Here is a 72,089-nt window from a genome sequence, read left to right on the forward strand (position 1 = left end):
TATATTCGGTCGAATGAATACCAATAATGAATGCTGGGTCTTAAGGTGGGTGATGGTGTTGCGGTTTTACTGTTCGGATCAGTAGGCCGATTTTGTTGACCATAAGTTGAGCGAAGCGCGCTAAAAACATTCTTTACAGAACGTGTGTTTTCGTAGTTAAGTTGAGCGATTTGTAAACGTTGATCAGGCATAATTCTTTCCACGATGAAATGCCAATCAAGAAACATTCGCTCGGCTATTTTATCGATAAGCTTTCTTTCTTTTCTTATACCCAAAACTGTAAAATTTAGGCGTGGAATTTGCTACCGACAGATTGGAAATTAAAAAGGGCATTCCAGTTGAGGCAGTAGTGAGTATATAGTATGCCGCAGATGATAATGAAGGCTTTTATTAAAATCAATACTTGGTTACAGCTCGAGTCATGTTTCGCGGTAAAATATTGCACAAAATGTAATAAATTGTTTCTGAGCTAAACATTTCTCAAACATGTTCTTATCTGCGCTACAGGGTATCTCTATAGACACGTCTGTTTGTAGACCACGCCTGCAAACACGCACACACACCGCCGCAAGCAATTACGAGCATTACAAGCCACTTTCAGCCACTTTTTATCGCGGTTTTTGTGCTTTCGTTATTCAGTGCTTTTTTATACTCTCGCAACAAAGTTGCTAAGGAGAGTATTATAGTTTTGTTCACATAACGGTTGTTTGTAAGTCCTAAAACTGAAAGAGTCAGATGTAGGGTTATATATACCAAAGTGATCAGGGTGACGAGTAGAGTTGAAATCCGGATGTCTGTCTGTCTGTCCGTCCGTCCGTCTGTCCGTCCGTCTGTTCGTCCGTCTGTTCGTCCGTGCAAGCTGTAACTTGAGTAAAAAATGATATATGATGATGAAACTTGGTACACGTATTCATTGGCTCCATAAGAAGGTTAAGTTCGAAGACGGGCGAAATCGGCCCACTGCCACGCCCACAAAATGGCGAAAACCGAAAACCTATAAACTGTCATAACTAAGCCATAAATAAAGATATTAAAGGGAAATTTCGCACAACGGATCGCATTAGGGAGGGGCATATTTCGACGTAATTTTTTTGGAAAAGTGGGCGTGGCCCCGCCTCCTACTAAGTTTTTTGTATATATCTCGGAAACTACTATAGCTATGCCAACCAAAGTCTACAGAGTCGTTTTCTTCAGGTATTTCCATATACAGTTCAAAAATGGAAGAAATCGGATAATACCACGCCCACCTCCCATACAAAGGTTATGTTGAAAATCTCTAAAAGTGTGTTAACCGAGTAACAAAAAATGTCAGAAACACTAAATTTTACGGAAGAAGTGGCAGAAAGAAGCTGCACCCAGGTTTTTTTTTTAATTGAAAATGGGCGTGGCGTCGCCCACTTATGGACCGAAAACCATATCTCAGGAACTACTAGCCCGATATCAATGAAATTCGGTATGTAATATTTTCTGAACACCCTGATGACATGTACGAAATATGTGTGAAATCAGTTCACAACCACGCCTTCTTCCAATATAACGCTATTTTGAATTCCATCTGATGCCTTCTCTGTATAATATATGTATATACATTAGGAACCAATGATAATAGCGGAATAAAACTTTACACAAATACGGTATTTGAAAAATATGTAAATGACGTATTATGAAATCTCGATTATCACTTTATCATGCGAGAGTATAAAATATTCGGTGACACCCGAACTTAGCCCTTCCTTACTTGTTTTTTTATTTTATTTTATGTAAATTATGCCTTGTAGAGAGCGTTAATTACGCCCCTATGCTTGCCGTATACTCGCGGTAGGTGGCAACAAAAACTTAACGCATTTGTAACGAGTGACTAAAACTATTTCACCTTTGCCGACATGGAACCATGCTACCTTAAAGCTTTATGTCATATTTTTATACATATGTATGTGTGTGTGTATACACATTATTTAAATTATATAGCATAGCTTTGAGTGCCTGCCCTGTCTTTCAAAACCCTTTTGTGCTACTCAATACTTGTGCACTACACACGTCCGTCCGGTTGTCAAGCACACACCTTCATAGCTCATTCTTCTTGCTCCAATTTCTGTCTCTGCCCATCCTACGCTTAGTTTGTTTGTTGTACGTTTGTAAAGAGGGTTTTGTAAGTAATTATGCTAAAAAGCTTCCCCATTGATTTATCTACTACTTGTTATGTTAAAATGTTTCGTTGCTTTTGTTATTATGCTTGTTTTTGTTATTTGCGCTTTTGTGGTCTTCTTGTTCGTCTTGTTTCAGTTTGTGTGTGTTTATTGCTGTGTCAGCTCAATTAGGTCGCTTCAACCGAATCAATTGTGCATAATTTCCCCATAATTATTTGCAATTCTCGGTCATACTATATTTTCACCCAACCCTTGCATGTATGTATGTGTGTATGTATGTACGTGTATTTGTTTGCAGGAGCGCATATAAATTAGTATTTAATTTAGCTTTTTTGAAACATTTTTCATATATTGAATTCAATTCACCGTTTTGAATAAATTAAGTAAGTCGCAGACAAGGGTTGCCAACGAGCTTGTATGTACTTTGTATGTAAATTTGTATTTTTTTTAATTTTTGTATAACATGTTCTGTCTGATTTAAAATAAGCTATGTCGTTCGAGTAGAAATTTGGGTTCCCATATTAAAAAGCAAGAAAAAACGTGACACTGACACTACGAATGCCGCAGTGGTTCAATATCGTGAAATAGTGATGGATGCATTAAAGAGAGTCGCACTAAAGAGAGTCGCTCTGTCTGAAACCTCGTTTGGTATCAAACGGCTCTGAGATGTCCTTTCCGATCCTGACGGAGCTTTTCGTACGTTCAGTTTACATAGCCGTATTCGTTTTGCAGGGAAACCAAATTTTGACACAGAGGCAAAAAGACAGCTTCTTATCGTGCTGTCAAAAACAGCTTTGAAATCGTCGAAGTGGTGATGTGTGTGGATCTTCTTTTCACGCCTTTTTTCCAATGTTTTGCGCATAGTGAATATTTGTTCAGTTTTTAATTTTCAAGGCCTGAAGCCACAGTCCAATCAGTACGATCCACACCATACGCTCGATATAGCCTTATATGCGGTATTGAGGAGAGTTACCCTGCGGTAGTTGGTGCAGATTGTGGGGTCTCCCTTTTTTATGGGCAGAGCACACTTAAATTCCAATCGTCGAGCACGCTTCGTGGTATTGCAGCTCTGCTCTGAGCTATTTATTTAAAATGACTCCGCCTCTGATTCGTCTATAGAAGATCCTATCTTTGCCTACTCATCTGCCTTTTCGTTGCCGGAAGTGTCCCTGTGACCGGGAACTTAAATTATTGACAAGTGCAGTTGAGTTGCTAGTGAGCTTAAAGTCTTCCTGCAGTTGTTGACTACGCTGGAATAAATCTGTGCCGTCGACATAGCCAGAAGCTTTCTGCGTCCTACCGTACTTATTCAATAGAAATCCAACGGCCTTCCGCTTGGAAGATACTGGCTGAGTTTGGTAGGCGGATAGAAAGAGAGACGTCGTGATCGTTCGAGTGTAGCTCCGCCTCTTTACCGCAATCCATTTTAGAGGGTAACCTCATCTGAAAGTGACTATTCAAATATAGCCTTGGGAAGATATATTATGATATACTTATGGATTTTGCTATGTCCGTATTCTTTCCGGCTCTAATCTCATAATTATTTTATACTGAAAGTAGAGGTTGCTGCTACTTTCGAGTAAACACTTTTATGGGCTATCATGGTGTATATCCACATGACTATATTTGGTTTAAGGCCCCAATTTCTGCTAAGTGTTCCATTAGGCCGTGTACGCCTTATGTATGCGTTTATTTGTTGTTAATTTTCCAGTTGAGTTCAACTCCTAGGTACGAGGAACAAAAAAAAAGCTTCCTCACTTTAGTTATCAATACAACTTTGGATTACTTGATTTTAGGAAGTTCCAATAGATTTGAGTGATCATGATTTCTGCATACGCAGTACAACAGGCTTGGCCGCACCATTATCATCATTATAATAAAAAACATAATGAACGTCTATTTTAATATTTATTCACGCTTTCGTAAGGAAAGTAGTTTTAATACCAAAAAACAGTTTGAATGATGTGAACTTAAATTCGAATTCAACTCAATTCGAGTTGATATATTTCATTCTTTTATCAAAACTGTTGTGTTAGAAGGTAATATGCAAATTTCATAAGCTTTAATGAGTCAAATATGAAAATGAACAATATGTTATTTCTCATTAATTTCAACATTTTTTATGAAAACTTATTAGGGTTCAACGACGGTTCGATAAACCCCGTTCTTATTATCGCGTGGGTTATTGTGAGCAGCAAAAATTTTTGTGGGTGTCTCCTATCTAAATTGTTCCTTGCGTATATATTGTATAGTATTACAAAAATATTTAGAGAGCATGCTAGGTTTTCTAAACACCCGCTTTTATAAGACTGATCGATATACTGTTTAAAATTCTACACATCGATTAGGAGGGAAAAAATAATAATTTATATATCTTAAGAAAATATAATATGCATTGTAAAATTACCGTTGTACTGTAACCAGACACAGGGGAAATGAGTTTAATGTACATATCTCTAAGCCATTAAAGCTACATCAACCAAATTCGACTAGCGCAAATATTATAACAACTCCTACCGACTAAATGAAATCGGATCATAACACCGCTAACTCTCCATATCACGGTACTGTTAAAAACTACTAAAAGCGCGATAAATCAATAAGTAAATAAGACACAGATATACAATTTTATTTCCGAGTTGGTTTGAAAATGTGAAAATCCATTTCTCAAAACCTACCCGATCGATACCGATCATATTTGATATATGTATAATTTTTACCTTGACATTCGTACGTAAGTGTGAAAACAGCGTAATCAGTCTCTGACCCTGCCTACTTCCCAGGTAACACAGTTTTAAATTCCACTTAATTTATTCAGTTTCCAGTATACAAATCAAGAAATAATTACTATATCAGGATTAAACTTTGCGCGAATAGTGCCTTTAAAGCATGCCACCTTATGACGAAAAATTGCCCTAATCGAAACAAAACTCTTCAAGCAGTTCCTGGGTAGTGAATATGTGGATCCAGTGCTTATAGTGGACCTTTTAACGAAAATATCGCCCAATATGTGAGATATGTATACTTGAAATTCAGGGAGAATCCTTCCTTCAGAGAGAATCCTTCCTGATAGTATTATGTCTGTGTGTTACAAATGGGTTGAATTAGGTCAATACTTCCCTGAGACCCCATATACTTAAAATAAATATTTTCGAACTTAGGGGTGACATTATGCTGCATATATCGGCCAATAATTTAGTTATCTTTATAAAAGGGAGAGAACATATTTTCCTTATAACGGTGCATCATTGTGCTTAGAATAAAAAAGTGGGTAAAAACTAGGCCTAGACACATACTACAAGTATAACTAGCAAGCCTTATGTACCTGAAAGAATTACTCCGATTTAATTCTTGTAAGTTACAAGAGTTTACACCCGAACTTAGCTCTTGCTTACTTGATGCTTTTTTTAATTTTTCAATATTTCAATTCGGTCAATGGCGAGCGTTGATTTTGTCCGCCTTAAAAGATTGATTTAAACAGAACTTAGCCAAATGCCAATCAAACAATTGGCTTAAACCAAACTGGTTCAGAAACCAATTTGGTTGGCCATATCGGTAATCTGCGTAATCGTCTTGGTGGTGCGATTTACGTTCGTTAGACTCCTCTATCATTCGTATGAGTTGCGAAGAGGTCTGGGAATACTATACTTGCTATTTAAATATATTTATGAACGTAGGAACTCATCCTTGTTGCCCATAGTATCTATAAATCATGCTTGGGAATTGGAAATATTGTATAACATGAATAACGGTTTATTTGTTTACACTAACAGTTGACATACAACATTAACTTATTAATTGTTTTAGTTGTTACTGGAATATTTTATTTTTTATGTTAATAAAATATTAATTCATGTTTGCTATTGCCGGTTTCGAACCGCATTGGCAACAAGTGCAAAATATTACACGCAGGACAGACATGTGTACCTAATGCGTATACATATTTAGCAGCTTTGGTTTCACCTTAGTCATATGCTTCCTGCCCAGCAGCATAAGGGTTCCTATTCGTTTACTGTCAACAGTAGTTGGCTTTTGGGTTCTTCTTCATTTAAACTTGGAAGAGTAGTATTATTCTATAATGTTTCGGATACTTGGTCAATACAATGGTCTGGCTGACTTTGAATAGCTAAGTTTTTAATTTTTACTTTATTGAATTGAGATCAGTTTAGAAACTAAACTTTTTTTATGAGCTTAAGGGGTTACATGGGGAAAAACAGTTTTTTTTCAAAAATTTTTTTCTCATATAAAAAATGAAATATTTTATTAGAATTTTTTTATTGTTGCAAACATACACTATTAACAAAGAAATTCTGAAATTTTTGAAAAAAAAAAAAAACTATTTTAAACTCGGCCATTGCAACGCCATTTTCGGTGACCCCTCAGAAAAAAGATGCGCCCGCGTTGGCAGAATAACTCCACACAGAATCATCTAAAGTGAAAAAATACGTGTTTTAGTTAAAACCTTAACTTGGAACTTGGACGATGAAAAAAAACTGAAAATTAGATTTTTTACAGACAGTTTTACAAAAAAATCAAAAATTTCAGTGTAAATTTCGCGAAATTTTTTTTCAAATAGTTGTAATCAGAAAGTCTTTAAGATTTGTATCTCAAAGACCTGCTTAAATTTCATGAAGATCGGTTGAGTAGTTCTCGGGAAATCTTGCCAACCGACTTCAAAAACACGGTTTCGCGAAAAACGCATTAAAGACGGCACACTTAGCCTAGCTAACTTCGAGCGCACCGGTTTTCGAGGTTGTATTTCCAAAACGATTACTTGGATCAACTTGATATTCTAGTGGTGTTGTGAAACTTAATAAGAGGATAAAAAAAATCGATTTTTTGAAACCCACAAACCCATGTAAGACCTTAAGACATAATTTAAAACAAAAAAAAAATAAAATTGAAATCGTTTATCAGAGTGTAAACGAAGAAAATTTGAAAACTGTATCTGAAACGCTTTCAGAACTTATCACAAATTATCCAGAATCTTTCTAAGTATACTCAGTAATTTCTCATACGGCGTCAGATGATCTTTCGTGTTTCCACCATTTTGAAATTGTGAAAATAGAATCTAGAAAGACTATCACAATAATCGCCTGTGATAAGTGCTGGTTAATAGCAGACTAGTGCCTTTGCTTTCCGCCAGCTTCAAACGACCTTAAGTGTATATTTTCCAACAAACATAGATATACCTACAATGTAATAAGAAATTAAGTAATTTTCGAATTATTGAGTCAAAGGAACTGCCAACATAAACACAGAAGAAATAAGCAATTAAAACGTTCAGACGTGTCTCCGTCTCGTACGAGCTTCAATTAAAATATTTAGTGGGGATAAAAAATTGCTGTGAATACACTGTTACTTTTTCTTCGAAATTTCCAAAGAAAGGCAAACCTAAATTTTGCGAAACTTTGTGGACTTCGGCATTGCAGAAAAGCAGGTTTTCACTCCAGAATACTCAAAAAGCAGTGCGAAAGAAGAACTTAACTTTTTATAATATATGAAGTAGAGATTTTAAATATTGCTTAAAGCGATCGCAAGAAAAATTGAAATGCGTAAAATCTCCGATTTATTTTATGGCCGCGGTGAGGATGACTTTGAGACGACTGAATCATTTGTACTTTTGTTTCGTAGTTGGGCTGCAAATGGTTTTTTACCAAAAATACCGAAACGTATTGTTGACATTATTCATCAGATTATTTGCTGGTTCTGCATATTCACCTGTCCTGTTTGGTATTTTGCGGGATTAATAGATATGATGGACGATTTGCCCATAACACTCATACTGTCTAACTTGGGAGTCGCTATTAATTGTATCGTATTACCATTGAAAGCGATTTACATTAAAGTCCATATGAATCATTTGTATGACGTCCATTTGCTGTTCAAACGATTGGATGAACGTTATCAGACGTCCGAAGAGAAGATACAAATCAGAGAGTCGGTTAAAATTAGCACACGGATCTTTGCAGCCTGTTTCACTCTGTATTGGTTCTACGGTATTGCAAGTGGATTAGTACCGCTTTTCGCACATGAATATCCGCATGGCAGTAGATTTCCATTTATTGATTGGCTGCCAGAAGGGAATTTTCAATATTGGCTTCACTCCATTGTCGAGATGCTCTATTTGCAATATCTGCTCCATTTACAAAGTACAAATGATTCATTTCCGGCAGTTTATATACATAATATTCGTACGCATATCAGACTCTTGACGGATCGTGTGAGTCGTTTGGGCTTGGATCCCGATTTAAGTGATCAACAGAATTTGGAGGAATTAGTCGATTGCATCGTTTCACATCAGGAAATACTTGTGTGAGTATCGGTTGTTTTGAGAAAAATCTCAACGCTTGTCCTGTTTGGTCCTCTCCCGAAATACGCATTTAGAATCAGCTCTACTAAATTTTTTTTTGTTCTCTGATTTGTGCACTCTAAAGAATTTCCGATACCGTTGGGTCGATCCTTTCCCTAACCACGTTCTTTCAATTCACTGTATATGCGGTCCTTATCTCCGTCTGCATGCTCAACATGTTCATATTTGGCGATTTGAAGGTGAAAGTGAATACGTTGCTATATCTCATACCTGTCATCTGGCAGACTGTGCCCACCTGTTATGAAAGTTCGATGCTCCAGACGGACTGTACTAAATTTCCTGAGGCAATTTTCCATTGCAATTGGTTGGCTTTGGATAAACGTTGCCACAAATTGATCATCTATTTCATGCAACGCTCTCAGGAGGAAATCTGTTTTACCGCAATCAAATTGTTTCAAATTAACCTGGGAACTAACTTGTCGGTAAGTGAGAAAGTTACTTCAGTATAATGCCATGCTTAAAGAAATAATTTTGAACTCGTTCTCTTTCAAGATTGCCAAGTTCTCGTTTACTTTGTATACCTTCATAAAGGAAATGGGTTTAGATACACATTATAACCAGCAGTGAAAATGAAAATTTACTAATTAGCGTTACAAGAGGAAACGACAAAGTTGAGAAAGTTACAGTTATTAGTAGTTATTCACAGAACAACACAATAAAATTTTTTAAAAACATCAACTGCACTGTAGTGATGTTTAATGGCAAAATAAATTAGTTGCACAGCAATCAAATTTTGTGCCTAGTTTTGTATCTTATTTACTTCTTTACTGGTGTAGACAACGCTTACGTGACTATAGCCGAGTTAACAACAGCGCGCCAGTCGTTTCTTTTCGCTAAGTGGCGCCAATTGGATATTCCAAGCGAAGCCAGGTCCTTCTTCACCTGGTACTTCCAACGGAGTGGAGGTCTTCCTCTTCCTCTGCTTCCCTCGGCGGGTACTACGTCGAATACTTTCAGAGCTGGAGTGTTTTCGTCCATCCGGACAACATGACCTAGCCAGCGTAGCCGCTATCTTTTAATTCGCTGAACTATGTCAATGTCATCGTATATCTCGTACAGCTCATCGTTCCATCGAATGCGATATTCGCCGTGGCCAATGCGCAAAGGACCATAAATCTTTCGCAGAACCTTTGTCTCGAAAACTCGCAACGTCGACTCATCAGTTGTCATCGTCCAAGCCTCTGCACCATATAGCAGGACGGGAATTATGAGTTCCTTGAATTGCCTACTCAAGTTTTGTATCTAGTGAGATTATTAATCGCCGATGTTTAAAATGGCGATATTTCTAAACTGTTATCGTCTATACTTAAACGCCATCGATTTCGACATATTTATTGATCTACTTCTCCCTTCTTGAAGTGCAGTTATAACATTAAAATTGAACCCTAGCGCAGTTTTTTGAAATAAGGAATCTTCACAACATGGTCACTACTTGTCTTGCTGATTGGTTCTAGCTATTGAAAGAGTCATTGCCTACCGTTTTTCAAATTTAGTTCGAACTCGAACCTCTTTTCAGGCAGATAAATAGATGGTGAGTTCCAGATAGGAACACTTAATAGTTATTTTCATTTTAACCGATCATCTTGAATTTTAAAAGGAACTATTTTGGAGCCAGCCATACGCACTAGGGTCCACATATTTGGTGTCTAGGTTCGATTTATATACTTGTATGTATATAAGTAAATTAAAAACCAAAGGTGCCGCTTGCTACTGCAATCCCCTGTACCAAATTACAATTCTTTATTTTATTTTAGTGTTTTTTGTGACATGTTATAGGTTTAATCTGGTTTTGTGGGTGTTTGAAAGCTGTACAACTTTAATTAAGATATCCTTTATTCAATCGTCGAATTTTTTTTGTATTAGAGTTTGATTGAGCCATCAGCGGTGTCTTCGATTTTCCGGCCTAGTATGTTCCTAGGGGACGCTTTTTTTAGTATTTCGTATCGAGCTAGCAAGGAACCATACCCAGTGAACTATGTGATTGATGAATGAAATTGATATTATTTTCGTTTGAAGATTTGGTAAATATCAATACGTAGTCATCAAGCACCACGAGTCATCTGTTCGTTCAAACGTCATCTGTGGCGAACTTCTAGTAGAGATCAAAAGAAGTAGAGAACAAAATAAAAAAAATTCACTCGGCTTACTGCTACGGATTCCTCCCCCAATCTCAAAGAAAACTAACCTTGTCCAGTTATGGCAAAAAAAATTTAATTATTTCGTCGTATACAAGTTGCTTGAGGAGGAGTTTTTTCCAATGTTGGAAACGGAAACAGCTCGTTCTTTTCGACAAGGGTAACAAACCTTCATAAGAACCCTTAAAGACTGGAAAAGTTCTGGAAACTATACTATATAGGCGGCTTGAAAATACACTGAAAGAGACTGGGGATTATATCTAATGCAGTTTGGTTTCCGGAAAGTTCCGGAGCACCGTGGGTGCCATATGGTAGGTACCGTCATAAAAATAGCCAAAAAAGAATTAGTAAGAAGCAGAGGCCTTTAACTAGGCAAAATGGACGCTCATTCAGAGGACCCTGAAATAGCTAAAGGTTCAGGATAAACTTTTTTGAATTGTGACAAGCTATTTCGGAAATATAGTTCTGTTTTACGACACTTAGCATGGTTCTGAAATATACAAAGTTACTGGCGGTGTTCCAAAGGGGTCAGTTCTCGGTCCTGTTCTGTGGAACGTAATATACGACAGAGTCCTAAGAGTTGCGGTGCCGGACATAGTAAAAATATTAGGATACGCGGACGACATAGCGGTCATATTCGTAGCGAAAACTCTAGAGAAAGTGAAGAATACTTACAATGAAGCCATAAAAATTGGTTCCGGACCGCCGGCTTAGAACTAGCATCTAGAACAAAATCGGAATGGTGCTAAAGGAGGACAATAAGTGAGAAAGCTACTAACATGTGTCTTCTTCTTCTTAATTGGCGTAGACAACGCTTACGTGATTATAGCCGAGTTAACAACAGCGCGCCGGTCGTTTCTTCTTTTCGCTACGTGGCGCCAATTGGATATTCCAAGCGAAGCCAGGTCCTTCTTCACCTGGTACTTCCAACGCAGTGGAGGTCTTCCTTTTCCTCTGCTTCCCTCGGCGGGTACTGCGTCGAATACTTTCAGAGCTGGAGTGTTTTCGTCCATCCGGACAACATGACCTAGCCAGCGTAGCCGCTATCTTTTAATTCGCTGAACTATGTCAATGTCATCGTATATCTCGTACAGCTCATCGTTCCATCGAATGTGATATTCGCCGTAGCCAATGCGCAAAGAACCATAAATCTTTCGCAGAACTTTTCTCTCGAAAACCCGTAACGTCGACTCATCCAAGCCTCTGCACCATATAGCAGGACGGGAGTTATGAGCGACTTATAGAGTTTGGCTTTTGTTCGTCGAGAGAGAACTTTACTTTCCAATTGCCTACTGAGTAAGAAGTAGCACCTGTTGGCAAGAGCAATCCTGCGTTGGATTTCCAGGCTGAAATTGTTGGTGGTGTTAATAATGGTTCCTAAGTAGACGAAATTATTTACAACTTCAAAGTTATGATTGTCCACAGTGACGTGAGAGCCAAGTCGCGAGTGATGGCAGGAGATATTTCGTCTTGCCCTCGTTCACTGCCAGACCCATTTTCTGCGTTTGGTATCGAACGGCTCGGAGAGGTCCTTCCCGATCCTGACGGAGCTTTTCGTGTTGCTCAACGTCAGTTTACACAGCCGTATTAGTTTTGCGGGGATACCAAATTCAGACATCGCGGCACAAAGGCAGTCGTGCTGTCGAAAGCAGCTTTGAAATCGATGAGGAGGTGATGTGTGTCGATTCTCCTTTCACGGGTCTTTTCCAAGATTTGGCGCATGGTGAATATCTGGTCGCTTGTTGATTTGCCAGGTCTAAAGCCACACTGATAAGGTTCAATCAGTTTGTTGACGGTGGGCTTTAATCTGTCATACAATACGCTCGATAGAACCTTATATGCGATGTTGAGGAGGCTAATCCCACGGTAGTTGGCGCAGATTGTGGGGTCACCTGTTTTATGGATTGGGCTTAGCACACTTAGATTCCAGTCGTTGGGCATGCTTTCGTCAGACCATATTTTACAAAGAAGCTGATGCATGCTCTCTATCAGTTCTTCGCCGCCGTGTTTGAATAGCTCGGCCGGCAATCCATCGGCCCCCGCCGCTTTGTTGTTCTTCAGGCGGGTAATTGCTATTCGAACTTCTTCATGGACGGGCAATGGAACGTCGGCTCCATCGTCGTCGATTGGGGAATCGGGTTCGCCTTCTCCTGGCGTTGTGCGTTCACTGCCATTCAGCAGGATGGATAAGTGTTCCCTCCATAATTTAAGTATGCTCTTGGCATCGGTGACTAGATCACCATTGGGCGTTCTACAAGAGTATGTTCTGGTCTTGAAAGCTCCTGTTAGTCGCCGTATTTTCATAGAATTTTGGAGCATTACCCCTGTTGGCCAGCTTGTCAAGCTTTTCATTCTCACGCATTTCGGCCTCTTTCTTTTTCTGTCTGGAAATACGTCTCGCTTCCCTCTTCTACTAACATGTGTTAGTAGCGCAATTAAGCAACCAAATACAGTTCCTATATGAGAGATGTGGTTTCAGCAAAAAAAACACAGATTAGCGTCACCCATTATCACATAAGGAAGTAAGTGTTATCTCGGGCTCTCCCAATAGGCATAGCACCACTAGGTACATACATTGCTCATTAGCTCCTAGTTCAATATCCGACACATCGAAACCTCTAACATGCATTCTCAATAGCTTGAAAAAAATTGACGAAAATGACAGAAAGTGGAATTAAGTCTTACATTGAAAACTATGAAGGTATTGAAAAACTATCAGTTATAAGGAAACTTTTTGAAGCTAACATTGCAGACCATATATTTTTTTCGATGTCTCCGTTAATTTCTTCTTCTCAGCATGGATTTCTTGAAAGAAAATCTACTCTACAAAATTTACTTGAATTTGTAAGCCATATAGTGGAATAGCATGGAAATGCACTGACTTAAACTGACGTTGAGCACCACTAAAAGCTCTCTCAGATTCGGGAAGGACCTCTTCGAGCCGTTCGACACCAAGCGAAGACAAGACAAAATACCTCCTGTCATCAAACAAACATTTGTCACATTCTCCGTCCCTTAATGGCAAAATCTGATGAGTCGCCGTTACGAGTTTTCGAAAGAAAGGTTCTGCGCATCGGCAGTATCCGCCGGAGGAGGCAGAGGAAGTAGAGACCTCCACTTCGTTGGAAAGATCAAGTGGATTCTTCCTGGCTACATTTGGAATCTCCAATAGGCGCCAAACAGCGAAAAGGAATAACAACTGTGGCGCTGTTGTAAGCTCGGCTATAACCACCAATAAAGAAGAAGAAGAAGAAGAAGATTTTAGCAAAGCTTTCCATAAAGTAAATCTCTCGACTCTCAAACATAAACATGATCTGGGTTTTCAACCAAGATTTCTTCAATAGGTACCTTTTAATACATATAATAGAACACAATGAGTGATATTTGGGAATACTCTTTCAAATTCATTTAAGATCTCTTCAGGTGCTCCGCAAAATAGTCATCTTGACTAAATTCTGTTCTAGTTACTTAATAACGACATCGCTTCTGTAATCGAAACTTCAAAAATTTTATTTTATGCCGACTACGTAATGCTTTCTAAATCACATATTTCAATTGACAAAAGGTGTTAGTTGCAAAAGGACTTAAAGAATTTGGTTGTTTGGTGCGATAGAAATGTAGATCTGGGCTCTTCTCTCCCAATGCAATAAAATAATATTTACTAGAGCAAGTTTTTAACTTTGTTGATTTGGGAGTTAAATTGACGCCATAGTATTCTAAGTTTTGTTAAACGTTGGCTTAAGGGATTTTGAGATCCGTATGTTGCTAAAAGACTTTTTGCAACTTTGGTTAGATCTACATTGGAACATGGCTGTGTTGTATGGAAATGCTTGGCATTATATTCTTAGTAAAAACCTTGAATATAACAGTTTGCAGTACTTTTGTCTTGTTTGAAGTTAAATTCAATATCCAGTTTGCTTTTCCCGGCCGTTTAGACACTTAAATTAAAATCTTATAGGTAAAATTTTGAACTAAACGAACCATTCCGTCGCATATGTCTTGATTTTAGTTCTCATTGCAAAGGGAAGACTTACGGTAGTTTCTTAGGGAATACAGGTTAAAGGATTGTAAAAAACCAGGACCTGCTGGACTTTGTACCTTTAAGTATATGCTTTATAAAGTCGTCGCTTTGTCTTTCTGGGTACTACTAGTGACCTTGACAATAATAAATATTATATAATCTGACATAAAATTCGATTTTCTACTTTACATATATCATATTTTTGTATTCTAATATGTAGTATTTATAGTTACTATTATTTATCATGCATTTACAATTATTTATTTTATGCTATGAAATATTAATTACAAATTGTCATTGCTGAATTCACACCACATTGGCTACAAGTGCAAAATTTTACATGCAGAATGTAGTTTAATGTAGCTTAGTGTCTACCCAGTTTCGTCGTATTAAACCACTTCTGGAGGGATTTGACTTGCTGTTGTTCTTATTGACCGCCTGACTATTGGACTAGAGTTGGTTAATTTTTTTTATATATTATGGTTTTCAGAGACATTGTTAACTTTTGGAAGATTTAAACGGATATCTGAGCGTTGTAACGTATCAATTCAGCACGGTCTTTATCCACCAAATTTAAGTTTAAAATTATTCACTAATTTATTTTCTTAAACCTTCGTAGTAGTATAGTATTTTAAGTAGTTTTAAAATGGGCTGGTCGAGTTAAACGGAGTGGAGGTCTTCCTCTGATTCCCCCGGCGGGTACTGCATCGAATAGTTTCAAAGCTGGTGTATTTTCGTACATTCGGACTACATGACTTAGCCAGCGTAGCCGCTGTCTTTTAATTCGCTGAACTATATCAATGTCGTCATATATCTCATGCTTCTCAATTGCCTACTCAGTCCGAAGTAGCACCTGTTGGCAAGAGTTATCCTGCGTTGGATATCCAGGCTGACATTGTTGGTGGTGTTTACGCTGGTTCCAAGATTGACGAAATTATCTACGTCTTCAAAGTCGCGAGTGCGGCGACTGTTTGTTTGATGATCGTAATCGGACCTCTGCCACGCCCACAAAACGTCATTTATCGAAAATGTATAAAAGACTCTAACTAAACTATAATTGAATATATAAAACTTTGATTTGGCACAGGGGATTGTAGGAGCAAGGGACATCTGTGGCTAAAATTTTCGAAAAATGGACGTGGCCTGCCTTCAAATAGGTTTAATAGTTATTTCAGCCAAGTCATTCAAGTTGTATCCCCAAATAAATTTGCATAGGACAAATCCATTAAACACCCCTACCGAAAAAATAAAAGTGGATAAAATCGCGGCAGATAATCTCGCACACTCTTCACTTAAAGGGTGATAAATCAACGAATAAACGCGTCAGAAACATACAATTTTGCACCCTATTTTGCAGCAGAAAGGAGGGCTTTATAACCGCCGCACAGTGGTCGGTCTTGTATGAAATCAGCGGCCAAAAATACTTCCACTGCCTATATTAAAGTGAAATTTTTTCCTCAGCTTTTTAAAATCATAACAAGTAATTAACAATTATATTAACATAAATAAACCGCTCCAAAGCCCTATCTGGTTTCAAATTCCGCCACCCGCCGATGATAATAATAAAAAAGTTGATTAACAAAAAAAGAATTATTTGAATATTATTAAACTAAATCAAAAACTGATTTAAAAAAAAATTGATTTACTTTTGCATCGTAATTTTCTTTGACCAGAGATGAAAGGATCTGAGCTCAAGAGTAATCGGTTTAATAAGTCCTGATTTGTAGCGACACGTGAGTTCTTTCGTGTGTGATGGAGTCGATACATCCTAACGACCTTATTCCAATTGAATCTAATGCATATTGAATAACATCGGGAGCGTGAATTAAAATTTTATGGACTGACGCAGGAAGATAATACTAGGAATATATTGATGTTAATTCTCTTGCAGTATCTAGTGCAAATTTCCTAAATTTTTCCACATTAATTTTGTACCCTGATGATAAAGCTTGTAGTAATACTGCACAATTTTCAATTAATACTTTTTCTATGCCTGTTATTTCAGCAGATGTATGGGCATCGTTGAAAAATTTTGTAGCAGTATTTCCATCGGTTGAAAATCTACTACCACCTGTTATTGGTTTATCGACTATAAGACCCATTTTTTCACGAAACTCGCACTGGATAAGTTTTTTCCATCTTAGAAATCGTACTTTATCTTCTAAACCCCTTATTTGCCATTGTCTTATTTCAAGTCTATAAGAAACGTGAAGGAAATATTCAAAAAATTGAATGTAGGCATGTAATGGAGACAATCCAAATTCATAGCGATCTGTTCGTACTTCTTTTTTCAAGCATTTGTCAATATCGTTCATCTCAGTAGGCTTGGCCGAGCATACATATGTATATAGCATTTTGCAGATGAGGTTTCAGTTAAGGCATTGCACACTTTGCCATCCACCATTGTAAGTTGAAGAATGTGATCGATATAAAATTTACGATTGGTAGCTGTTTTGAACTCAGTGGGACTTAATTGTTGAATTTTGTTTTTAAAATATAATTCTTCATTTTTGGTTAATTGAACTGATTCCTTTTGAAACTGAATTCGAACAGGACGGCAATAGCGGGTGGATGAAGGTCGGAGATTTTTCCAAATTAGTTTGTGCTCCTCATCATTTTGCGATTTTATTATCATTTGTAGAGGAACATATGACGTAACAAATAAATTACTGTCTTCCAAATTATTATTTTCGAATTTTTGCTTATATTCGCTCTGCCCAGAACTGCCATCAAAGCCCCATTTTCCAATTAATGTTAGATAATTAGAGGAGTCATTAAGTTCATTAATTACATCGCTTTGCAACTCTAAAATTCGCGACGCAGTGTGATCCAATAATTTTTGTGGCTCAACTTCAGCGTAAGCTTCTGAAACTTTTATTTTCTCAGGATAACTTTTCTGTTTTTCTTTTAAAATATTATCATAGCAAAGCAAAAAGTTAACATCAAGTTTATTGTTAACGAAGCTTCTAATAAGTTGATACTGGTGCTTGGTTAAATTTGCTTCGGTGATAAGTGATATTACTTCACATGTTTTTGCGCGAAAGATCGACTTATTCGGTTCCCTACAAGCCAAACGCAAATCATCAGCAGCGGACACATCGTGTTCCGCTAAATCTGCTATCTTTCGCCGCTTCGTTCTCTCTGAGCACTCTACCAGACTTAATCTAGGACGTCCTCGATCTTGACTCAATACGGATGATTGTCGTCTTAATAATATATATTCATACTGTGCAAACCAATTCGAATTTTTTTGTATAACTTTTGATTTTAATCTGTGGTTTTTATTCCACATTACTGCAAATCTTTTAAATACGTAATCAAGTCTTTTTATAACAATATTTCCAATACATTCATAGCCATCCCATTCAAATCTACGGGTTAAGTCGTCACATACTTTTTTATCTTTATCAGCAAATGAACCTTTTTCCAAACACCACAATTCAAGGATATATAGGCGTGAAAGTTCACATTGATATGACGTTCCTGAATAAAATAACGTATAAAACAAATATTTGATAAAAGTGAGGTAATGAAAATCAAAGCTCAAATAAATATGACGAAAAAACATAAAAAACTATATAATATACTCGTTCATACTTATACTTAAATACAAAAAATTATGAAAAATAACACCCGAAAAATCGCATACCTGGTGGAAAACCACGAATAACAAAGAGAGTTGCAAAAAGTTGCAGTTGAAATCATAAGCATAGACTTAGAAAACATTAACTAATATAAACAAACTTGTCTCATTTGAGGGCAAGACAGGGATCACAACTTTTTTTATTACTTAATTCTATGTATGAAGAAAAATATAGCACTCAAAAGGTCACTTGTAAAATAATAGTTTTAAAACAATAAAGCAATATATTAGTACGGAAAAATCGCATGATTATATAGCACATACCTTTCTTCTTAATATTCATTTCGATTTATTGGGATTAAGCACGATTTTATATTGTAATTTAATTTATTATAAGAGATAATTTTTAAGCAATTTTTACTGCACAGCCCGCGTGTTTTTATTGTCTCACTTCTCTCGCTTTTCGTGGCGCGTACGAAGCAAAAATTTATTTAAATTTCATTGCTATTTTAAAAAATAGTTTTGATACATACAGTGGGAAATTTCAAACTTTTGTTTTTTTTTTTTATTTTTGGCCTATGAAATCGACCAGTGTGCGCCGGTGTCATAATTCGACGATGGGCGTGGCAACGAGGTCTTTTGGTGAAAACCCATATCTCGTGACCTATGTACTTAACCAATTTTAACCAGAATCGGTAGGTAGCATTATTCTGAAATCAGACTAAAAGCACGTCTACTTCTCATTTAAAACAATTTTACAATCCATCTGATTCTTTCACTTTCCAGTCAACAAATTAAGCACTAATGAAGGTATCGAGATAAAACTCTGCTTGAATACACTGCCTTTGAAATGTGTTAGCTAATGACCAAAAATTATTTGAATCAGATTAGAAATTTTCAATTCACCAGATACCGAATTATGGATCCCATATTACTGATCAATATTACAGATATATAGTAGAGACTCAGAGGGATTCCTTATCCTGTAATAATATTCCCATGTGCAAAAAATGGGGTTGAACCGGGTTCAATATACCTAATAGAAAATTTTGGAAATTCCGGCTGACCTTATACCGCAAATACCGGTCAATATGTGAGTTGTATTAATTAAGTTGAAAGAGCGTATTTCTCTATTGGCAATAACATATTTTTATGAATACAAGGGATAAAATCGGCTGAAAACTTGTCCTAGCACCCATGTAGCTAATATCAGGATTTTAAAACATCCAGTTGACTTTATTCCGCATATATTGGGGGTCGCTTAATGCAACTCAAAGATCGTTTTTATTTTGCGAAAGAATATGTCAAAAATAGTTAAACTACACCTAATATAATATTTTCAATTGTTATTGTTCAATAGCTAAGATATCTTAGCAAAATTAAGTGAACGTATAATATAGTTTATTATGAAAAAATGGTTCACGAATTACCCACACTCCCTTATACTGGATATAAGGATTTTCGTTATTCTAACAAAACTTATGCCGTATATGTCGGCCATTGTATGAGTACTCTTTTTATATAAATTTGATTGTAAACCATTAAGTTTGGTTTAGTAATGAATGTGAAACTCTTTCGCACCTAAAGGTTTTTCCCTTGGTTTGATCCTTGCAAGTAGCAAGAGTATAAAATGTTCGGATATACCCGAACTTAGCCCTTCCTTGTATGTTTTTGCTTAATGTTATTTGTTGTAAAGTATAAACTACTAATTCTTAATTATAAAAATTTGCACTTTTTTCATAAAGGCTATTCTTTTCAATATGTTTCTTAAGAATATGAACCACTATCGAAAACTGTCGAGGTCATGCTTTTTAAGCTTCCCAAATTCAAAAGAGCCAGGAGAGTGGACATTTGCTTAATTTCTGGAATGCAGATAACGTAATAAAACTAAACAGATTATTTTTTCCATATTAAATATGCCGCTTGCGTTTAAAGACGGTCGTCTATCTGTGTTGAGTCTTCTATCACGGCAAAAAGAGAAAGATTCTGTGGTCCGATTGTCGTAAATTGCAGTATCCATGACCAAGCTTGTGGTAATGTCTTGAGACTAATCGTCTACTCTCAGAACTACATTTATTTGATAAGTTATGATAGCGCGGTTTGCATACTTCAGTAAATAAATGACAAGTTATAGAAGCTCGTTTGATCTGTAATTACACTTGCTTGTTTTGGGTACAGTTACCTGCCACTGTTTAATTTCTTCGTGTATTCTAGACAACAGGCAAGTTACAGTTTAGATTTCGTTCTTGAAGAATTGCTTTTCAGAAGTAACGGTTTTCCGGTGTTCACGATTTATTTTTTTTAATTTCTATAAGGTCTTGAAAGCAAGTACGGCTTTCAATTCTAGAGAATTGACATATAAAATGTGTTACAGTATCGTGTCAATAATACCGAGATCCGACTCAAGTTAGTTGAGGTAATAACTTGGAGTTTTTCCATCACTATTCCTTTGAGCTAATACGTGTAAGCAGCACTCTTTGCCCACTTTCTTGAGATTCGATGTACTAAAAGGAGCGAACCGAATTTCGGTATTTCGCAATACAAGTAACCTAAGAATGTGAAAATACCAATAAAGAAGAAGAAGCATGCGAAGCAAATTATCGAGTTTTATTTATTATATTTACATAGGTGTTCAGGAAATCATGCATTTGTCATAATAATTACTTCGGCAAAGAGCAATTATTTTCCAATATGAATAACAGTTTTCAACAATGTTTATGTACAATAATTTCACACCAATTAGAATATTTTATTTTATACATCAATAAAATATGCATTGAAGTTTTCAATTGCTAGATTCACACGACTTTGGTGACCAGTGCGAAAATTTGCATGAAAACATAGCTATATATATATACCGGGCTTTCCAATAAGGAAGGTATGATGTCGTTTCGGCCATTTTTAATATATCATATTCTGTAATTTTTATTGTATTGTTTTTAATTTCTTTTCGAAATTAAGCGTTACTGTCCATGGAGAGCGGTACAACATCTGGTGTGATTAACGTAGGTACCTGCTGACGACAGTCTTACCCCTCGGTGCTTGAAAGCATAGCGGATCAAATCAATGCGTTGATCAGCGCCCTGAAAATGACAGGCATTTTCAGTATTAATTGGCAGTGTGGAATGGACACACTAACCACCTTGGTAGGGTTCAAGGCCCATCTAAAACTTCTGCCGTGCTTTCGGCCCGGAACTCGTTGGCAATGCAACTCCATATTCAACTGACAAAGTGTCAGCTCTTCCCGCATGTAAAGTTTTCCAAAACCAACACGATGCTCCTCGAGGGGCCAGTCCGCATGAGCAGGTTGGAGCGACCTCCAAGTTCTCCTGCCTTCTGTGATACCAGAATTAAGTCTCCGGTCAGACCTAGTAGCGGAAACTACTACCAGTTGAGTTTACATACTGCTCTGGACTAGTGACCAGGGGTTGACCCCATACGCACATTACACGCATACCATTCACACAAGAAGGTTACCCTAGTTCTCAGTTAAACGCTTTTGCCGCCTAAACAATTCACGTGCAAACGATCCTAATTGTTCGTCATTCTGACTAGTGAAGATCACACCGCTAACCCAGTGGTCCGTGCACAACACTTATGGAGTGGCTAGAGGTGCCCAGAAGAGAGTCCATCATAATATTCCTAAGATATGGATCACAGATGGAACACTGCGGGCAGCCACGAACCACTCCGATCTCTTCACTCCCATTTATGCCGACTAGAGAGGCTTTTCTTTCCGAAAAGTTGCGACACCAAAGAATACTTTCTGAACAGAAAGATTTCTCTAGTCGGCATGAATTGCACCACTTGATCCCAGCTTAGTTAGTCAAATGTCCCCTTGAAGTCAGCAAATATGCCAAGGAAGTATTTGTTGATGTTTTTCCTAACAACATTTTGAACATAAAACCATACATCCTCATACTGCCTATCCGTCCACATAACCGGCGTTAGCTCCTGAAGCAGTTCCATCATAACTCTTTTCAAAACTTTTCCAAGTACTGGAAGGAACAACCCTAGCACTTTTTCACTCGCATAGTACGTATCCTTTCCAGACGCGCCTATCTAATGAAGGGACAGGCACCTATTGTGCTTCAGGTGTATGTACTTCTGACCTGGAAAGTACACACTTAAAAGAACCTCCGCACACTCTCTCCTACGAATCGGGTTCATTGAATTCGTGTCTGCAAAAGAAGTCGTGGAGAAACTTAAGAACTTAAGGCCGGAACTTAATTATATCGATTGTACTCGACACCAAATTAAAAAAATATTTGAATTTCCTTAACAATTAGTGTGTTTCTTTTTGAGAAGTAACCATATCGTTCTTATTGGAAAACCGTTAAGTATTGGTATTTACTCTGTAAAGAAATGCACTACCATTGACCTGAATGAGGTTTCTTATTTCTGATGAATCTCTATTAGTTGATGTTGGTTCTCTTTTTAATGTAGACTCCGACCTACGAGGAATATCAAAGTTTCCAATTTCGTGATCTGGGTCATTATGGGCTTCATTATTAATTTTGGGCTCTACTGCTAGCTTCTTGTAAGACCTTTTTACGAATATCGACTGATTTATATTTTTGAAAAAATACGCGAGTAATTTTCCAGTGGAAATAAATTCTCTTGGGTTTAAATTCCAACAATTATTTATGCTACATATTTACAGCAATTAAATAATAAGTTAAGACTTCGTAGACTATTTAGGAAAACTGAACCGCAAACCTAAGCGCAGAAGAAATTACCAATCAAAGCTTGCAGACGTCTTTCCGTAAAAAGCAGGCTTGAACAGGTAGACGTTGTGGGAATTTAACTGAATATTTTTTGAATATTTTTTTTACTGAATTAAACAAAATTGTTGTGAATATGGTTAAAAAATAAAATAAGAGTAGTGAACACCAATATTTGTTCCTCAAAATTTCAAAGGAAAGAAGAAAGAAAGAAAGACCACAGTTCGCGAAGAGATTTTGTGAAACATTGTGTAAAAAACAAATTTAAGAATTCGCTTGAGAGGAAGCAGCAGTAAAACAGAAATATTTTCTTTACCTGGTGATTTTAAAGATTATTTTAAGCGACAGAAGAAAGAATCGAAATGCGTAAAATCGGCGATTTATTTTATGGCCGCGGCACGGATGACTTCGAGACGATTGAATCATTCGAACTCTTGTCTCGCAGTTTTGCTGCAATTGGTTTTGCACCCAAGAGACCGAAACGTGTTGTTGACATAATTCATCAGCTTATTTGTTGGAGTTGCATTTTCAGCTGTCCTTACCTCTTTTTTTCTGGAGTGGTAAAAACTATGCACTCGTTACCGATAACAATCGTGCTTGCGCATTTAGGAGTCGCTATCAACAGTATTGCATTTCCTTTGAAAGCTATTTATATTAAAGCCAATATTGACCGTTTGGATGACATCGGACAGATTTTCAACGCTTTGGATAAACGTTATCAGCGACCGCAAGATCAGAGGCAAATCAGAGATTCGGTCAAAACTTGCACACGCATATTTGTTGTTTTTTGCATTGTGTATTGGTTGTTTGGCACTTCAAGTTGGTTGGTAGCGCTTTGCATACATGAATATCCCAATGGCAATAACTTGCCATTCATTGATTGGCTGCCAGAATCAAATTTGAGATTTTGGCTTCACTTTATCTTTGAGGTAGTATTTCTGCAGGAACTGCTACAAATGAGTTTGACAATGGACTCGTTTCCTGCATTATATATACGTGCTGTGCGTACACATATCAATCTCTTGACGGATCGTGTGAGTCGTTTGGGTCTTAATCCCGATTTTAGTGACCAGGATAATTTTGATGAATTAGTCGATTGCATCGTTTCGCATCAAGAATTACTGCAGTAAGTATCGTTTAATTTATATCTAACACACATTTAATATACTATATACAATTTATTTGGATTTCTTCAACTCTAAAGGATTTCCGATACCGTTGGCAAGATCCTTTCTCTCACCACCTTCTTTCAATTTACTATATATGCCGTTATACTCTGCGTCTGCATGCTTAACATGTTCGTATTTGGCGACGCATCGACCAAGCTGGTCACGTTGGTTTATCTCTTACCCGTATTTTGGCAGACCATTCCCACCTGTTACCAAGCTTCGATGCTCGAGGCGGACAGCGCTAAATTACCTCTAGCAATTTTCCATTGCAACTGGTTGGCTTTGGATAAGCGTTGCCACAAATTAATCATCTATTTCATGCAACGCGCTCAGGCGGAGATCTCCTTTACCGCAATCCAATTGTTTGTAATTAATTTGAGAACCAACTTGTCAGTAAGTAGAAAAGTTAGTCTTGCGTTGCACAGTTAATTTTCGATTTGTTCTCATTCAAGATCGCCAAGTTTTCGTTCACTTTGTATACTTTCATAAATGAGATGGGCTTTGGAGAGACATTAAAGGATCGACTGGAGTAAGATTTTAGAAAGAACTTTCAAAAAGAAATGCCAAAAAAGCAAGTGACACAATAACAATAAAATTTATGTAGAGAAAGTTACGTAGCTGACATATTATTTTAAGCACTTCGCAACGTTGCTGTAATTTTACTTATTAACCTTTGCACTGTAGTCGTGATTGAGAGAATAAACTAGATGAACTATGGGTTTTTCCGGATTTTTCCTTAAAAGTGCTGATTGGCTGATAAAAGCGCTGATTGGTTCGGGGTAATTAGATTGGAATATAAGCTGTTCTTCTTCTTCTTCTTTATTGGCGTAGACACTTACGGTTATAGCCGAGTTTACTACAGCGCGCGTTTCGTCATCAATAATGCTACGTTGTCCGTACCTCTTTTGCGACCTCTTCTCAACGTCAAAAGCTTAGGGTATTTTTATACGAGTCCAACCATTTACATTTACACCTTTCATAACCAAAATGTTTAAGTCGATCCATAAAAGACGCTGAGATCCTCGGCTCGCTATTTTTTGCCCATACGAAGTTTTTCAATCACTGTTTCCTTACCTTTTTTGATGTGAACGTTATTAACAGAGGTGGGTGGACATCTAGTATGAGGCAAGTTGTTCCTGATTTCACTACCTTAATGCTTTTTTCACTCAAATACTTGTGTTACTGACAAAGTAGGCTTCCCAGAAAACATTTGCTCAATGATTCTCCATGATTTTGTAGTCGTGAATTCACTGAAGCACCCAAATGCTCAAACAAACATTTCTTTCGATTCTGTTACTCACTTTAAATTGAATTGATTTGGTTTAAAAAGTGAATGAAATCAGTTTCACTGCCAAAATACGTATTATATTGTAGATATATCGGTCATAAAGCTACGCCGAGTTCCTAATTACTAAACTTGCCGATTTCGGTATTTTGTTGTCTTAAATTCAGCTATCTCAAAATTGCTTAAATTCGTTGTCAGTCGAACAAAAAAATTATATTAGTTCGTAAAACACAATGAATAAATCAAGTCTTTTGATAACTTCAACAAGCAAAATGTGGTAAATCAAAAATTTCTCTCATAGTACTAAGAGCCTTCTTATTAAATATAATCACTTTTATGTATGACATTAGATAAATACCAGATCAGAAGCTTTGCTGTTTTCACTAGAATTTGCCTCAAATCAATTTATAGTTCATAGGAAAAACGTTTGCCTTAAGTCAAACAATAAATACGTAAATATTTTAAAAATTCAGATGATGTTGCCAAACAATATAAGTTTACATATAACCTACAGTGGCGGATAATAAAATATTTACAATGCGCAATTCCTGATTTCAATATTTAGAATAGAGTCGAGCGACTCAAGTGGGGTATAAAGCCCCATTTTTTCAATTACAATTGCATAAGAGTTAGATTGTGGACAACAGCGATTGCGAAATTCATCAAGCTTAGCAGAAGCTTGGCCGTTCTAAGTTTTTTAATATTCTTAATAAAATCACCGACATCATCGATTTCGGTTTGCTATCAACTTGGTTGACTTTCTCGGTAATTTATAACGTTTGAAAAATTAATGTTTCTACATAAATATGCTAGGAGAGCTTTTCTTTCCATTCCTTCAAATTACATAAAAATCTGTTTAGAGTAAAATTCTGCAACAGCGGCAACGTGTCACTAACAAAATTTGCTGAAGCTATCCGACGTTGCTATTCCTGTGAATATTACAACATCGGCACATATTAGCCTTGGAAGGCCAAGGTGCATGCCGCATGGATCACCTCTATCGTCTCAAAATTCTTCTCTTTCATCGTCTTTTTCAGACAAGGAAGCAAAAAAAGTCCGGCACATCTGGGCTGTAGGGCGGCTGCGGAAGCGTTGGGATGCCGGTCTTGGTTAGGTAGCTGTTCACAAGAAAGTGAGCACTTTTGGGACCATCTTCGCGCACAACTTACACATGTTCAAGTGCTCCGTCACAATCTCATGAACCACAAATTTTGATAATTTAACATCTGAGCAATTAAACGAATACTTAGTCGACGGTATGAGTTCAAAACATTGCAAACAAGAGTCACATTGACGGTGTTTGTCGAAGTCGCAGGTCTTCCTGCACGGTCTTGAACAGCGACTTCTTCCCGGCCCTCCAAAAAGGCCTGGTGTCACCGAAACACAGCACTTCTTGCTAAAACAATATTTGGGTAAGCCTGATTGATCATATCAAGCATCTCTGTCACAGATTTACCGAGCTTCAGACAGAATTTAATCGCGTACCTCTGCTCTAACGAACGCTGCATTTTCGTCTTGCACCACTCACAGAAACACGTCGTGTTTTGACTCTCCAGGTGCTCGGAGACAACTGACCAGCCGCTCGTTCGTTAGCTAGGAACGCCTTCTACCGAAGTACGCACACTCCGAAGTACAGTCGCGGCGGAAGAGAATCAGTCCTATTACTTTCCGGAAAAACACCGCATATGCATTAGAGGGACTAGCATACCTGTAATATTACGTGCACAATTGACAGTAAAAAATATTTATGTGTTCACCTTGAAGTCCGCATCAATTGTCGACCGTTCAAAAAACGGCCTTTGTCGATGGGTCGAGAGAAGCGTTAGATAAATACGATAGCGGTGCTTCCAAACACGTCTACCTGTATGAAATCGCCCGAAAAAAGAGAAAAAAGATGTATGGTTATTTCAAGACGAACCGAATTCAACAAAAGTTGTGTCGCGCACGAAACGCTTCCAAGCAAATGGTTGCATGTTTTTTGGAAGGACTGGAAATGTCGCAAACATGTCACTGGATCACTCTTCACCACGATAATGCGAGCTCTCACACATCGACTGAAAGAACTGGTTTTTTGAGCACTAAAACTATCAATTCAATGAGTTATCCACTGTATACTTCTTACGTGGGACCGAATGACTGCTCTTTATTTCCGTGCGAAAAAGATAAAGTAGTAGGTCAACGTTTTCGGCATCTGAAGAGGAGGTTAAGGCGTTCAGAACGCATGTTTTGGTGATACCTCAATCAGAGGGGCAAAAGTGTTTCGAAAATTGGTACAAACGTCGGCGAAAGTGTGTAGATTTTAGTGGAGAATATTTTGAAAAACAATAAGGCAATTTTCGATAACAGTTTGTAATCCCGAAAAACAATAGGCAACCTACGTTGTAAAGAATTACATCAAATACATTTTTTTTGGACTCGTATGGACCTGATATGTGATGAAATTTAACGTATAATTAAACATAGTTTTTTAACTGGTGGCAACCTTACACAAAAATATTTTCAAATAAGCTTTTGGGTTCATGTATCTATTTCATTGAACACTACTGTATTTCTAAATGCATGCATGCTTAAGCTGAATTTTCAACTATATAACTGTTGAGTATCCTTCCAGTTATTGGAGCATGACGCATTGTCAAGTCGAAGGACGACAAATTCGCGCCGTATTTGTTTGTCATATATTTCGAATTTATTTTGTATATTTGTATGAGTAAATACCCTTGAGAAATCTTCTTTGTATTCACATAATCAAATATCGGAGAAATATATAAAGTTATGAGTATTCGTTTAAGTAACATTTTATTTAAGTTACTCACCTCCCACTGGCACAATAACAACAACAAACAATGGCGTACACGTTTTTATGTTATCCGTTTCGCTTTCTTTTATTTCGATTTTTATTTATTTTATACACTTTTTTGACATTTTTCATTTTATTACTTAATTTCTTCTGCGACATTGGCCAACAATATTTTTTATTGATTTTCTTCGTTTTCTCTTTGTTGTCATTCAATTCATTCAACAATTGTAAAGGGTTTTGTTTTTGTAGCTGTCAAAAGAGATACTTGTATAGTGTAAGTAAAATAACACTGACAGCACAAAAAAGAGCAAAAAATAACGGGACAAATGCACAAATAAATGCCCAACTGGTGACGACTGAAAAGGTTCGCGTGAAGCGTAGCAACAGCTTTCGAGTGTGCAAGCATTTCGGGCAAAGCGCCTAAAAGTATGCGTACGCATGAGTGCTTACAGTAATGTGTGAAAGTATTTGCGGGTGTTCTGTCTTGTTGTTTCATTCGTTTTCTTTTCTTAATTGTTGAAGGATGCTAAGCACATCTTTTGCAGCAAAACCCAGTATAAATAATTTAACAGTAATAGCAGCGCAATCTATGGATTACAGGCTAATTATAAAATAAATCCGAAATATATCGGAAAGTGTGTTCAGTGGCGTCTTCTGTCATGTCATGGTATAGGTCTGTCATATCCCTTCGACTTTTCCTATTCTGGCGGTACTTTTTGAAGTATCCGTGAGTGGATAACAGCGGACTTGTGCAGAAGTCGACTTCTCCGAAATGACGGCTTGTCCATAATTTTAGGTCTTTTATTAGCCTGGCCGCCCATCTGCCGCGGCTCTCATTCTCCCATCTTTCTTGTTATGTTGTTGTTGTATCTTTCTTTCTTTGTTCTCTAACGCTCTTGTTATTTTTGGATGTTTTCTTTACCTTCCACAGATTTTTACTTTCGTATTCCAGAAGGTCAATTGTTCAATGGGCTGATGAAACTCTGAGTGCTGCGGTGCGGTGCACTCTGTCCACTGCCTTACGCTGCTTTTCCTTGTTTAAGCAAATCTTCTCAGAAGCAGCTCCGTATAATAGGACGCATGATTGTCGTCGGTTTGAGGAGTTGAATTTCCTGCGGCGCGCTGAATTTGTACTCAGAAGGTTAGTCTGGGATCCAGTCTTACGCCTAGATAGCGTGAGTTCTTGTGTGTAGTGTGAGTCTTTGTGCCTTTCCTTACGTGACCGCTACCTGTCGTGATCTGATTTGGTACTGCACTTTTCTGTTACTAAGGTAGCTCCGCATCACAGGTCTGAGGTAGTCTGGGAACTTAAAGATTTTTTTCAAGAGCCGTTGCCCGTTCCATCTTGCGCTGTTGATGGCGTTTCGGACATTTAAAGAAGCTAGGTTTTGTATTTATGCCATATACATTTTCAATGACGTATTTTTTAGCTCCTAGAATTGATCTGGAGGGTCTCAAGCCACGTTATCTAGGGGAGAGTCCTCCAGCTTCGTTGATAGTCGCTTTGAGTCTGGACTTGAGTGCTTTATTGTCGTTACAGTTCAAAAAACTTTAGGAGTTCTTTTTGAAGCCATATCGATTAGATAAGATATTTGCTCTAAGGAAAGTGTAACCGAAAAATATGTTCAGAAATTATAGTTTTCTTCCAAAAAAATAATGCTTGAGTCTTATGCAAATGGTAGTAACGCAGAAGATCATGCTTCAGTATCGAAGAATTTTTAGAGATTTAGTCGCGTCATATTTGCTGTTACAAATTTAGGGCCTTGTAAAAGTGGAATTAAGATACATCTTTTAATAAAGTTAATTTTATATAATAACGCATATAATAGGTTTTTGGTTTCAACTAAGTCCCCAAATGATTCGTCCATTGATCAATAGCGGCGCGCACAGTTTCTATTAGTGTTGCGCTGGAATCAAAGATTTTTAAAGACATTTCACATTTCTGTTACGGATTTGACAGCTTAGAACAGGATATTTCCAATTACTTAAGTTGCCTTTTCTATTTCAGGATTAGAGAACAAATAGAATAAAAATTTGATAATCGAAAATTCGCTTTATTTTCAAAACATTTTTCATTAAGATCTACTACATATATATACTTTCGCGTTTATACCAATTTTCAAAGCACTTTTGGAACTCTGATTGAGGTATCTCCAAAACATAAGTTCTGAAAGCAGCAACCGCCTCTTGGGGTGTCACAAAACGCTAACCCTTTACTTTTTCCTTTACGTACAGAATAAAAAGCAGTCATTCGGTTCCACGTAAAGACTATACGGATGACCCATCAAATTGATTGTTTTAGTTCTATAAAATGCAGTTCTTTCAGTCGATGAGTGAGGCCCATTGTCATGGTAAAGAGAGACAACCATCTTCGGTGGTTGGTTTTCTTGATTTATTGAGAGCGAAATAGCAAACAAATGATTGTGCCCCACTTAGAATTTACAGTTCTCCGTTTCTCTAGTGGTATGTTTGCGACATGTCCCGTTTTTCTTAAACAACAAGCAACCATTTGCTTGAAGGGCTTCGTGCGCGAACAATGATGTCACAGACGTGAAGCATCGCTACTGTATTTTTGGGCCTCGATTGCATTCACCGTACATTACCATCGAAAAACACTGGCCTTTGATGAAGCTTCATCGTCAAGAATTGAATTAAGTTCATTGAGGCACTGTTGCTAAGTTAAGCCACGTCGAAAGTATAAAGGCAACCTACATATCTGCGGTTATGAAACCAGGAATACTGCTTTTAAGCCACGGCTGGGTGGCTTTTGCCTAATATGTTGGAGCAGAACCTACAGAAGATTCAAGGCCCTCCATTAAAGTGTGTATTGCGTAACTGCTTTATCCCGCCTTCTGAAATATCCTGCCAATTATGCTTCAGACTTAACACTTTTTGCCACAGTTGAAGTCAAGAGATACACTTCTTTCCACTTCAAAATTTTAGTAAATATCTGCTAACAATTTTTATAACTCCTTTGTTTCGGTATATTATTTTAATTTCGTTTTTGGTTCATTGGGTGAAATATTCTGTTCAATATATTTATAATGCCAAATACACCACATATGAAAAGGAAAAAAATTATTGAAAACATATTTGTTACGCATCAGTAAACATTTTATTGCTTCGCCAGCCTACTAAGCCCTCGATTACAAAAAGGCAAGGCTGTACGGGCCATTTGTGAGTGCGCTTAAAACGTGCATATGCACATATGGATATATGAAAGCATTTGCGGCTTGTCAGAAAGGGAATTGTCATGGCATTTGCGTGACACCTTATCTGCGCAAGCATATAACACTTGTTGTAGATGGTGTGGAAATATTCATGTATAGTAGACATGTCTCCCTTACGAGTCGTCATTTAAAAAATTGTGAAAATAATAAAAGGTAATGTGCGAAAATAACCCAGACACTGTAGATAAGTGTAAATATGTAAGCGTAATTTTTTCAATTCAAAAAGTATACAAATATGGGAATCTTTCGATTGGGTGAAATGTGTTGGTGCATAGGTTGGCTCATTGCATAATGTAAAACAAGTATGAACCTAAAAGCCAACTTGCTAGTTCTAGATCAAGATGTGGATGATTTTCATTTAAGTATGAAAAAAAAGAAAATGTGTTCTTATTCTATTTCATATTTTAAAAAGAAATGCTAGAACATTCTACTGATTGACTGCATGATTATATATCTTAGCAATTTGGGAGATATAGTATATATCCGGAGATTCTCACTATTTTGGTCCTATAACTTTTATTTTTACTTATTTTTATAACTTTTATAACTTGCCTTAACTTTTTTTATTAACTTAATTTCGTGAGCGAGACAATAATCTGATTTGTCTACCTGCAATAACTATTTTCTCAGCATGATAAGGTATAACTGTACTACGGTTTGTGAATTACTACTGTGAGCAAAATAACAGTAAGACTTTTTAATTTAAATTTCGCACGATAACCCATTCAACGAAATATTTTTTTTCTAGGTCGGTATGACCGTCGGTGACATCTGTGTCAAATGTTACGTCAAAATAATCATTAGTGATTAGCATATTCATTTTTTACTGATCTACATTAAGTTCGGCGATTTTTACGATAAGTGAAATTGTTCAACAAAGATTTCCTATGAAATGTCAGAATGTTGGGAAAGGCCTTTGGGGATAATTCTTTGTCGCGAGCATGTGTTTTTCATTGGTACAAATTATTCAAAGAAGGTCGAGAACGCATAGACGATGAACCACGTCCAGGACGGTCATCAACATTAACTGATGATCAACATGTTAATAAATAAAGAAATTGGTGCTTGAAAATCGACGATCAACAGGCAGAGATATTACTGGCATCGTTGGATTTTCAGAAGAATCAGTGAAAACTATTTGGTCAGAGCATTTGGGCCTAAGAAAGGGGAAAGCGCGATTGGTTTTATAATCACTCAATTTCTTCGAAAAACGCTTCGCGTTAAAGTCTGTGAAGCAATGCTTTCCGACTACATCTATGCTTACGACCCGAAAACAGACGATCAATCGGCTGAATATCGTAGCCGAAGCCGAAAACCCCACGTCAAAGCAAGTAAAATATCACGGTTTCTTCGAGTATCGAGGTTTGGTGCACACTAAATTCCTTCCGATCGGTCAAACTGCCAACCAGGAATGCTATTTTAGTGTTATGCGTCATTTGCGCCAAGCTATTCGTAAAAACAGGCCGGAAAATTGGTCCGACAACTTTTGCTTTTTGCGCACCGTCGCATACTGCATTGATTGCCGTGAGTTTTTTGTCAATATGGTGCCGCAACCAACGTATCCGCCTTATTAAGAATTTTAAAATTATGAACAAAGCCTTACTGTGTCATTTTAAAAGGATTTTTTATAGAGTGTTCGTGTGAAGTGTAATCTTCATGTGCCAATTTGTGTCTGTTTAGCAACTGTTTGTTTACGACGTCAAAAGTTTGCTTGGCGATTTTGATTGCGTCCACATCTGGAACTAGCAGAAGATCTCACCATCACTTATGGGTCGATTCAACTATTTTAGTTAATTGTTTTGTTATTAATTATGAGAATTGTTCGAGAATGAAATGCTTTGCGGTGCAAACTTAAATATATTTCGGTCTATCTAGTAATATATTTTCTATCTACTAGTATTAAGAGTCATTGACACACTCTTGCCAGACTCGTACCAAAACCGCTTGATAACAAAACCAAAGACTCTACATTCATCCAACATATCGCAAATGTCTAAATATCTCGTGACTGGAGCTCCAAAAATGAGCCGAAACCGAGAAACCCTAACTCAAGTCTATCCCAGGCAAGGCTCATAACTTCTTCTTCTTAATTGGCGTAGACACCGCTTACGCGATTATAGCCGAGTTAACAACAGCGCGCCAGTCGTTTCTTCTTTTCGCTTCTCGGCCTTATGGCTAAGGCTCATAACAAGAAGAACAAGGAAAATTAGATGTAGCTTTGATATCTTTGTATAGGTTCAGATGCTTATTTCGAAGATAATAATAAATTTTTGTATTATTGGTCTACAACTCTAGGGTCAAGCACTGGTCGATTAAATCATTTTATATCGATCTTGGACATTTGTGTCAACACTAACCCAACAAAATATTTGTAGATATCTGTTTGCATCCCAAACTTATTCTCAACTGAAAATGTCACTTTTTGAGCCGAATTCTCGACATTTGCGGGAAATTTTGCTTTTCTTTTTTAACTCCAAGAAAAGTGCGGCTGAGTCTCATCGAATGCTTTCGGGTACGTACGGTGAGGCTGTCCTAAGTGAAAGAACATGTCGCGAATGGTTTCAATGTTTTAAGAATGGTGATTATGAAGTCGAAGACCGGCTTGGTGGTGGAAGGGAGAAGATTTTCGAAGATGCTGAATTGAAAGCATTACTCGACCAAGATGCGTTTCAAACCCAAGAGGAATTGGCCGAATCGTTGCAAGGGGATGATTCAGAAACAAGGAAACTGGGTTCCTTACGACTTGAAACCAAGAGATGTCGAACGGCGCTTCTTTCCATGTGAACAGCTGCTTCAAAGGCACAACCGAAAGGGATTTTTTCATCGTATTGTAACTGGCGGCGAAAAATGGGTCCACTACGATAATCCTAAGCGAAGAAAGTCATGGGGAAAGCCTGGACACGCCTCCACGTCGACGGGAAAACCGAACATTCACGGCGCCAAGGTCATGCTCTGCATTTGGTGGACCCAGTTGGGGGTGATATATTATGAGCTGCTATAGCCAAGTGAAACCATCACAAAAGATCGATACCGAACGCAATTGATGCGTTTGAGCCGAGAACTAAAAAAAAACGGCCATAGTACAAGGAAAGTTATTCTCCAGCATGACAATGCTCGGCCTCACGTAGCAAAGGTGGTCAAAAAATATTTGGAGACGCTGAAATGGGAGATCTTACCCCACTCGCCGTATTCTTCAGACGTTGCGCCATCAGACTACCACTTGTTCCTATCGATGGCACACGGTCTAGCTAACGAGCATCTCAGTTCTTATGAAGAAGTCAAAAATTGGATTGATACTTGGATCGACTCGAAAGATGAGGAGTTCTTTCATCACGGAATACGCATGCTGCCAGAAAGAGGGTCAAAAGTAATAGCTAGCGACGGCCAATATTTTGAATAACATTTTTTTAACCGCTTTTATACAATAAAGCCTTAAATTTACAAAAAAAAAAACGGCGGAAGCCAGGTAAAATTAAAATACACGAAAATATAGTTTTCCATCGGTCCGGATCAAATTTGATCAGTTTGATTTTTGATAACACCAACAACTTTCTGACTGATTTGCCAACATGAAGCTGTTTTGCATTCATACCAAGCTAATCTAGAGTCGAAAGGTATGAAATAAATCTCTTGGGATTTCACTGGGCGATTGTACCCTGATTGATGGAACTTTTAAAAGTTTAAAGCTTAAGAGTAATAACTGCGTTTTTTGAAACTAAATATAATTCAATTTACGGAGATTTGCGTAAACAATTTGTTTTCAAAAATAATTTTTTTCAATATGGAGGTCTGAGATCCGGCTGAAAATATTGGGTAGTCGAAAGAGCCTTTTCGTATTTTTATCAATAGTTGTCGTTGCAGTCGTATATCTCTAGCGCTACTAATCACATTGTGTCATACCATATATGTAGTGTTGGAAAAGTGAGAATCATTTAACCAAAAAAATGAAATTAGGTTAAGTTGAAAAAAAGTTACAGCTGTTCAAAAATGAGTGAAAATAATGAAGAAATTCGCTATGTTTTGAAGCTTTTGTATAAAAAAGAGAAGAATGCCACGCAAGCCACCAATGAAATTTGTGAAGTTTACGGAGACGATGCTGTATCAGTTCGTGAAGCACAACAATGGTTCGCTGCTTCCATTCTGGAAATTTCGATGTGAAAGATGCACCTCGCTCTGGCCGACCTATCGTTGAAAAAGTCGATGAAATTATGGAAAAGATTGATCAGGACCGTCACATCAGCAGTCATGACATCTTAACATCAACAAACGTTTTTGAACCATTCAAAAAAGGCAGGCTACAAAAAGAAGCTCGAGGTTTGGGTACGACATGAATTGTCTGAGAAAATTTTAATGGACCGAATTAACATCTGCGATTCTTTGCTGAAACGAAATGAAATCGAACCATGGTGAAGCGAATAACAAGCTCAACAAATGGTCGCAGGTTATGCTGAGTGTTTGGTGGGATTGGAATTATCCACTACTTACTGCTCCAGCCTGGCCGAATGATTGATTCTATATTTTACTGTCAACAACTGATGAGATTGCAGCAAGCAATCGAAAAAAAACGGCCAGAACTGAAAGGGCTTCGTCTTTCATCAGGATAACGCTAAACCACACACATCTTTGATGACTCGGCAAAAACTGAGAGAGCTTGGCATATATTAATAAATTCTTTTAGATCTTTCGTGAAACTCCTTTTTCTAATTCTTCCATATAATAAAAAAAGTAAGCGTTCCATAAACAAATCTACACTAAGACTGTTTTATTTCTAATTAAGTTTCTTAAACGGTGGAAGAAACATTTGTTTTCCTTCACAAAAGAATGCACAGCGGAACCCATACATCTGATTTGAAATAACATTTATATATCGGAGCGTGTGTGTCGCTTAAATACGCTGGGATTTGTGTAATGCGAAAGCCCGTCTTTGCCCTTTTATTTATTTTTTGCTTTATTCGTCTTTCGTGCCATTATGTGTATGTGTATGTGTATACATATGTATGTGTGTATATATGTATAGTAAGTAACATAACAAACTTTGCCCGAAATCGCTATAAGACTTTTCAAGTGTTTTTTAATACCCGCAATGCATCCGCACATACCCACACACACACGCTTTTACACACACACATAATGGCGTTTGCTTAATGCTATTTGCCATTTGAATGCTATGAGCACATTACCCACCTCACATGGCATGGCGCTGCTATGAATTTCTGTTAAATCTAACGCATAACAGTGTTGCCATATGTGTGTGTGTGTGCTTTAAAGTGTTATGTTCATGGCGCGCATTCGCAACTTCCATGACCCGCTTTCAGCAACCTTAACACACTAAATGTGCGACCCTGCTGCCGGGCTGATGCCCTTCGGGAGCATCTTAAGCCACGGCGACATTCAAACGTGCTGTTGCCGCCGTGGCACTGATTTGACTTTGACGTAGTGCACCCAATATATGTATATATACACGTATATATGTATACTTGTATATATAGCGTTGACGCGTCAAGTGAGTAACTCGTTGCGGTAATTTATACATTTCGTTTGCTTGCTTTTGCTGTTCTTGTAGTTTCTTTCTGTTGATTGCTTTAGAAAACCGTTGCTCCAAATGTCGCATAAATGTTTGCCTTTACGAGCCATTAGCAGTAGTTCTATGCAGCTATATGTTGGGTATTAAGTTTTAGTGCTGCGTTCTTATTGTCGTTGATTTTTGCTTATATGATGCTTCGAGTGGAATTTAATTTGCGGCATTAATGTTTAAGTATTTTTATTTCCTCCACCAGTTTGCACTCTGCAGCTCAGACGCAGTTAAAACAAATATGCGTTTTTAGAGCATAAGTAAAAAAAAATTCTTATTAGACTACCAGCAGGTTACTCGGCTAGCATCTTCCAAGCAGAAGTACTAGGCATAGAAAAAGCCTGCGAAGTTCTATTAGAAAACCACGGGAGTATACATAAAGCAAGTATATTTACGGATAGCCAGGCGGCCCTCCTGGCATCTTCTTCACCCATGACAAATTCCAGTATAGTTCACAACTGCAAGAGAGCACTAAGCTCAATAAAAGACAAACTCCAACTAAACTCGATCTGGGTTCCCGGCCACAGGAACATTTTCGGTAACGAAAATGCAGACGAGATGGCAAAGGCAGGAGCTTTCCTCAATGAATCCGAGGCGGAGCTAATACCAAGCCCGCTAGAATCGATCAAAGGAGAGATCAATAGACAATTTCAACAAATTACAAACAACAGGTGGATAAACATTACAAAATGCGTCATAACTAAACAATTATGGTCAACATATGACAGGAAAAGAACCAACGACTTATTAAATAGGTCAAGAAAAAGTATTTACAGAATAACAGCTACCACAACAGGGCACTGGCCATTTGGGGAACACGCATCCAAAATGGGTATGCCCTACAACGACATCTGCCGTGGCTGCAGAGTAGCAGGGAACAAGGAAACAATCTTCCACTTTCTCTGCGAATGCCCAGCTCTAGCACAGACCCGACACAAAACACTCGGAATCCACCAAGCACCAAACCTTGAATGGATTTCCACCAAAAGCATATCTGACATAAGTACTAGTTTCATCGAAACCTCAAAATGGTTTGAGAGAGAAGGTGAAACGTAATATCAGATGCAGGATGTTTTACGAATAGTGTATCAAAATGGCACATCAAGTGCTAATTGAGCCCGATAGGGCTGCACTCCTACCTACCTACCTACCAGCAGGTTTCTATCAGGTTATCAAATATTCTAACCTGCCCTCATAAGTAAGCAAAACAGACCATTGCCACGCCCACAAAATGGTTTTATTTAGTTAAACATGAAGTTTTATTCACGAATGTAATTTGATTAGAAAACAATTAGGCACAGTGATCACTCACGAAAGGGGCTTATAAGGTTTTAAGACTTCTGAACATAAAGCATATCCCAGACCTTCAATTCAAATTGTTTCCATATAGCCTAAAGTTAGGTTAGGTTTTAGGGCTTATCAATGCACCAAAGTTAACGCCGACTTGAACAGCTGTGAACGCTGGTCCCAAAACTCGAAAAGATGGAGCACCGGACCGTCTTAGGTTGCAAAGTGTTCTGAGTTTATCAAAAATTTTCCAAAATGGGTGATATCAAACCCAGGCACTTTATTATTTTCGCCGAAGTTGTGTCTACCGAGATATTTCAATCTCAGTCCGCCTAAGCTTGGACTGTACCTCGCTTTAATCCATTGGAGATATGTGCAAAAACGGATTGCCCTAATCATCTTACTTCTCGGTTTAGCAGTTTTCTATATCAACTGTTAGTTTTAAAGGATGACCCATTTCGAGGTTCTCTACTTTTTTTTAATTAAAAAACATTAAAACTTTAAATTAAATGGGAACTGTTTATTATCATTCGAAAGAACATTCTTTGTAATTTATTTTTTTTTAAATTATCTCTTTCAAATATTGGCCGCAGCTATATCTTAGATGCTCCATCCGTTGAATCCAATTGTCGTGAGTCTTTCGAGCATTTCGACTGGTAACTGGCGAATGATACGCGTGATGTTTTGCTCTAAAGCCTGAATTGATGGCCGCATATATTTAAGACTTCATATATCCCCTCAAGAAGAAGTCTAACGGTTTGATGTCACATGATCTTGGTGACCAATCGACCACCCCAAAACGTAAAATTATCTGCTCACCGAAGTGTTCTCTTAATAAATCAATTTTAGGCATCAAATAATCAGTTATCATTGCGGGATAACGGTCACCACTGACGGTTACGTTTTAACCGGCATCATTTTTGAAGAAATATGGATCGATGATTTCACACCAAACGGTTGTTTTTGCTGGATGAAATGGCAGCTCTTGAATCTCTTTAGGTTGCTAAACTAAATTTGGCCCATAGAGCGAGGTGCTGTCGCTTGGAAATGTAGAGCGACTTCTTCTTCTTGCACAAGCTGTAATTTCAATTTAAGATCTCGACGTAAAATGCACCAACTTGTTCCATACGTCAGTCCGAGTCGCTGCGAACGGCGGCGAATCGACTCTGCACGGCTTTCGTGTACACTCTCAGGTACGACTGCAACGTATGTAGTCTTACATACGAGTATATTCTTCCATACATTTCTTATTAAAATTAGCTACTGAACTCTCGTCGTATTGAAAGTATTTATATGTATATTCGACCACATACTCATTTTTCGAGATAGTTAATCAAGGTTACTGAACAAGGTAATAATAAGCGTGCCATGAAGTTTGTATCACCAAGAAGGAAATTTCGGAGACACTATAAAGTATACTATATATAAATGATTAGCGTGACAATCTGCCGGTCGGTCTGTATATAAACCAATTAGTATCCTCGGTTTTGAGACGTCGATCCGAAATTTTGCACCCGTCGCTTTCTCCCAAAAGATAGTGGTTTCAGAGGGTAACGTTCCGCAATCGAAGACCAAAAGCTGAGAAACATTTTCGATCAATTTATTCAGTCACGAAATGGAGGCAGCAGAACTGAAAGTTGACGAAGAAAAACCAAGAATCTGCGGCCGACAAACAAAATGCAAACATTTCTGCGTGAGAACTTGCGAAGAATGCAAAAGAGTCACCGTGTACATTCCTCTGTCGGATACAATTGGCGCAGATTTGAGGACGTGTTTTTCTAGATAAGTATTGGATGGATATCTTATTGACTGTTTGTAGGAAGATTCAAAGTCCTTTTGGATAAGGACAACTTCGTGCGACGTTTGAAGCTCAAAGTTGAACTGGCAGTGCCATTGGGGGCAGAAGAAAAAGTCAAAAGACAACCATAGTTTTCTTCACAAATTATGAAACTTGTTCTTGCTCGACTCGTCCCGGTAAAGCTGACTTTGTTTTCAAAAAGAGTACGAGTGTAATCGAATTTAAGACCAAAAACGCAATGAATGCTATACATCAATCACCGCATTCACCAGATTTTGCTCCAACCTGAAAATGCCGCTCCGTGAGACCTGTTTTCAGTCGATCGAAGCGATAAAACAAAATTCGCTGAAAGAGCTGAAGGTGTTTCGAGGGCTGGAAAAGTCGTTGGCAAAAGTGTATGAAGACGACAAAATAAATACTGATGAATAATTAAATATTTTCAGTGGCGTAGCTAGGGAGGAGGGCGAAGGGGGCCGTCGCCCCGGGCGCAACCTCTTGGGGGCGGAAAAATGGTATTTAAAAACTCCAATTCGGGCAAAAATTTCTGCAAATTGTGTCAAAAGTGTACAAGATATAAGGAGATAATGGGTTTTTTCTATGGCTTTTAATAAGAGGTCTTGTAAATTTACTATCAATTTCCTCAAAAACCGTATTGTGAGAATTTTGGAACTTCAGAATTTGCGTTTCTTCTAGTTCCTAAATTTAATATATGTACTTAATATCGAAGGTATTTTGTAACAATTCACTTTTGTTCGAACCACCTCATGAAATTTGTAGGTAGGTAGATAAAGGAGGGCGGCAGAACATCCAGTATCAGATCAGTAGCTACGCCACTGAATATTTTTCGTTTTATTTACAATTTCTGGATACTTTTTGTCACAAAGTATATGCTACCATACAAACTAGATAAGATATTTTCACAAAATTAAGCATAGATTAATGTTCAATGAACCGCTTCAATCTTTGTAAATATTGTTCAGAACTAACCACTTTAACATATACATATTTGTCTTCTTGTGCTCTAAGAAATGCACCAGTGAAGCATATTTTTGTTTCGATGCAGCCGAAGTAAACTTTTTCTTTTGTTATTATTATTAATTTCATCTCTTTTATGCTTTACTACTTGAAAAAGTAAATGGAGCTTAAAGGTGATAACTAAAATTTGTTTCTGGTAATATTGTTATATTATTTATAATATTGTTATATTATTCATTTTAAAATAAAGTGTTCATATATTCACCTTTTTTGTTTTCAGTTTTTCAACCTCCCTGTATGGAAATATACATATATTGCATATATGTACATACTTAAAAAGGATTTATTTTATAAACAAAACAATGCAAAAAAATATCAAATCGTACCTTATTACCTGGCAACGCTGTTGACAGCTTTTTCATTTGGCACCTCAATCGCCAAAATAGGTGCTAATGTGCTAAGTTTGTAAACAAAACAACATTTTAAGGAGAAGCCAAGGAGAGACAACTACCGTAATTCATGTGCAAATGCATTACACTTTCGTTATGACAGCGAAGGAGAGTGGACAAACACAACGAGCGCCTTAGCGATATTCACACTCTAGCACATACAACAATCACCACAGCATCAATGTTGGCGTGGGGTACTCTCCACACTCACTCCTCATTTGCTCAGAGTCAATCAATTGGAATTTTTTATTTGCGGTCGGTCAACGGTGGAATTGCGCGTCGGTTCGCGTTGCGGGAAAAATTGTAAAAAACGAGTTAGAAATTAATAGTAAAAGTGCATTTTCAATTATTTTGTAATATTTAAAATTATATATGTGAGAGTTGTGCAAATTAAATAAAGTCGATATTGTGTGAATAAAAGAAGTTTGTGCGAAAAGTAGTAAGCGATCTAAGCAAAGCAAGCAAAAAATTGTGTTGAAGAAAATCAAATAGTGCGCATAGTTATTAATTTGTATTTCTTATTAAATATTGTTTTTAATGCTGCTAAGAGTGAAGTGTATGGAAATCGTGAAATATTTGTTATTTCTAGTGTTGTGGAAAGTTAGTGAAGTATTTTCTATTAAAAGGTAAAATTAAAATGTTGTGAAGTCAAGCGTTCGTTCTTTCGATGTTCGTCTGTTGCCGATTTTTAATTAACCAACACGGTTGTTCGTATAAACAAACAAACAAAAAATATGAATCAAGGAGAGTAATAGTTTTCTGTTGTAAAGGTGAGTACAGGGTGTTTCTACACAAATTACTTTATATTTTTTTAAGTAAATTAAAGAGGTTTTAAGAATTCATTGTTTGCATGTTTTTAATAATTTAGTTTTTATCAAACTGATAACCGACTTAATGATTTTATTTATTTTAAAAATTAATTACTTGTGCACTATTTATGATTAAGTAAATGAGTAAAAACTATTTAGTAATATTTGTGGATATAATGTTGAATAATATATGTACATGTAAAATTCATAATACATTGAGAAATTAATTACTTTAATTTGTGAAATTTGGACTTTAAATGCGAATATCTCGAAAAATATAAGTCCCCTGCTGCAAAATGTATACCTATTCTTAATCAGGAGAATATCCTCTACTCACCCATTTCCATATAATCCCCAAATTCGTGGGATGCCATAATAAAGCTATACATTAGAGTACAACATTTTGTTTTATAAAACTAAAAAAAAAACATTTTTGCTATACTCGATATCCAAAAAATTCTAAATTCTCTAATTTTAGTTTTGAAAAATTTGTTGCATGATTAAATCATTGAAAAGTGGCATAAAATAAATATGTAGCTTCTTGTCAATATGAATTCAGAAAAAGTTTGCTTTGCTTATGGTTCATGGGGTTCTACCTTATAGCAAGAAAAACGTATTTTTGTGAAAATACATTTTTAGTAATCATTAAATCTAAAACAAAAAAATAGCTTTTACAGAATTTAGTGTACTGTTATAATTTTGAGAAAATTCCAAAGATATCAATATTCCTACTTTCTGTAGAAGTATTTTTCGAAGTACTTCCACTGTTTTTGTTGCTGTAATGGGTACATAATCCCGTTAGGATGGTAAGGATTAGGTGTTTCGACGGGTTAGGGTCAAAGGGAGAAGGTTGTCAGATGTGTAAGCTTGCGTCATGCGTTGACTAGTTGCACGCTGGACATACAACTGTTGACAACTAATTAGACACCTATTTTCAAGTAAATGATGTTATTTTCCAATAAATCGGGTATATTTATTGTATTTTCACTTATTTTATTGAAACCTATGTTAAACTTAGACTCTAATAGTAAAAATTTTGCTTAAAAATTGTTTTTGGTTTGAAGATTTTAACAAAAACATTTCTTTTACTTTAATACGATTTGAGTGCTACAACTAATTAGAAACGAAAATATTTTATCAACAAAGCATTTAGCATTTTGTTGGTTATCTCTTTTACTTTAATATTGCTTCACATCGATTCCAAATTTACGTTATAAGACTACACCAATGGTGTAGTTTGTCATGCCGTTCTAATTTTATCACCACGAGCATCCATATTTGGGATATTTTTGGTGCATATGGCTCTTTTAACATCACCCAAAGATGTTCTATAGGGTTAAAGTCTGGGCTAGACGATTTCCACTCCAAACATTGATAAAATTTTTATTAAAAAACTTTTGTGTCTTAGATTAATGCTTTGAATTGTTGTCTTCTTTATAACGGGCAAATTTTCCTCAGCCCACGGCAACATGACATTTTTTTTGGATATCGACGTATTTCTCCTTATTTAAAATTCCATCAATCTTATGGAGTGGACCAACACCATTCCTGACCCAAAAGATCCTCACACCATGATTCATCCTCCACCATACTCAACTACGCGTGGAACATAGCGAGAATCAAATTTTTGAATTATTGGACGGGGAACATATGTACCTTTTTTGTTACATCGTTCCAAACGACATGCCCCCGTTAATTTGTTGTCTTAGACCAATAAGAGTTGGCTAAGTCTACGCGTCGTTTCTACAAATTTTAGTCAGAAGTGGGTTCCTGCGTGCTGCCCTGCCGTGAAGTCCAGATACGACCAAATACCGGGAAATTGTTTTCTTGGATAATAGGCCATTATATTCGTCTTGAATTTCATTTCTACATCGTAACGCATTTACTATTTGAGAAAAAAATTAAAAGAACTTCAACTGCACAACTACAAAACTGAGTAGTAATTGATGAACACGAACCAAGCAAGACTTTTAGGAATATAAATAACGCTATATCACAAATTTTTATCATTATACTCATCAGCCACCTACAAAAGAGGGATCGTTTCTAATTAGCTGCCAACAGCTGTATGCTCGATTGTCTGCGTCCATTCAGGATAAGTAGGAGTTTAACCTGCTACAATATCCAGAACGAAGCAACTCGAGCTCTTCGTCTGCAATGAGTGTTGGTTTGCCTCCAAGTATGCCACCCACTGAGAGGGAGTCGGTGAAGGTGTTAATGGCTTCATTGTGAATTGCGGTCAGTGCATGTCTGAAGTTATTTTCGTCCGAAGTCTTGTCAGCGTATTGTTTTATATCGTCGACGTAGTTGAGACCTCACGATGAAGGTGTTCGATAGTTCATCTGCATTTCACTTCTTCCAGGCGACCAGATTGGTGTGGCGTAGTTAAGGACCGGCCGGCCGATTTCCTTGTATGTTGCCAACAACGTTTCTTTGTCTTTTCCCCATGTGCTGCCACTGCTGCTGTGGTTCCAGCCTTCTCCATGGATGAAACCAAAAAAAAAAAATCTAAACTAATATCTAATGTCCGAATAAAATTACTCAATCCATATTGAAGAGATAAATTCTCAAAAAAAGTCTTCTTTTTACCTTAAAACCCTTACCATCGACCCCCATCCCCTTAGCTATGCTGTAAGGTGTTGTTTAGTAAAGTCCAGCTGGGTCGAAAATGTGGCTCTCTTCGGAGTTTGCCAACGTTCTCATTTACTGCAGATTTTTATACTTTTATGAGAGCGGGGGTCGGTGCTTGTTAGATTTCAGTTGCTAAAATTAGGTTATCATTGTTAAAGGAGTGTTAGTTTTAGATATAAATGTGTTTGGTTTCTGAATTTTGACCAGTTTTTCCCTAGTAAAAGTAGTATACATGAAAGCTATAACGACACACCTTCTTGGAAGCAAGATCTTAATTATAGATAAAATTTTAAACAAAAACTTTTCTAATTACAAACAAATATAATAAGTTGGCCAACTTAAACTGGGGACAAGGTTATTCGTTTTCAAAACCGTATGATAATAAATACCAATTTTACAGGGGCAAATGTTGTTAAGTTTAAATTGTAGAAAACAGGCAGGTTTTGCTTAATTTTCATCGCATTAACATTTTATGCTTCTCAACATTATCAGTGATATAATTTCGAAGAAAACACATTTTGAGTTTATTTATATGCTTCCGCTTTGCCAAAGCTTTCACTAACTGTAATTATAAGCGTGTAACGGATGTCAAAGTGTTTTTGTGCAACTTTTGCTTGCGTGCCTGAATCATATTAGTATTAGTATGAAATACAGCAAGCAATATTAATTACAAGAATCACTGGATTCTTCCCTCGCACCAACAAAGTCAGCTGAGGCATTTGGGCTTAAATTCATTATGCTTTCATTGCTTAACAATTAATGCTCATGCAGTTTTGATGACCTTATGAAATAATCATCAATCATAATAATATAGAAAAAGTTTGCAAAAAAGATGAATAAGAATTGTCAGTCCAGCGACAAGCTTTGAGAGCATTACAAAAATAGATATGTTTTTCCAACAAACAAGCACAAATTAAAGAGATGCTTTTATACAGCATAGATGTGAACGTACCTCGAGATGTGTAGATCAAATCACGCGAAACGTCCGATGAAGAAATATTCTCGTTTATTTTAGTGAAATACACAGTCAAGTGGTGAAATGCGTGGGAGCGAAAGCGCGTTAGCCGCAAACCATAATAACCACAAGGTAACCACAAGAAATGTGAAAGGCATCGAACCAATAACAAATAAGGATGGACTGAATTTGCACGGATTCGAATATGAAATTATTTTAGGGAAATGGAAGAAAATAAATAATGTGGCCTCGGAAATCAGCTATGTAGTTTCCGAAAACTGTATTCGTTATGACTTAACTTTTTGTGTCTGATTTGGATGTGACCATTGGCATACATATAAGCTAAGTTTCATTAAGCTTTATCACTCATTATCTGAAGTTTTCAGATTTTTGTCGAAATTCTCAGTCAATAACAGTCGTGAGGTCTCAACTATTTACCGATATGACGTCTTTGCAATTAAGAGTAAAAACGAAAGTTATCTAATATCATTTATACGGTTCAGGGATAACAATTTATGTGGAGCTTAAAAGCAGTTAGGGCTTGAATTCTTTCATTTTCTGAAGAGTTTCAGTTTTGGTTACATTCTCTACTATAAAGCCAAGTGGGAGCGGCACCTATTCTGATTCCTGAACCCATCCAGGGGTCGCCTTATATTTATAAAGGTCTACTCTGCTAATATTTGCTTTTTGGAAATATATGGTAAAGAGCTTGTTTTAAAATATTCCGTTTTATAGAAAATAAATATGATTAGCAGCTGATATTACACCGCTTGTCATTTTCGTTGTTGTTTTAATCGAGTTGAGAGTATAAATCCGTGCTCGTTGTCATTACTTATATTCGTTCATGTATAACCGAACATTTCATACTCTTCCAACTTGAAAGGATTAAATTAGGGAAGTACCTTCAGATACATAACGCTTGTTAGCTATACGGGGTCTGGGGCAAGTTCTCACTCGAGATCATATATTCTAAGCACAAAGATGCACCGCTATAAGAAAAAACACGCTCTGTCATTTTCATTGAGCTAATTCACATTTTGGCCGATATATGCGATATAAAGTCACACGGTAGGGAAGTATTGATCCGATTCAACCCATTTTGGACACACACTAAGAAACGATTCTCTCTGAATTTCGTTTATATTTTTCACTCATTGACGGATATCTAGGGTTTGAGCAACAGCTGTTGTTCGATTCAAGAAATTTTCAGTCATAAGGTGAAAGACCTCAAATGCACTATTCCATTTAAACACTGTAACAGAAGAATGTCACGTACCACATTTTGATGAAATCGGTTGGGCGGGTCTCGATATATATGATTTCGTTTGGGCGGTACCCACTGTCCAATTTTGGCCTCGGTTACCTTAAAGCTCTTTCATAGCATCTCGGGTGTAAAATTTAATGTCTCTGGCGAATTTAGTTAATGATTTATGGTAGATTTTAACAGTTATATGGTGAGTGAGCGGGTTTTATCTATTTTCAGACTGTCGGTAGTAGTTTTTATATTATTTACGCTAGGCAAATTTGGTTATTGTAGTTTTAGTGGTTTAGGACATATATACATTAAACTCATTAGAGGCCGGGGCCCACTTTTTCAAAATGTTTTTCTCACAGATACCACTTGCTATTGCGATCCTCTGTATCAAATTAAGGTCTTATGTCTTAATTTAGTGCTTAGTTATGGTACTTTATACGCTTTAGGTTATTATCGTTTTGTGGGCGTGGCAGTGGTACGATTACTTCCATCTACGAACTCCTACTTTTTCTTTGCCAAGGAACGGTGCACATTAAGTTTCAGAAAGATATCTTAATGTTTATTCAAATTACATCTCACACGGATGGACAGGTAGTCACCCGGATTTCAGCTCGTCTCATCATCCTCAACATTTATTTATATATAACCTTGTATCTATCTCGTTAAGGGGGTCATCCCATGTGATGGGCTCAAAAAATCAATTTTTTTTTTTTCATAAATTACTATCTGAACATGTCTAGAACACGGTAGTAAAGGGATTTTTCAAAATTCCAAGTCGTTTTAAAGATACAGCAGGTAGAAGCAAGTGCTGTTCGGAGCGCTGAGTTGGCAGTTACGGTTGAAGCCTATTGTGACTTGAAACTTTAAACCAGAGTTCGCAAATACTCATCACTGAGGAGTAAAATTTTTATCTTCCTCCTCACTACAACACAATTGAGGAGCAATAAATTTTGATTTCCTCAATTGTGAGTTCAAAGGAAAGAGTGCTCTTCTAGAATATTTCTCTTTAATACTTATCTTATCTTTTCGCTCCAATATTTTCCGCATACGTACGTGCTCCTCAAAATAATACTCCTCACAAGAGCGCTAAGTTTCTTTTTCTCATCTCAGGTTTTATCACTCAGTATTTTGTATCGCTGATAAAGTCAGTTATGCAGCAGAGAGTGCACTTGAGCAATTTCTTATTCTCTTAGAGAGTATGTATATTTATAAATTTATGTTAAAGTTTAATTGTTGTTGGTGGGGTTATGTAAACAAAACTATAATACTCTCCTTAGCAACTTTGTTGCGAGAGTATAAATATGAGTTTTATTTTTCGCATCACTTGAACACTCAGAGCGATAAAAATAAAGATGATGCGTTAGGCAAATAGTTATCTTTTAAAAATGCTCGCTCATGCTAATATATGAGTGAGCCAAATACGTGAGGAGTTTTTTGTGATGAGAATGTTAGTTAAGCTTGCGCTCCTGAGTATTTGAAATGATGTTCTCTTGCAGAATATTACTCATCAGAGCAAGAGCGTATTTTGATGGTTTTACGAACTCTGCTTTAAACGCGTTTTTCTCAAAACTGTGTTTTTCAAACATTGCTCCATCGTATCTCAAAAACGGCTTGACTGAATGACTTGAAATTTATAGGACAGACTCAACACATATAAACGCATCGAATGAACTATTACCAATCGAAAATCTGCAAAATTTCTATTTTTTTTATCGCAAAAACACAAAAAAAAACTGAAAAATCGCAACTTTTATTTCAAATGTCAACCAAAAGTCCAAGTTTTTGTATATTAATTTGATAATAGTTCATTTCCTGCATTTAGGCATACAGTTTAAAACGCCGTTTTTTTTTTGTTTTCAAGAAAGGCCAATCTGCCGGAATCGTGGAGGAAGTGCAAGCTCATTTTTTTGAGACGGGGGTGTTCAGAACGCTGTAACTCCAGTTATACACAATATTTTTAGTTAAAAATTTATATTTATATTATCGAAATATGTATTAATACATAATATTAAGCTTAAATCTCTATCTATTTACTGGTCGTAGAAAAAAAATCCTAAAAAATCCCTAAAAAACAGGACATCACATGGGACGACCCCCTTAAGATTAGATAACACATACAACCGTTAGGTGAACAAAACTATTATACTCTGTAGTAACATGTTGCAAGAAACGGCTAGTTTAGGTTAGACTTTAATATGGCATACCTCATTAAATGACACTGAAATGGCAAAAGTATAAAAATAAAATCGAAGCTACTTTTGTAAGACGTAAGTGTGTTTAGAAGCTACCTACATTTTTCGAAGCGCTCGTCACGTTCGCAAGAACTTGAGATGAATTCTATTTATTTAAAATTTGACATAAATATTCTTTATATATTTTGCTACCATTTGGAACATAAAAAAAGCCTAAACAATTTTAATTTTTAATATTGAGTAAAGAATCGAAAGAGGTTAAAAAAATCAAGAGTCCGTTATTTTTTTAATATTGAAAAAATCAATAGGGTAGGTAGATCGTGACGACGAGAGCCCTGCCGCCTTTTCTCCACTAGTTTAAGGATCTATCATTTTATTTTATTTTTTTTTATGTACTCTTGAAATATTAGTAGTTAATTCATAAAAATATCAACTGTAGGTTTTTTTATAAAATGCCAAAAGAACGTTCGAAATTTGCGCCCCTGGACAAGAACATCAACTAACTCCAAATTTATTAAATATGTTACTCATACGTCATGTTGTGCGAAAAATAAAACATTGACACGCGGCGACTGTCTGTGAGTGTGTGTGTGTGCGCTCGAGCACATATCTAGTTATTAATTAATTACTTTCAGCCAAACCACTCATTTATTTTGCTCAAGTATCTTTTGCCGTCTGCTTTGTCTACATATTTATTTGTGCGAGCGCAAAACTTTGGCTTGATGTCTGCATCTTCAAAGCTTTTCACAAACTTTGATACGCCTCCACCATATACAGGCAGCAGCTCGGTGTAACGGCAGCAATCGCAAATGTAATCAAATAAACCAGTTTTTGCTAGGCGCACACACACATACAATACATACATACATACCTATATATCTAGATATATGTATATACATGTAACTACTTAAGTTGCCATGGCGTGCGCCTGTGAGCGTGTCTTAATGTTATTACTGCGCAGTGATTAACATGTGTGCCCGCCACATTCTTCATTTCTAACATTTGCAAGATTAATTTTATTCCTCGCACCGCTTTCTTGCTCTATTTTCGCTTACTTTTTTCCCTCTTACGACGTCCGTATTTGCCGTTTTTCATTCATTATTGTTGTGTTTGGCATTCTTGACCAGCTGCGCAGAAACCAATTTAGCAAGAACCTACAAATTCGCTTATGTGTGCATGTGCGCTTGCATGTGTGTATGTGTGTGTGGGAGCATTTAATTAAGCACAACAACAAGTGTAATGCCAATATCATCGAGTTTCATCGCCCATCGCCATGCGTCATTGCTTCCCGTCACAGCGGGGGCGTGCTGCGGGCATGTTCGGCTTATCATCAAGTATACACATGTATTCACACACACACACACACGTTCAGACGAATATAATGTAACATCAATACATTGCATATCTGCACACGGCTTAATACAATTAAGAATCAATTCACGCAGTTAATTACAATTTTATTGCGAACAATAACAATTATTTTGGCAGTAGTGCAGTGTGCTCGTTATTTGTATTTGTGTGGGTGTGTGCTATGTGTGTGGTTTCATGCTTGATTTCCTCCATATTTGCTCTGCATGCTCTTGTTAATATATGTGTGTACATTTAATGTCAATAATCAATGCTCGTTGACCAGTCGGTCACATGTATTTATTCACTTAATGTTCACATGCTCACCCATACACACACAAATAGACATACATATGTGTAGGCAGGTCAGGGTGGCATAAGCAATCTTAATCTGTCAGCTTTGGAATTTATTTCGATAAATTGCCAAAAACAAGCGTTTACACACACAGTTCTACAAGATCCGAACGCTTAATGACACTATTACGCTGCCAGCTACACCTTGTCCCTCCCGCCCCGTCACATTTCTTAATAAAATAGATTATACAGAAATCATTCAGAAATGCAGCACTGTCCTAATATGCTGAATTATGTATTAATTAATTAGTTTTTTTGTGTAAGATTGTAAACATATTTCCTTTTAATGATAAATTGCGCCGATCAAAAGTCATTATTTGACACATTTTTTTGTTTGCAAAATATCTCAGGAATATATTAGTTTTAGTAACGGTAAACAATAATTTATTACATACATATGTATGTCAATATGTCAGTTTTTGTTTTATTATCTACAAGGTTTTTGTTTTAATTATTCTTTATTAAAAGCCGCTTACGCGATTATTGCCGAGTTATCATTTTCATTGGGGGCGATTTTTAGGTGGCGGGTTCCAAACCCAGCACACAACCTTAGGGAGGGCTGGTTCGCCTTCTCACTTTAGCTCGCCTTCAAACGGATATTCTTTGGCTACCCAGAGCATACTTGGTCTATGACCGGAAGTCGTGGGCTGCTTGAGCCAAATGTAGAAGAATCGTTGCTAGCCACTGTAAGTGAATGGCAATCAAAGAATTTTCCTCACCTGCGTGAACTTCTACACATGACTCCATCCTCTTTTTAATTATTACGGTGATAATTATAGTCTGAACAGGGCTTCTATTAAGTATATCTATGACAGATCAGCATCACGAGTTGAGTCCTTTTAGACCTGTTTTTTGTTTTGTGTGTTTGCTTTCTTATATTAGGAGGAGCATCGAAAGTCGGGGTGCGGAACTTTAATCCGCTAAACCTAACCTACTTCCATCTCATGTCTCTCTCACGGGACTAAGTACTACTTCATGGGAGAGAAAAATACATTCCCGTATTCTTGAAAACCGAGGTTAATGATAGAGTACGTGTTCAGAGCCGAATATACATTCTGTACACGTCGGACAATATTAACTAAAATCATAACGATATTTGTTTAGGTACGTAGCTTCTAAAATTCTAATTTCGTCTATTTAGGAACCAGCATTAACACCACCAACAATGTCAGCCTGGAAATCCAACGCAGGATTGCTCTTGCCAACAGGTGCTACTTCGGACTGAGTAGGCAATTGAAAAGTAAAGTCCTCTCTCGACGAACAAAAGCTAAACTCTATAAGTCGCTCATAATTCCCGTCCTGCTATATGGTGCAGAGGCTTGGGCGATGACAGCAACCGATGAGTCGACGTTACGAGTTTTCGAGAGAAAAATTCTGCGAAAGATTTATGGTCCTTTGCGCATTGGCCACGGCGAATATCGCATTCGATGGAACGATGAGCTGTACGAGATATACGACGACATTGAAATAGTTCAGCGAATTAAAAAGCAGCGGCTACGCTGGCTAGGTCATGTTGTCCGGATGGATGAAAACACTCCAGCTCTGAAAGTATTCGACGCAGTACCCGCCGGGGGAGGCAGAGGAAGAGGAAGACCGCCACTCCGTTGGAAGGGCCAAGCGGAGAAGGACCTGGCTTCGCTTGGAATATCCAACTGGCGCCACGTAGCGAAAAGAAGAAACAACTGGCGCGCTGTTGTTAACTCGGCTATAATCGCGTAAGCGGTGTCTACGCCAATTAAGAAGAAGAAGCTTCTAAAGCACCCAAGGCCACTGAGTATTTGGGTCAGTTGGATATGCAAGTCCCCATGTTGTCTATCTATCCACGAATGTATGTGCGGAATCAGTCTGTGGGTCCACCGTCCTCTGCCATCTTTGCTGCCACATTGTGATCGCCTTCTCCGTCGCCATATTTGGGTCAGTTGGAAATCCAGGTCTCCATGTTGTCTATCTATCCACGAATGTATGTCCGGAATCAGCCTGTGAGTCCACCGTCCTCTGCCATCTTTGCTGCCACATTGTGATCGCCTCCTCCGTCGCCAAGGCAACCATATTTTGGTTCTACAAATCTTTGTGAGCTTTGGCCTGCTACACATTTGCCCTCCAAACATCTCGTTCATCTGCATTCTTTTATAATTATATATGCCCAGCTTCTTCAAATCTTCTTTGTGTTTGTCAATCCATCTTGATCGCGGTCATATATTTCATTTTATTTTCATTGATTTTTAGACCAATTTGGCCAGTTGCCCCTTCAATATCAGCGCAAGTTTTGGACTGGGCGTAGATATTTTAGCTGACTATAGCGATATCGTCCGCGTATGCGAATATCTACGCAGTTCTGATTAATACCTATATGTGTTCAGTTTTCTTTGCGTCGCTTATTTCACCGATGGCACAGCATAGAATAATGTTGAATACTGTGGACGATAGCGTATTACCTTGTTTTACTCCAGGCTTAATTCTAAAGGATTTGGACTTACTGTCTTGTATCATTTCTTTTGATAAGGTTGTGCGTAAAGACATTACTACAATTCTATTAAGTTTTTCTGGTATTTTGCATTTCCGAAATGTTGTCATCCTATTAATGCAATCGAATGCTTGTTTGAATTCAGTAAATAGGATAGCGGGTCAATACTGTGCTCATAACATTTCTCCAGGGCATATTTGAGGAGAAAAATAGGTCTACTGTTGGTCTTTCGGCTGTATATCCATATTGATATTCAGGAAGGACATTTTCTGTTCACAAGTATTCCCTTTACTAAATAGTGATCACTATCGCAGTTGGGACCTCTTGGACTACTTACGTTGTTTATGCAGCTTTTTCTTCGGCGATTGATAAGAACGTAATCAATTTGATTCACTTCATTGCTTTTAGATATCTTCCACGTCCCTTTGAAAACAATTCGTATTTCTTTTAGCCAATTGCTCCAAAGTCCTTTCAACGTATACTACGTCATGGGGGGCCACGATATCCACCTCATATTTCGTAAGTTCAGCAGCGTTTTTATTAATTTTTTTTAAATTTTAATTTTTTAAAACGTTGCTCGTAGCATAGTTCTTATATTCCATGCGCCGAGTTTTCATTCATTATACTTTTTTCGAGTTTTTCCCTCGTCAACGTTGCTTTTGGGTTGTTCTCCGAGGCACTTGTGTTGATTTCATGGCAAACAGCTGCTTTACTTTTTTCTTCACATTTGGTCAATCTGGAAACTTACCGGAGAAAACTAGATTTATTGGTAATCGACGCCGCGGAGTTGTACCTTGCAGACCTGCAGCAAACATTATCTTCGGATAGGTTAAAGTTATAGGTTGGGACGATCTAGTACATCAGTATTGGGTACAACAAGTTGCATAGTTCATGTATGATCAGCATTCAGCTTGTCCTCTTAGTAAGCTTTCAAAACACTTTCTCTAACACCTTGCATTATTCCATATAATGGTCCAGTACTCACAGGAAATGCTCACTTTTCTCTGCTACCATCTTTGGCGACACTTAAGGACTTAGGTCAGTCTAGGCTTTAAACAATATTCAATTGGAAAGATCGCTAAGTGCCGAAATGTCTGAGCCAGTTTCTGCAATGGGCGTCAATGGTACTGGGAGTCTAACGCTCGTATCTACTTGAAATCCTAACCATGTTTTGTAAAGTTTGGTCTCTCCCCCAAATTATTAACATGACAGAAAGTAAATACTAAATAAAATTTATTTATGCAGTTGGTTAATTGCAAAGAAAATAGCAAAGAAAATAACCCATTAAATGAAAGAATCTAAAAAAGTTGAAAGCCAATTAAAAGTATTGACTTTAGGCTTACTCCTAGTAGGACTACATGTTTATTTTTCACTTTGTATTAACTTTAAATGCTTTGTAAAAACAGTGGCAACATTGCCACAAACGAAATTAAGTTTAAAGTCGATGAAAATTAATTAAGCACTCGCAAATTTACGATCAATTTAATGAGAGCGAGCGAGCACATGAACAAACACGTAAACGCTTCAATTGATGTCATGAAAAAGCCAACGCAAAGGGATTCGCGCGCAAAAAGGCATATTATGAAAAAAAGCGAGCAGCGGGTGGAAAAAATAAATGAAAACAAGCGAAACATTTGCATTGTCGCCCAGGGAAACGATTTACACGCACCACGAGGCGTATGAGTGACACTGAATTTTTATGATATGGCGCGCAAAGTGAGCTTACGAGTGGAAAAGAGAGAGAGACAGAGCGACGAAACATTAAAAACAACGCACACATACATTAATTTTTTCATTGTCCACGGACAACATTAACAAAAATAACCAGACCACATTCGCACATACATATCCGCTGGCTCGTACTCGTAAAAAAGCGAAGCGCATGCAAACTTGTTGTGTCAGAAATTGTCGCAAAAATAATAAAAATTGAATAAATGTAAATAAAGTGCGATTGTAAAACGCAAAAAAAAAAAACAACAAAAATTATAAAAATAAAAATGGCTTTAAAATTAATTACCTGCAGCATGATGTGGCAAATTGGCGCTGTTAAAGCTGTTTGGATATGCTTTCGTGCGGGTCCTTCAAGCAAACAATTACAGTATTTCAGTAAAAATAACAAATTCGTAGTTCGAAAAGGTAAGCAAGCGTATTCTGGAAGTATTTTGGCATTATTTCTATAGAATTTCTAATTTAAATATTTCTGCAAGCAATTTAGGTCTCTTTCTCTTGTCTCCAAAATACGTAAGCCAGAAGTTAGGCTGAAATACTTTTAATATTTTGAAGCACACGAAACTCTTATGCAATATCTCAAGATATACAGCAATAATTTCGAGAAAAGTACAGCTTTGTCCGTCTGCTGTTATTGCTAGCAGGTTTGCTTCGAGCTGTTCCCAAATTTAAATAGTTCGTGCATCGAGAACTTGTGGGATGTATACATAAAAAAATTATGGCCTAAGATACAGAGGCGAGTAGTTCTATTTCGTCAGAAACATGCTCAAATTTGTGTTTAAGGGGGTATTCTGGTTTAGAAATTCGAAAAAATCGATTCACATGAAATTTTACACAGAGCTTTCTTATACATTATGGTATCACACTACGAAGAGCTTTCGAAAGATTTTTTTTTTTTTATTTTTGAAAAATTCCGAACCACAAAAAAGCAGGGAAAATACGAAACTATTTTTTCAAACCTCCACCATTTTGTAAAAAAAAAAAGTTTTTTAAAAACGTTTCGTAGTGCGATAACTACACTTTTACTCTTCACAGATTTCGTATAAATTTTCATTTTAGGTCACGGAAATGATTTACTATTTATTCTGCACACCAGGACAATGATGATATGTATGATATTCGTAAAGATCAAAACCGGTAGTTTTATTATTTTAAAATTACCACTAATGTGGAATTCGTAACCATCAAAACGGCCCTGAGTTACAGAATATAAGAACTTCAGTGCCTATTGCTGATTTCTTTATCGAAAAAAACATCGGTTAATCTGCGAGTTACCTGAATAAAATCAGTGATCTTTGTTCTCTGGAAATAATATGTCTTATTGTCAAATATGGATAATATAGCGTGTATAAGGATTTATGAAACATCTGCTTAGCTGTATACCTTCTTTATTGGTCAATCGAAGTATTGTGCGACATATCATCGCAATCGCATTCCGGTTGACTTTGTTCACACATAGAATACATTTTTCTGGCAATAATACTTTTCGTGCGCCTTTGGCATTTTGTGGTCATAATAATCGTTCAGCTGTGTTCGAGCACACATTTTCTTAACATAATGTTCAAGTGTCAATAGGGCAAAGAACCGGTCGAAGTAATGAAAATATTGCCGCCGTTCAGGCAAGTGTTGCTGAAGACTGCAATTTGTCGATTTCGAGACGTTCTCAAGAATTGGGAATGCCTCAAACCATGACCTGGTGATTTTGATTAATGATTTGGGCTTGTATCCATATAAAGCTTTTCTCACTCAAGAACTGAAACCATTGGACTACCTTAAACATCGTGAATTTGCTAATTTCGCCTTCGAAGAGCTTGAAAACGATAGTCAGTGGTGTGGTAAATAAACAAAACTGTCGATTCTGTTGCGAAAAAAAAAATTGAAAAAATGTTTCTGAACAACCGTTAAGTTCACCTAAATTGACAGTATCCTGCTGTTTTTGGTCTGGTAGAATCATCGGTATACTTAGATCGATCATAAACAACTTTTTATGGATGTAATTGGCAGAAGTTGATCTTGATATCATCTGGTTCCAACAAAATAGGGCTGCGTGCCACATAGCACGTGCAACAACTGTATTATTGCGATAAAAGTTTGGAGATTCGATTTTTTCAAGAAATGTTGACTTTGAATGGCCTCTTAGCTTTGGAAGTCAATATTGAACGTGACAAACGACTCGCAAATTTGGTTCATCGAAATCGTTCCTGCAAAAGAAGTCGTAGAGGTCATTTGAAGAATGTTATATGTATATTTACTACATAATATTTAGAGCATAATAAATAAATACACTTAAATGTATTTTTCTTACTTGTTACTATCGGTTTTTCATCAGTTATTTTAAGAGTGTTATTTTTAAGAAAATAAAAAACATTAATTTTCATTGCGCCTAAGCTAAAATAACCTTTAAAAAAAGTTTTCCATACAAAAGCTCGATTCTGAACGTTCATTTTATATGACAACTATATGCTATAGTGATCCGATATCAGCGGGTTCAACAAATGAGCAGCTTCTTGTCGAAAAAAGGAGATGTGCCAAAATTCTCAAAAACTGAGGAACTAGTTCGCGTATAAACAGACAGGCGGACATGGCTTCATCAACTCAACTCGTCATATATGCTCTGCGGCATTGGCTTCTGATTAATACAAACCTCGTGGCAAACTAAATAGACCCCATTTAGGGTATAAAATGCAAAAAGTTGTAGTGGAGGAGGAAGAAAAGAGGCGTATTTAGTTTTAATTTTTTATAGGCGTTGACACCGCCTACGCGGTTATAGCCGAGTTTACAATACCACACCGGTTATTTTTGGCGTCAGTTGGAAATTCCAAGTGTAGCCAGGTTCTTCTGCACCTGGTCTTTCGAACGCAGTGCAGGTCTTTCTCTTTCTTAAATTCCCCCGACGGGAGCTGCGTCGAATACTCTCAAAGCTGGAGTGTTTTCATCCATTCAGATGACATGACCTAGCCTACCTAGCGTAACCGTTGTCTCATAAATCGCTGTACTATGTCAATGTTGTCGCATATCTCAATCTCATACAGCTCGTCGTTTCGTCGACTACGATGCCAATGCACAGAGAACCATAAATCTTTCGCAGAACCTTTCTGTCGAAAACTCGTAACTCCGACTGGTCCGATGTTGTCATCGTCCATGCCTCTGCAACATATAGCCAAACTGGGATGATGAGTTATGAGAATTTGGTCTTTGTACGTTGTTGTAGGTGTTATTACTGGTTCCAAGATAGGCGAACTTATCTACGACTTCGAAGTTATAACTTTCAGCAGTGACGTGGGCGCCAAGTCTCGAATGCGACGACTTTTTATTGATGACAGGAGATATTTTATCTTGTCCTCGTTCACTGCCAGACCCATTTGCTTTGCCTCCTTATTCAGTCCGGAGAAAGCAGAACTAATGGCGCGGTTGAAGGATATCAATATCATCGGCGTACGCCAGTAGTTGTACACTTTTGTAGAAGCTTGTCCCTTCTTTATTCAGTTCTGCAGCTCGAATTATTTTCTCCAGCAGTAGATTGAAGAAGTCGATAGGTACTCGTAGTCGCCTTGTCTGAAACCACGTTTGGTATTGATGGGCTCGGAGAGGTCTTCCAGATCTTGACAGAGCTTTTCGGAGCTTCTTTGCTCATCGTCAGTTTATACAGCCGCATTAGTTTGACGGGTATACCAAGTTCGGACATAGCGGTATAAAGGCAGCTCCTTTAACAAAAACATTTTATCGCAACGTAACGATTGCTTAAAGAAAATTCGATAATGTCAGTTAATTTTTAAGGTTATTACAAATTAAGAAGTTTGACGTACAGCCGCTTTCCGGCCACAAAAGGTCTAGGTATAAAGAAAATTCATGGCAAATTTCAAGTAAATTTATCGACAATCTTCTTCTTAATTGGCGTAGACACCGCTTACGCGATTATAGCCGAGTTAACAACAGCGCGTGGATATTCCAAGCGAAGCCAGGTCCTTCTCCACTTGGTCCTTCCAACGGAGTGGAGGTCTTCCTCTTCCTCTGCTTCCCCTGGCGGGTACTGCGTCAAATACTTTCAGAGCTGGAGTGTTTTCATCCATCCGGACAACATGACCTAGCCAGCGTAGCCGCTGTCTTTTAATTCGCTGAACTATGTCGATGTCGTCGTATATCTCGTACAGCTCATCGTTCCATCGAATGCGATATTCGCCGTGGCCAATGCGCAAAGGACCATAAATCTTTCGCAGAATTTTTCTTTCGAAAACTCGCAACGTCGACTCATCAGTTGTTGTCATCGCCCAAGCCACTGCACCATATAGCAGGACGGGAATTATGAGCGACTTATAGAGTTTGGTTTTTGTTCGTCGAGAGAGGACTTTACTTTTCAATTGCTTACTTAGTCCGAAGTAGCACCTGTTGGCAAGAGCAATCCTGCGTTGGATTTCCAGGCTGACATTGTTGGTGGTGTTAATGCTGGTTCCTAAGTAGACGAAATTATCTACAACTTCAAAATTATGACTGTCAACAGTGACGTGAATGCCAAGTTGCGAGTGCGACGACTGTTTGTTTGATGACAGGAGATATTTCGTTTTGCCCTCGTTCACTACCAGACCCATTTTCTGTGCTTCCTTGTCCAGCCTAGAGAAAGCAGAACTAACGGCGCGGGTGTTGAGACCGATGATATCAATATCATCGGCATACGTCAGCAGCTGTACACTCTTATAAAAGATGGTATTTGCTCGATTGAGTTCGGCAGCTCGAACTATTTTCTCCAGCAGCAGATTAAAGAAGTCGCACGATAGGGAGTCGCCTTGTCTGAAACCTCGTTTGGTATCGAACGGCTCGGAGAGGTCCTTCCCGATCCTGACGGAGCTTTACGTGTTGCTCAACGTCAGTTTACACAGCCGTATTAGTTTTGCTGGGATACCAAATTCAGACATCGCGGCATAAAGGCAGCTCTTTTCGTGCAGTCGAAAGCAGCTTTGAAATCGACGAAGAGGTGGTGTGTGTCGATTCTTCTTTCGCGGGTCTTTTCCAAGATTTGGCGCATGGTGAATATCTGGTCGGTTGTTGATTTTCCAGGTCTGAAGCCACACTGATAAGGTCCAATCAGTTTGTTGACGGTGGGCTTTAATCTTTCACACAATACGCTCGATAGAACCTTATATGCGATGTTGAGGAGACTAATCCCACGGTAGTTGGCGCAGATTGTGGGGTCACCTTTCTTATGGATTGGGCATAGCACACTTAAATTCCAATCGTTGGGCATGCTTTTGTCCGACCATATTTTACAAAGAAGCTGATGCATGCTCCTCTTATCAGTTCTTCGCCGCCGTGTTTGAATAGCCATCAAAAGGGGGGTCTCTCATCCGAGGCTGTTGTTGGTTTTTCATTGGGGTGAGCGTTTTACGTGGCGGGTCCCAAACCCAGCGCACAACCCTATGTAGGGGATGTTTCGCCTTCTCACTTTAGCTCGCCTTCGAACGGATGTTCTTAGGCTACCCAGAAGATACTTGGTCAAAGACCGGAAGTAGTGAGCTGCTTGAGCCATGTGTAAAAGAATCGCTTCTGGCCACTCCCAAGTGAATGGCGATCAGAGAACTTTCCTCACTTGCGTGAACTTCTACATAGGACTCCATCCTCTCTCGACAATCACTTGATATTATTTTCAGGAAACGCTTCGAAAATTGTTGTACAGAGAAAAATGTTTTAAATCTTTTATGTTGTGACTAAACTGTCTGGGATCCCAAATTGTTGAGTATTTAAACTAATTCGTTTCCACAAGCTTAGCTTTTCCTTACTTGGTTTGTAACCATTCTAGTTTCTGCACCGAAAAATATCAGGCTTCCAGCAATTATAGAAAGATTTGTAATGAGTTATTTGCTAGACTAACGAGTTTTAATCCAAGTTGGAAGTAATACAGTTTTTGTTTTGATATAAACTGATTAAGTTTCTGCACAAAAGCTAAAAAATGCGGGTATTTGACCAGTTGGTCATGTGTTTTATACTAGTTGCAAAGTAGTGTTTCACTAGCTGATTTGCCTAAAGGAATCATACAGTTGAATGATGAATTACATGCAGACATGTAAATAATGTTTTACATGAAACAGTTCATTCAAAGTTTTTAAATTCTTCAAATTGAATAATAAACCTTGCAATCAACATGCGCTCACATACTTATATTTGACGCATATGTACATACGTTCAAATACAAAAATGCAAATGAAAAATGCCGCCGGGTGTCAAAATATTGAGAGTAACGCGGATTGGTTTACATTTTTTTAAACACACTCGCAGTTATATATGTATATGTGGCATGTATGTATGGATTTAAATGCATTGGGTGTTTTTCATAATTGCATCAAAGGCATTGAGCGTGGCAATGGTCAATTAAATCAAAATTAATTGCAATGCTTTCAATTAAATTGCCGAAAGTGCCCGCAACAAGCGTCAACCGTTCGACAATTCCGTGGACTGATGGACTGCCTGACTGCTTGTTGCTGAATGTAGTGCTGGCGAGGCAGCCGATTGACCGATTGCATAACCGATTGCCGTTTTCAGCATTTTAACTGCATGTAATCTGCGGTTGTGGTGGTTGCTTTTTCATGAGTTCTTCCTACAACTTTTTTACATGTTAAAATATGAACATTTAATTTTGCGTTTTTGTGCATTATGAGTGAAGCAACATCATACGTCATTTATGCATATGTTATACAAGTATGTAAATATTCATATATAGGGTGCGGTTTTAGGGCTAGAACAGTTATGTGTTTAAACCTCAATAGCGTAAGCTGCACTTCCTCTTTTTCTTTGGCATAACAACCGTGATTTCGACAATTCTCTCTATCCTTTGCGAGGTCACTTCTGTTGTACATCTTAACTGCAGATATATCGCTATGCACTTGGTCCTTCTACATTGGATGCGTTGTCGCCCTTGCTTCCGTTGTCCACTCATGGGTCTCGAATCGAATGAAATTTTCACTGGAGCATCATCTTACATGTGAACGATAAGGCCTAATCAGCGCATTCGTTGGATTTTTATGCGCTTAACTATATCAATGTTGCCATACAGCTCATATAGTTTGTAGTTCTATCTTATTCGATATTCAACGTTCACTCTGGACGGCTCCAAGAGACCTTGCGGTGAACAGTTCTCTCGAATGCTTCCAGTGCTTTCCTATCTCCGTTCGCCATCTTTCACGCGAGAGCTACATAAATACCTTCCTCCATATAACTTACATATTTCGCGTGGATCAGACGGTGTCCAGTTAGAACTCTTATCATTGCGACGAGATGAATCTGGTTGAGAGCAACTAGTTTAATGATCTACCATGAATAGTCAAAATATCGCGTTGTCGCACACATGCTAGTTACTAACTCTGATTACTGACCTCTCACGAGGTTTACAGAAATCCAAAGGCCCGCGGAGCATTAACTCAATTCCAGTATGATGAGATGCCCTTTCATGTGGCTCATGAGATTTGCAATTTCCAAAGATTCTGCTATGACCGGCCACCCAAGCATCTCTGATAACGAAGTTACACGATGCTAATGCTAGAGCGGTAGACGTTCTCTTAGCTTCAACCCATCCGAGAAAAATCATTTACGCTTTCTTCCAAAAACTTTGCTCTGTCCACATATTCCTCTCAGGTATTTGCGCAGAGCAGAAACTACCATGTGAAGGTTTCACGAAAAAGTGAATCAGGTTATCAGTGCTGCAGTCGATTCTACCGAAGTTTTCGGAATGTCTCTGCATGGAATCCGTCATGTACCCAGTTTCACTGAGCTGAATGTCTGCGGGTGTTGAGTGTTGAATAGCTTTCAGTGTCATTGAACACTTTCCGCCTATTAAGCGTGTGTATCTTTTTCGAGTGTTCTCCTCCAGACAAATGCACCATAAAACATTGTTGGCTTCTAAAACAAGTTCAAACCTCTCAAAACACCCTTTATATTAATTGAATATCCGTTACAGATGGAATCTCACTTCCATTTACTACTGCAGTTATTTCACTTCACACGTTTTTTTACCAATAACAGTTACTATCCGAAACTCCAAAAAATGCACTTATTTATTTTTGAATAATCATTCAGTATTTTATATTTTTCATCATTACATTTTCTTCTAAGTAGTATTTTAATATTTTTGTAGGATAAAAGCCACGAGGATTTGCGCCTGTAGTCCGTTGCATAAATAATATCGCAGCAAAAAGTTTCCGAGATAACTGGGGGGTTTCGTCATTAAGATAACTATTTTATTAAATGGTATACCACTGTGATCAAATTGAAAGGTGAATTTTTAATTTATACTTCGCTTGTTTTTCGAATCGGTAAATATTTTCTACGCCAATTAAAAAGAAGAATATTTTTCTGTAAGTTGGTACTGTTAGTAACATCTATGCTAAATTTCAATTCAAAATATTCATTCGTATTTGAGATACGCGTCGTTTTGTGAGGCTCTAAAAGTGAATTCTTCGATTTTTACTATGTCTGAATTTATTGAACAAAGAAGTGCGATAATGCACCATCTCATACTGCATTGGTTATTCGTGATTATTTCGCCTTCATGTAACTTCTGGCTATTCAGCAAATTCACATGACCGCTTCGAGAACACCATTTTGACTCAATTGAGGATATAAAAGGTGAATCAAAGAAGGCTCTGATGGCCATCACGACGGAGGATTTTTTCCTAGACAACGTAGCTACTGTCTTAATTTGCTAAACTATGTCAATGTCGTCGTTTATCTCATAAAGCTCATCGTTCCATCGAATGCACCATATAGTAGAAAGTGTTCGTCGAGAGAGGACTTTGCTTCTCAATTGCTTACTCTGTCCAAAGTAGCACCCGTTGGCAAAAGTTATACTGCGTTGGATTTGGAGGCTGACATTATTGTTGCTGTTATATGTGGTAGACATTCTGTTTTCTCTCCACTGCACATTAGGTCAAATGAGCGTTTTTTCTGTGCAAAATTAATAACGATTACAAAATTATGCTATTCAAACCAAAACCTGTAAGGATTTCAGAAGCAGGAGTAACTATATTATAAAAAGTGGAAATTAACCCTCTAACGACCAAAATTTAAAATTACTCTTTTTGCAGCCATTAATGAAAACAATACATTGTTTCATTTATTAATTTTATTTGTACTGAAACAATTATTTAATCACATAAATCTACTTCATTATGTAAATTTAAATTAAAAAGTTCCTCCTCAGTCTCATTAATTTCATCATCTTGGTTGTTAAGTTGAAAATCTTCAACTTAATTCAATGACTCCAGGAGGAAGTGTGATACGTTTCCTCTTTTGAATGCGTTTACTTAAAAAAAAAATGTGGAAATTAATGGATCTGATATATCGATAGCCCTATTAAATATGGGGATGTTCGAGCAAGCAAATAACTGCGGCAATATTGCAACCCTAATGTTTTTTTTGCAGATACTCAGCTGATACTTAATCCGAAAAGTATGTTAACTTCAATTTTGCCAACTACATATTTTAAGACAGCATTAAATTTTCCTTTTTTTGTTCATTCTTTTCGCCATATATCAAACAAATCAGCTTTTTTTATGCAGAGGTTTCCTAAACAAAAATAGATAATACTCGTTAAACGCAAAGAATAGCAGTTTAAACAAAATGCAAATAACTCATTATTTATTACTTTATTTATATTATCAAATTGAAAGGGGTCAAATGGGGTCAAAATTTTTAAAGGCTTACAGAAATCAAAGTTTTAGATAAATTCTACAGTTTTAAGGTTATGTAGACTAATGAATTATTATCAAGTATAGTGACATACATATAAGCCAATGTTAATTAAATACATATATTCTTACTTGTAGGTTTATTTTCCATTTTCCCCTAATGAATTATTATCAACACAATTCGATAAACACACTCTTAAAGATGACCAACCACTACTGAACTTGCAATCACATTTGTTGAAAGACTTGCATCGATTGACTTTGACGCTCACGTGTGTAACGGTATTCTATATTTAGCACAAACAAAAATCACTCGTCTATGTTTTGGAGTATTGCCAATTAAAAAACAACAACAACAAAAGTAAAACGGCACTTTGACTCTTTTAACTTTTGCACAGAAAAAACGCTCATTTGACGTAATGTGCACTGTGCCACGGCAGCCCTCATCGTTTTCAGAGCCTCTGTATCCGCTCCGGTAGTTTCTGCATGAGATTTCGCTAACAGCGGTCCACTATACGAAAAAATCGTAAAGCAAGATTGGCTTGGCTTCTGCTGTGTAACACCAATGCTTGAGGTTAGATAATAGGCCTCATGTAGACCCTAGCATCTTCTTAAGGGGCTATACCAGTGTGACGCATGAAAAATTAGGCGATTTTCGTGAATTTTTTTAAAAGAAAGTACTAGATTGAATGTTTCGACGTTCTATGGACGTAATAAAGTATATTTTTAGCTATATTAAAAAAAAATATTTTTAACAAAAATATTGAAAAATAACGGAGTTATGTGCTGTCTGCGGAAGTGCCAAAAAAAAAAGTGCCTCAACTGCTGGCATGATTTCGGTCGATTGAGTAGCTGAAACAAAAAAATTCAAAATGTTTATTAAACTCAAATATATTTTCTATACAATGAAAAATATCAAAAATTAAGAAAATGACGTAATTTTGAAAAAAAATCGTTTTTTTACGAAAAAAATTGTCGTTTTTTTAATAGCAAATATATTCAACTATATCCAGTTTTAATTTTAAGTCGATCGGTCAATTTCTCGTTGAGTTATAATGTCAGCAATTTTGAAAAATGTCGTTTCGAGAAAAACGCGTTTAAAATTTCACTTATATATGTTTGCACCTCTGAGCGGTCGCTATTTAGAACACTGCCATTCAAAAACTATTTAAAATACGACCTCGCCGATTTCACAGGATATTTTTGAATATAGATATAAGCTATCGAAAAATCAGTTTGGTATCCAAAAGTACTCCCAGGTACTTGGTATGTTGCCTAATTGTTAACTAAACTTCATTAAAAAACATTCAAGTGGAAAGCAAAGTATCACATATGTACTTATTTTGATGCAACATTTGTGTATGATTACATAAAATATCGTCTTACGTCTTATCATCACCCATTTTCGTTTGAAATCAAAGCATTTGACAAGGTAGTCAGAAGTGAGGATGTACCGTTACCATACAATCTAAGCGTTGATGTGTGCTGCCGAAGCAAATATGCTTAAAAGCCAAAAGAAAAATAATACTTAAGAGGACGCAAAGTATGAGGCAAAATTCTCAGGATTGCTTGACAGCCTGCGCAGCTAATTTAAATGAAAAAATCAAAGCAAAAACTCTTAAATACAACTCGACGACAAATAAAACCATTTTTTCAACGAATGTCCTGAGCAATGCTGAAATTTTGTTGGGCTCGTTAAATCCCACCAGCGCAGCAATTTAAAAATTATCACGTTCGTTGAACCAAAAAATGTGAACCAGATTTCCCCTTCCCAAAAAAAAAAAAGTTTGAACGCGTTTTATTTATGTTTACTTTCGTTTTTTCATAAGCGCTTATCAGTCTTATTAACTAAAGTTTTGTTGTTATGCAGCTTGTTGTTGCCTCAATTTTCCTCATTTCTGTTTCCTTTCTTTTGCGGTTTCGCTTAGTTTAATGCTTTTTGCTTGCCTGCCGCTGAACTCCGACCATTGTTGTGGCATAATTTTTTTAATAATTTTTTTTAGCTTCACTTTTCTCCGTTTTATTCCTAATATTTGTGTTTTTTTCATTTCGTTACCTTGGTGCTCCCGTAAGTTAAAGCATAACGGTTGCTGCTTTGAGTGACGCACACACATAACTGTAGTTAACTTGTGGGTTTGAGCTTGAATTGCTTGGCGGTTTCGTACTTTCGTTGCTAGCTTTCTCCTGAACTCATTAATTATGCCGCGTGGGACTGATTAAAGGAGTGCGCAGTATTGAAAAGTACGTTCCGTTACTTAGAAACTTGGTAGGAAGTATAAATTCTTTCCATATTTTATGTACGAAAGAGCTTAAGTCATCTTAAAATTTTTGCTAACATAATTAATTGATGTCCTAATTCTATTCATTTAGTTTTGATTTGGATTCTGCTAGTTGCTTCAAGGGATTATTGAAACGATATTTGTTTAAGAGAAAATTTTGTAAAATTTTTAAAACTAATGAAATTTCATACTTTAATTAGTAGAGGTTAGATAATTATAGGTCTGTATACTTTGTAATACTTGCGAACCAGGACTTCAATCCCGATTATCTATACCCTCCTGTCTGTCATTCGAACTTCCGTTGTTCTCTTCTATTCAGTCATCAATGTAGGGAAGACATAGGCGCTCAGGAATTTTTGTAGCAGGTGGACGTTTTTTGACGGCTCGATCAAAACTTGTAGGGAAGGTTTATGGGGCGATTAGAACTCTCGATTAACTGCTTTAACTTGAAACTACTGCAGCGTGACAAAAAGGACAACCGTTTTTAGTTTAGAAATTGATCTACTGTCCCATTGCTTAACCCACTTCTATAGAGATATAGGGCTTCATTTACTTTTCAGGAGTGTTTTGGCATTACAGGGTATTGAAGAAAAGACGCGGAACTGACTACTGTCTAATTGAGTGATAAAAATCCAAAACGACACTCATAATTCAATCTCATATAACCTGCCGTAAAGTAATTTCCATTATACTAGATTTTATCCTGATTTAGCCTCTAATCAGACCTGATTGCAATGTTTAGCGTAAGCCTCTCATTTTTATGAAACTTTTAACCTAATTTAGATTTAGGGCTTGCTTACTTTGTAGTCTGTCATCGTTTTTAATATCGTTTTGAAGGGATATATATAAAATCAATTTTAGTTATATCTTCACAACTGTTCCATCTACCGGACAGGTTACATATTGGGGTAAAACGTAAATTAACATATTTCTAAAGGAGGAGAGCATAAGACTTTACTATGATGGACTACGCTATACTCATTTCCAAATGTTTTATGATGTTTTATGGACCAGAAACGAAAAATGTGGCAACTCCTTCCAAATTTTTTTTAGCTGTAAAACTTCTTTAATCCACTTAATCCGATACATTAAAATTTTATCATTTTAGTTGAACAAAAACTTAAAGATATGGCAACACTTCTAACAAAAATATGATGTGGCAACTCTTCCAAAATTTGTATGTCGAAAATTTTTCAATCATTTGATTCATGTAATGTAATAATTAAATCATTTTATTACTTTAATTTTTCAAGAAATTAAATATGTGGCAACTCTTCCCAATATATTTTTAGCTTTAACTTTTCATTAATCTCTTGAATTCGATACATACATACGGGTAATTAGATATTTTAATAATTTTAGTTCAACAAAAACTTAAAGATATGGCAATCCTTTTAACATTTTTTAGCTGTAAAATTTCTTTTACATCATTAATTATGTGCAATGTAATAATTATATGATTTTGTCAATTTTGTTCAACAAAAAAAATTATGTGGCAACTCTTATAAAATAATTTTTGCTGGAAAATTTCTTTAATGTCATTAATTTGATGAATGTAATGTAAAATAAGTTTAATAATTTCAGACTTTAATTGTTCAAGAAATGAAAAATATGGCAACTCTTCCCCATTTATTTTAGCTGTATTTTTTTTTAATCTCAGTAATTCGATATATACTAATAATTAAGTAATTTTATCACTTTAGTTCAACAAAACCTCAAGGATGTGGCAACCCTTCTAACAATTCTTTAATTGTAAAAATTTCTCTTAGTTCGTTAAGTGTAATGTCGTAATGTAATTAAATGATTGTATCGTTTTAGTTGAACTCACAAACAAAAACGATATGGCAACACTTCTAATATTTATTTGATGTAAAATTTCTTTCATCTCGTTAATTCGCTACATGTAATGAAATTATTAAATAAATTTTTCACATTAGTTGTTGAAGAAAGTGATAATATGGCAACTATTCCTTTAGTTTACCTCTAAATTTTTTTTTATCTCATTAATTCGATACGTGCAATATAATAATTAAATAATTTTAAAATATTTTTAAAAAGGTGGCAGCTCTGTTTAAAAATATTTTTGAATACTGTTCCGTTTTAGCCTCATGTTATACCATTTTTCGTTTTGTAAACTTTGTTGCTTTACAATTTTCAACAAAATGGAAACTTTTTAGCTTTGTCGTTTTAAATAACGTAACGCCTATTCTAGCAGCACGTAATGTTACCAATTTTACAACCGCTATCTTTAATATGTTACGTAAATTTTTAAACCGCAACGAAGAGCTATCACTTAGCTTGTTGCTTAAATATTTAAAATTGAATAGAATGTAATGATATTTAATATCCGCCTATGAAACAACCGGCGTCGAAGAGGGTATCAGTAACCACAGAGGTGCATATGTTTGTGTGTAAAGTTTTTTTATTTTTCAAACACGACACACCGGCATTGTCATACGAGCATATTAAATTACCTAAAGTAGCGCGAGTTCACGCACCTTTGATTGCCTTACATAACACTGGCAAATATAAAAGCATACATACATATGCTTATTTGCATGTTTATATAAGCAAAAAAAAATTATACGGGTAAGCCCATAGCCGGCAGCTAGATAATGTACAGACCCACATACGCACAAACATGTACGTTTGAATGGGTGGTATTATATAGGTGTGTAAGGGAATCCACCTGCTTTAGAGCCTACCAGCATATTTATCTAACACAGGCGATGACTTTTTCATGAAATGCGAACTTACATGCATACATAATTACAAGAGTCTCCTTCACTTCCTTGTATTAATATATACAAATGTATGTATTTATATATAAACTGTATGTATCTGCCTTATTTAGTTGCATATTTGCGCGATTTTAGCGTTCAGAAAACAATTTCGTAATTATTGCATGCAACTTGGCTCCAGTCATGTCATCTGGTATCGCCTCCCTCTCCTCTGCGCTTCCTTCATTTTCCCATCCTGCTGCTGTTGTTGTTGTTTCGACATTGGCTGTCGATGTTGTTGCACAATTTATTTGCATTTAAGCGATTTTCACATTAATTTCCTGTGTGAATTGGGTCATGCTGGTGGGATAGCCAACTGCATCCAACTACAACAACTATGCAAATAGGAACCGGAAATATTTTAATTACGTGAGAAATTCAAATCTCATAGCTAGAGAGGCCGCTGTGGACTAACCATATTTGTGACTGCTTGTTTTCTGCATTTTCTTTTAATAAAAAATGTACTAGTTGCATTTTATCTAATATAAACGAAGTCGAACTGATTGGTTCTCCGATAGAATGTGATTGCTTGGTATTAAGCTACATATATTTGAGACGGCGTGCCAGCTAAGAAATATAAGATTATGCACTTTTTCTGAGCATATCGAAATTATTATAATCCATTGCGAGATTCCATACTTAAAAAAACAAAGAGACTTTAAATCTAATGTGAAATGTTTATTATCATTCGAAAGAACGTTTTTTGGCATTTATTTTTTGAAGATTATTTCTTTCAAATGTTGGTCGCGGCTACGTCTCAGATAGACCATCCGTTGAGTCCAATTTTTGACGACTTGTCCGAATTTCGAATCAAAGCGGGATTGTCCGCATAGACTTTAATCTTCACATATCCCCACAAGAAAAAGTCTAAAGGTGTGATATCACACGATCTTTGTGGCCAATCGACCGGCTCAAAATGTGAAATTATCTGCTGACCGAAGTGTTCTCTCAATAAATCCATTAATTGATGCGATATGTAGGAGGTGGCGCCGTCTTGTTGAAACCAAATGTCACCGAGATCACGACTTCAATTTCATGCATTAAATTGTCGGTTATCATGTCGCTAAAACGGTCGCTATTGACTCCATCGGCCCACAAACCACACCAAAACGTTCTTTTTTCTGGATGAAATGACAGCTCTTGAATCTTTTCAGTTTGCTCTACTTCCCAATTCCGACAATTTTTCTTGTTTAGATACCCATTGAGCCAGAAATGGGACTCATCGCTGAGAAAAATTTGCCTCAAAATCGTTGGATCTTCTTGGAACTTTTGAAAAGCCTCTAGAGCAAAGCAATATCGCTTGGGAAAGTCGAATGGCTTCAGTACTTGCACAATTTTTATGTTTGTACGCTTTAAATACTTGACACGACTCACGCGTGATCTTCCAAAAAAAGGCTATCGAAAAATACCTGCATTTGGAGCACCCGTTAGCAGGACTGTGTGAGGTATAGGAACTAGTTGTTTTTAACTTTTTAAAATTGATTTTATAAGGGTCTGGTTGACAGTTCTGCTCTTTTCTGCCGCCTTACAATTTCATAATTTCTAAACATTTAGCAATCAGACACTCACTTGAGAGCCATGAAGCCAATGCAGTCGTAGAGTGTGGCAACTTGGTATGTATTTCGGTAGCCTCGTTATCAAATATATTTTAGGAAACAGGATTGTGGTCAACAGTGAAAGGTACTGAAGCGTGAATATATGAGGTTTAACACCACGCAGCTTCAGTGTGATAATTAGTATGCCTATTAGTGTGAAGCGGTCAGAAAATGTCACAAAGGTCTGTCAAAGCTATATCAATAAAAATTCAAGCTCAGGGCAGGATTGAATAATTTTTATTCATTATTTTCTTTTTAAACTATGAAAAGGGTATAGCAAGTTCGGCACCATGTTTGTAACACCGAAAAGTCTAAAAAGCCATAAAATATATTCCAAAATGGTTAGAGTGACGACCTGAGTCGATTTAGACATTTTCGTCTGTCTGTCCGTTAGTCTGTCTGTATATATGCAAACCAACAGGTGATCCGAGTTGAGGTACCTTTTTCAATAGCCTTTTTTCGACAGATCACTACAAAGCTGCGA

At 37.0% G+C, this 72,089-nt stretch overlaps 2 protein-coding genes across 2 annotated transcripts; both read left to right on the top strand.

Annotated features, from left to right (window-relative positions):
• Nucleotides 1-7,426: 7,426 nt before the first annotated feature.
• On the top strand, nt 7,427-9,234 carry LOC120775370 (odorant receptor 43b-like). Its single transcript, XM_040105532.1, has 3 exons — nt 7,427-8,462; nt 8,585-8,942; nt 9,013-9,234. Exons 1-3 carry the CDS (start codon nt 7,699-7,701, stop codon nt 9,085-9,087), a joined length of 1,197 nt encoding a protein of 398 aa, XP_039961466.1. The 5' UTR covers nt 7,427-7,698; the 3' UTR covers nt 9,088-9,234.
• Nucleotides 9,235-23,004: 13,770 nt separating this feature from the next.
• On the top strand, nt 23,005-24,874 carry LOC120775369 (odorant receptor 43b-like). Its single transcript, XM_040105531.1, has 3 exons — nt 23,005-24,109; nt 24,188-24,545; nt 24,605-24,874. The coding sequence occupies exons 1-3, from the start codon at nt 23,346-23,348 to the stop codon at nt 24,683-24,685; spliced, it is 1,203 nt and encodes a 400-aa protein (XP_039961465.1). The 5' UTR covers nt 23,005-23,345; the 3' UTR covers nt 24,686-24,874.
• Nucleotides 24,875-72,089: the final 47,215 nt, after the last annotated feature.

Source organism: Bactrocera tryoni, chromosome 4 (genome assembly GCF_016617805.1).
Source record: "Bactrocera tryoni isolate S06 chromosome 4, CSIRO_BtryS06_freeze2, whole genome shotgun sequence".
Classification (NCBI taxonomy): Eukaryota; Metazoa; Arthropoda; class Insecta; order Diptera; family Tephritidae; genus Bactrocera; species Bactrocera tryoni.

Coding starts and splice junctions, on each gene's coding strand:
- LOC120775370 (XM_040105532.1), top strand. CDS start 7,699: ATGCGTAAAATCTCCGATTTATTTTATGGCCGCGGTGAGGATGACTTT. Junction 8,463..8,584: donor TCACATCAGGAAATACTTGT/GTGAGTATCGGT, acceptor TGCACTCTAAAG/AATTTCCGATACCGTTGGGT. Junction 8,943..9,012: donor ACCTGGGAACTAACTTGTCG/GTAAGTGAGAAA, acceptor TTCTCTTTCAAG/ATTGCCAAGTTCTCGTTTAC.
- LOC120775369 (XM_040105531.1), top strand. CDS start 23,346: ATGCGTAAAATCGGCGATTTATTTTATGGCCGCGGCACGGATGACTTC. Junction 24,110..24,187: donor TCGCATCAAGAATTACTGCA/GTAAGTATCGTT, acceptor TCAACTCTAAAG/GATTTCCGATACCGTTGGCA. Junction 24,546..24,604: donor ATTTGAGAACCAACTTGTCA/GTAAGTAGAAAA, acceptor TTCTCATTCAAG/ATCGCCAAGTTTTCGTTCAC.